This window comes from Triticum urartu, chromosome 2A (assembly GCF_056163025.1).
Source record: "Triticum urartu cultivar PI428250 chromosome 2A, HENAU_Tu73, whole genome shotgun sequence".
In the NCBI taxonomy this organism is placed as follows: Eukaryota; Viridiplantae; Streptophyta; class Magnoliopsida; order Poales; family Poaceae; genus Triticum; species Triticum urartu.
The window spans coordinates 656,947,980-657,020,068 of record NC_141874.1 but is presented as its reverse complement, the minus strand read 5'-3'; the positions used below and the strand labels follow the sequence as shown (position 1 = coordinate 657,020,068).

The following is a 72,089-nucleotide window of genomic DNA, read 5'->3' as shown; positions in this document are numbered from 1 at the left end:
AGCTCTCCTCAGTTTCTTGATGTCTCCCTCCATGACGGAGGAGACCATCTGCTTGCCTCCCGCTCCGGACATGGTTGGAGAAGGTTGAGGTGGAAGTGCGGACTTGGGAGCTAGAGCTCGAGTGTGCGAAAACGGATGGGCAAGGGAGGAAGAAGGCGTGGATAGTAAGGTGAATCCTTATCCCTTTATATGGCGGACGAAGCTAAGCGTCCCCACTTGCCTGGTAAAACTCGCTTATCCCCCAAGTGTCGCAGTTTATGGCGCGGTTGGGTTACCCACGCCCGTATTGATGAGAATCCCGTAATAAGGGGACACGATCTCTGCTTTGACAAGACGTGTCGAAAAACTGCCTCACATTATGTGCGGGGCTGGTTAAAAGAAACGGTTCGAATAATCACCGGGCCATGACGTAACGTCATGCTGCCAAAACAAGCCAGCAAATTAGATCTGCAAAAATATTATTCTCTCTACGGTGGAATGTGGAACTTATTTTGCAAGGTCGGACACTATCCTCGTATTCAAATTCTTTTGTGATGTATTCGGAGAAGGGAACCCGCCTTGCAACGCCGAAGACAATACTGCGCGCCGGACTCATCGTCATTGAAGCCTGGTTCAGGGGCTACTGAGGGAGTCCTGGATTAGGGGGTCTCCGGACAGCCGGACTATCTCCATTGGCCGGACTGTTAGACTATGAAGATACAAGATTGAAGACTTCGTCTCGTGTCCGGATGGGACTCTACTTGGCATGGAAGGCAAGCTAGGAAATACGTATATGGATATCTCCTCCTTTGTAACCGACCTTGTGTAACCCTAACCCTCTCCGGCGTCTATATAAACCGAAGGATTTTAGTCCGTAGGACAACAATCACAACATACAATCATACCATAGGCTAGCTTCTAGCGTTTAGCCTCTCCGATCTCATGGTAGATCTACTCTTGTACTACCCATATCATCAATATTAATCAAGCAGGACGTAGGGTTTTACCTCCATCGAGAGGGCCCGAACCTGGGTAAAACATCGTGTCCCCTGCCTCCTGTTACCATCCGGCCTAGACGCACACTTCGGGACCCCCTACCCGAGATCCGCTGGTTTTGACACCGACATTGGTGCTTTCATTGAGAGTTCCGCTATGCCGTCGCCATCAGGAAGGATGTCTCATCCCATCTTTAAAGACGGCACTGTTGTTGAGGGAGCTTTGGCTATCAGCCAAACTCTCCGGCTAGGTGGTTTTCTTATGACTGCCTATTCGGCCGCTGCGCCGATGATGACCTCTCTGGTCATCGAAAGCAATCTTCACGTCAACTCGGAACTTGCCGAGCAGTTAGATCCAATGGAGCTCTCTTCCCTGAACGAGCTCTTGGATCGCATCGCCGCCCTGGGAGTCGCTACAGACTATGATCAGATTGGGCCTAAACCCGATCTGAGAGAGATCAACTCTCCCCAGGTCACCCATCACGTTGCAGTGGCGGAGGAACAATGCGGCAACCCTTCATCTATCTTAAGGACTAGCTATGTCCGGATTCCTGATCCCTCGAAGCCGGATACCCGCGGGGGGGAGGACGTCACTCAAGGTCTGAACCTAGAATCAGGCAGCGGGCTAGATTTATCGGAAAACATCCAAGAATCCAAACTTTCGAGTTCGGAAACTCCTTGGCCCCTGAGTCTCAGATTGGGTGAGGATTCGGATTCAATTCCACCCACCCACCCAAACATACGCGATCTATCCCAAATTAGGCAAGAGCCCGAAGAAACAGTACACCATTACTGGGCCAGATTCCCCCTGGTCATGAACAGGATAAAGGACTGCCGCGAGGAAGACGCAATTTCATTCTTCTGCAATAATTGCACGGACAAGGGAATCCTCAACGCCATAAGTCGCCGCAAAATTACACGCTTTGCTGACTTGGCGTCCATAGTACGAAAGTACTGTGCGATGGAAAGCGCCTGGAAAACCGAAATAAAATTTTGGGATAATCCGGCCCTGAATACAAACCCAGTTCGAAATAAAAGGGTGCATTATCACAATACACCTGGGTTAACTACCAAAAAGCAAAAGCCCTCTACGGGGCAAGGAACCGTAGTGGAAGGATGGCTCAACGGACCCTGCAAAATTCATAGTACAGCGGATGCAATACCAACGCACAGCCTTAGAGCATGTTGGATACTCCGGCAGGTGGCCAAAAGTGGTGAGGATCTACTCCTCCCAAAAACCACAGAGCACCATCCCGTGGACAACAATACGGTGTTAACGGTCTTTGAGACCTTCGCGTCAAATAATAGACGCAAGCAAACACTCTGCAGCATGGCTGAAATCTACCATGTAGCAGAAATAAATCCTTGGAGTGACACGGCTATTACCTTCAATGCCAGTGACGAACCCAAATTCCGAACAGCCCGAGCACCAGCCGCACTGGTCCTCAGTCCAATCGTGGACGGCTTTCGTCTCACCAAGATACTCATGGACGGAGGCAGTGGATTAAACCTCATCTATGAGGAAACTCTTCAAAAGATGGAAATAGACTGGAGCCGCATTGAGCAAAGTAGCACAACCTTTAGAGGAATCATCCCCAGTCGGGAAGCACGCTGTGCTGGGAAAATCACACTAGATGTGGTATTCGGCATGCCGGATAATTACAGGTCCGAAGAAATTACATTCCAACTGGCCCCGTTCAGCAGCGGATACCACGCTCTACTAGGGCGGGAGGCGTTTACAATCTTCCAAGCCATACCCCATTACGGGTACATGAAGCTAAAAATGCCCGGGCCCAACAGAATCATCACTCTTGCTAGTGATCCGGACATAGCACTCCGCGTCAAAAATAAGACAGCCGCACTGGCCCTCGAGGCACTATCCGAAGCCCTAGTAGCCGAGGAACTAACTGCGCTGCGCTCCATGGTGAATAGGGATGATGTGATACTCGATAAAAGATCCAAGTCCACCTCCTTTAAACCGGCGGATGAAATAGTAAAATTCCAAGTCCATCTAACGGACCCTACAAAAACAGCTTCCATCGGGGCACAATTAAACCCTGATGTCAACGCCGCACTGCGAGAGTTCCTACGCGAGAACTGGGACATTTTTGCCTGGCACCCTCCAGACATGCCAGGAATCCCACGTAGGCTGGCTGAGCACAGCCTAAATATCCTTAAAGGATTCAAGCCAGTCAAGCAGGCTCTTCGACGTTTCTCCGAACCTAAGAGACAAGCCATGGGAGAGGAACTAGCCAAGCTATTGGAGGCCGGATTCATCAGAGACATAAAACATCCGGACTGGCTAGCAAACCTAGTGATGGTACCAAAGAAGGACAAATCCTGGCGCTTGTGCGTCGATTTTAAGGACCTTAACAAGGCCTGCCCAAAGGATCCCTTCCCCCTCCCCCACATCGATCAAATCATCGATGCTACTGCAGGACATGATTCATTGTGTTTCCTCGACGCGTACTCCGGCTACCATCAAATTAAAATGGCGGAGCCAGACCAAGCTGCAACGGCATTCATCACACCATACGACCCATTCTGCTTCAACACAATGCCCTTCGGGCTCAAAAACGCCGACGCAACATATCAGCGCATGATTCATACATGTCTGGCAAACCAGATCGGCCCATATTGATATTCCTTGATTCCTTTTCTCGGACAAGTTAAAGCACTTGTCTTCTGCAGACCAATGCATCTCCGCAACCTATATTTAGATCTTCCTTCGAGTATTATCCTCTGGTATCTCGAGAATAACAAAGAACTGTGTTGCTTCCTATGAGTCTTCATCTAGTGTTGCTACTAACCGATTTTAGATTTCCCCGGGTTCCGAGTTATTAGTCACTCAAGGACACCGATAAGTGAATTGTTTCTACACCCTGATTCAATAACTCAAGTAATTCTCGTTGCTTACAAGTTTAATAATCATTAAAGTCATTCCTAGCATTATCGGCTATTATCATTTTCATGCTAAATTTAAACTGTGCTACCTGGTCCTTCCTCCCGGAGCACAATTTACGGTGATGAGCTAAACTTACGTCGATCTTCCTTGTCATATCATTTTGCCTTGAACAACAAGCCTGATTCTGAGATTGTGTCATATTCGTGGTTTCGATAAACTTCCGCCTCAAAATTCCTTTAACTTGATGTCATCGCTGATCGATTACATCTTCATGAAACCTGTCGACAAATTTGTCATGATCATCATCAACATCCTGAGCTCTTCTAGGATATCAATCGAATTCATGGTGAGAAATACCATCCTTGCCCCTCGATGATTTGTGTTATCATCAACAACATTCTTGTCTTCCCCCAACACAAACTTGTACATAAATTTTGGAAATAAATCCTTTTTGACATGTCGGTGGATTGCTGCTGAATCCTCGGCCACATCCTCATCTTTTCCTTGCTAAAATTTTACGACTTATTTTATAAGTTGTTTCCGATGGATCCTTTTGTGTTTCCGAAGTCCGGCCTTTACCTGATGACCATGTCAATGCTACTCCAAAGCATGATTGTGGTACTCCAAACATCAACAAGAGCATTCAAAGCACAATGCTAAATGTGTCATGATCGATTATCCAAACACCATTATATGGGTAACGTCATGAATTTCCTCGCCCCTTTACTATAGTGGTTAACTGTATGTTTTCCTATCTTGTATATCATGCTCCGCTTGTTCTTGTGGAGGATACGCTCCTAATACTTATGTTTAAACACATTTTCCTTTCCAATGTTCTGATTAATCTAATGATCACCTTTTCTTTTCCATTGTTTTATTAAACCTATCTTGTGGTTTATGAGATCTAAGCAGTAATAATTCCCTACTTATGTAAATACCTCCGTGTAAAATTTGTTAGTAAGACCTTGTTATTATTGTTGTTGACATTCCGGTAACCACCGATGGACGAGAACTTTGCCTATTGGTCCGCCTCGTCTTAACGAGCGGGAAAATGGTTCTCTTCATCCCTCGCCCTTGGTACCAACATTGTTGCCAACATAATTGACAGGCTATCCTCTGACCTACCCTGCCATCATCGCCGTGCAAAAGGTCCGCGCCTTTCTACTTTTAACTCACATGGTGGGACCATAACCCACAGTTCCACAAGATCGAAACCTAACTCTCCTGTAAATATCTGTCTTCCAAATTGTTCCTCACGCTTGGCTTCGTATGTAATTCATGAGCCACCTTCTTGAGATATGTTCTGCTACCAGATGCAATACTTATTCTCGATGCTCTGAACCCCTTTCACACTCTATTTCAGACATTGAACGATTGTCCATCCGCTTGAACCTTCTTGTTGCACCTTCTACCCTTGCTCTCGATGATTTTCTAGAATTTCAACTCGAGAGATGCCTCTATGCCACGTTCGCGAGATAGCCGCCAGGTATCAATCTTTTGTTGAGCCCCGTCCTTCCCGAGTCTTTCCCCTTACTCCACCTCTTAAATCTTGGGACAAGATTTCTTGTAGTGGAGGAGATTTGTAACACCCCCAGTGTCATGCTACAGTAATCCCCTCTTAATGGTGCCATATCATGTTACTGTTGCTAGTCTTCACATGATCCAAATCACAATTCAAATTCAAATCCAATCTAAAGTCAAAAATTCATAATTGTCAGACATGAAATCTAAAATGTTCATCTTTGTGCCAAATAATCCCATAACTAATATTGGTAGTGAACCAACATTTTTGCAAAGTGTTTAAGTGCCCTAAACTAGTTAAAATAGTGGCTAAAACATTTAAATTAAATGCTTTTTCAGTTCAAAAATGATAAGCTAATGTATTATAATGTTAAACTTAATGTGGTAGTAGCCTAAGTTATACTATTATGTTAACTGTAAGTTTTATAAATTATAAAACTATTTTGATTTTTGAAAACAAAAAGAAAGCAGAGAAGTTTTAAAAGAAAAGCTAAAGCAAAAAAATAAGAGAAAAGGCCCACTACCCTTGGGCATTAGCCACCTGGGCGGCCCAACCCAGCAACCCACCTCCCCCGGTCGCCTCCCTCCTCTCTGTTCATCAGACCCAGCGACGGCGCTCGCCGGTCGCCACCGAACCCTCTCGCCGTCCCCTTCGGGGAAGGGATAAGGGCGACGCCCTAGCTCCCCCCTGGCCTCACTCCTCCTCGATGCACCCCTCCCAGATCCACTTCTCCTCCTTCTCTCTGTGCCTCCCGTCCTTAGATCCCCCCGCCTCACCGAACGCCTCCTGTCGCCACTCGCCATCGTCCGCACGCTCCAGCGCCACCCCGGGTTGCGCCAGGGCATTCAGTAGATGCACGGGCCTCGGTATCGTCCTCTCGCCCAACAATAGGAGCCAGGGAGGCCCCGCGTCTTCGGCTTCAAGCTTGCCTCCCCGTCGACCACCGATGCGCCCCCGTCTGCATTAAGCTCCGCCACTACTAAGCTACCGCCGGCCACCGTGTGCCGCTCGGTAAGCTCCCCCTCCGAACGCCCTATTTTTCCCTTCGTTCATCGCTCTGCTCGTCACGTCATTGCACCGCCCCATGCCGCACAAGTCCAGCCAGTGGCCGCAGTCGTCACGCGCTCACCGCGGCCGTGTCCGCGTCTCGTGAGCCCTCATGCTCGTCCAGGCCACGCACTGCCTCACCTCCCTCGTGACCCGTGCCCTCCTGTGACGCCCACAGCCATCCTCCTCGCCCCGCTCTGACGCCCGCCAGCGCGCCTCCCCCCTCGTCGCTGCTTTGCTGCCTAGTGCCGCCACTCTGCTATTGCGCTGCAGCTGCGCTGGCCCGCGCCTGCCTACGCCCCATGCCGGCCTACCTCCCGCCCGGCTGCTCACCTCACCACTCACGCCGCCCGCTGCGCCTCCCAACCGCGCCTCGCTTCCTCAGCCACCCCATGCAGGCCGCCCTCCCCGCGCCCGCGCGCCGCCTCCCCACCGCTGCATCGCTCGTCTCCGGCCGCTGCCATGCCCCGCCTCCGCCTGCAGTGTTGTGGCTGCCGCCCCAACCTGCGCCCTCGCCTACGCCACTGCGCCCGCGCCCTCCTCCATCGTCCCCTCCCGCGCCGCCGCGCCCGCGCCCCGGCACCACCCCGCCGTGGCCTCCCCGCCGCCGCACAGCCCCGGCCGGCCTCGCCTCCCCTCACGTGGTGGGTGCCTGGGTGCACCTCGCACCCACACGCCCATAACCCGTCGCCCGTTTAGGCCCCGTGGGCCACTGACGTTGGGGACCCACGCCCCCTTTTAAAAAAGAGTTTTTTAAAAAAATTAACTAATTAATTAACTTAATTAATTGTGTTTAATTAACCTAATTAATTAACTAACCTAATTAACCCTGTTTAGTTAGCCTTAGTCTATGACAGGTGGGTCCCGCTGGACCCACAGGCCAGGTTTGACTCTAGTCAGCTGGGTTGACCTGCTGACGTCATGGTGATGTCATGCTGACATCGCCTTTCACTGTTCTGGATAATGTTCAATTTAAATAATTAAATAGTTTCAAAAATGCCTAAAACTTTGATAAATCATAGAAAATAAATCGTAATTCGGATGAAAAAGTTTTGTACAAGAAAGTTGCTCAGAACAACGAGACAAATCAGAATACGCGCTCTGTTCGTCCGCCACACATCCCTAGCATAGCAAACATGCAACTTTCCCCTTCGTTTCATCTGTCCGAAAAATGCCAAACTTCGGGAAAACATTCCCGGTTGACTTCCCCTTTCGCCGGTATCGTGTTGCACTACATTAGAACACCCCTAGCACCGCTTATCGCCATGTCATGCATTTGTGTGCCTTGTATTTACTGTTTCTTCCCCCTCTTATCCTTCGGTAGACCCCGAGACCGTTGATGATGCCGCTGTGATCGACTACGCCACCAACGACCCCTCCTTCTTGTCTGAGCAACCAGGCAAGCAAACCCTCCTTGAGCATTCCGATATCGCCCATTTCTTTCCCTATCATACTTGCATTAGAACCGCTACTGCTTTCTATATGATCCTACTCTGATGCATAGCATGTTTTTGTTACCTGCTTTCATACCTTACCTGCTTATCCTAAACTGCTTAGTATAGGTTGGTTAGAGATCCATCAGTGACCCCACCTTGTCCCAGTTGCCTCGCTTTATGTTCAATGACTCGATCAACGTGATCGACGTCCAGGCCCTGACACCGCACATCACCCCCCCCCCTAGTTGTATGACTCTACAGAGTTACCATCGAGTGCCAAGGGTGGAACCTCTTACATCACTCCCGATGAGATCTTTGTAGTGTAGCTATACGGTCGAGGTCATCGAGGGTGATTTCCTCCTTAACCACTTCCGTTACGGCTCTGTCATGCAACCCCTCAAGTGTGAACCTCGAGGGTGGATCCTCTTACATTCACCTTGATGATAACATCGAGTGGAATTCACCGAGGGGGATTCCTCGGGTTTTCCCCTTGGTGTTAGACACACAGTTACTATGGTTACTATGACTTTACACTGAACCATGTTACTAAAGACGGGTCGGCCCTGAGGGGTACCTGCGCGAGCTTAATAGCGAGTGATGTGGAGTCGGGTTGACCTGGAAGGTGCCCGCGAGATACTTACGAGGCGTGGCCAGGCATTCTTAGCCCTTGCCGCAAGTACTCGAGACGGGGCGACGGGGTCACATCTTTCGTGAGTCTCTGCTCATGACAGCACTGCCAACGCACTAACGGTTTGGATATTTGATCCGAGGGGACTCTGGCCTGATAGCACTAACCATCACGTGGGCATTGTATGGGCGTTCTGCGTCGTATGCATCAGCCGAAGCTTTTTAGACATCAGCGACTGAGCGGCGCGCGCCGGGTTGGACTGGTAAGCTCCTGCCTTTTTAAGGAGGTAGCTAGGTCTGCTCATCGGCCGACCACGCAACGTGCAGGAGTTCCCAGGGCGATGGCCCAAGACCCCTGGGGGCATAGGTTTAGTCTGGCGTGCTGACCTCTTTATTAAGCCTAGGTCGGGTTGCGGCATATTGTTTGGCCGAGGCCGGGCATGACCCAGGAAAGTGTGTCCGGCCAGAGTTAATCGAGCGTGGTGGGTAAGTTGGTGCACCCCTGCAGGGAATAAAACATCTATTGATAGTCTGTCCTACAGTAACGGACACTTGGAGTTGTATCCCGATCGATATAACTAGAACTGGATACTTGAGATGGGAGATGGATATGAGAAATGGATAGTATGGCTCTGGGATTGCTTTCTCGCAGGGAGTCGAGAAAGGATCTCTGGCCGAGGTTGATAACACTACTACTACTTTACATTATGTTGATCTGTACTCTTCTATATGCTGCAAGATGCTTGAATATGCTTGAAGATGCTAGTATTCTATAGGCTAGGTTTCCCCCTTCTTTTCTAGCATTCTGCAGTTTAGTCCACCGATACAGCCCATTTCCTTTGATACAGATGCATACTTAGTTTAGATCTGATGTAAGTCTTGCGAGTACTTTGGATGAGTACTCACGGTTGCTTTGCTACCTCTTTTTCCCCTATACCAAATTGTTGCGACCAGATGACGGCTCCCAGGAGCCAGACGACACCACTGATGACTACTACTACCCCGAGGGTGCCTACTACTACGTGATGGCCGATGACGACCTGGAGTAGTTAGGAGGCTCCCAGGCAGGAGGCCTTGCCTTTTCGATCAATGTTGCTTTTATGCTAGCCTTCTTAAGGCAAAACTTGTCTAACTTATGTCTGTACTCAGATATTGTTGCTTCCGCTGACTCTTGTGTATTCGGGCTTATGTATTCGAGCCCTCGAGGCCCCTGGCTTGTAATATAAAGCTTGTATTATTTTAATTTGTGTCTAGAGTTGTGTTGTGATATCTTCTCGTGAGTCCTTGATCTTGATCGTACACATTTGCGTGTATGATTAGTGTACGATTGAATCGAGGGCGTCACACTACAGTTCAATACTCGCCTAAGTTTAAAAAATCCTACCGAGTGGTGGGCAACCCTCCCACTTAGAGGCTTAGCTGCAGTTCAATACTCGCCTAAGTTAAAACAATTCTACCGAGTGGTGAGCAACCCTCCCACTCGGGGGCTTAGCTGCAGTCCAGTACTCGCCTAAGTCTTAAGGCTCGCTCCATCCTTACCCGTAAGGACGGCGAGGTATAGGTCAACCACGATCTGCCCTCGGAGCTTCGCCATAAATACTACGTCCGCTCCATCCTTACCCGTAAGTACGGCGAGTTACAGGTCGACCATGATCTGCCCTCGGAGCTTCACCACAAATACAACGTCCACTCCATCCTTACCCGTAAGGGAGGCCAGGTGCAGGTCGACCATGATCTGTCCTCAGATCTTCTACACAAATACAATGTCCGCTCCATCCTTATCCGTAAGGGTGGCGGGGTGCAGGTCGACAACAATCTGCCCATGATTCACTCGATTGAGCTACATCACAAAGTCAATAGCAACTCAAATTGCAAGAAACAAGTTCTGCGCAAAGAGTCAAAAGATTCAAAAGCAACCAAAGTTCAGATAAAATCCTAAGGTTCCAGAACACAAATTATAGTACTCGGGCATCAGGCCCGAAGGAGTTTAAGGGTTAAAAAATCACTCGGGATTCCGAGGCAAATTTAAGGCGAGGCATAAAGTTTGTTCACTCCGCAGGAGGAGGGCTTGCAGGCTCGACGAACTCGTCTAGATCAATTCCATCAGCAATCCGAGTGGCAGCAGCAATGAAGGTTTCCATGAAGGATCGGAAGTCATGCCTTTTGGTATTGGCAACCTTGATCGCTGCCAGCTTCTCTTCTCGGGCTTCCTTGAAGTGCACACGAACCAGCGACAGAGCCATGTCAGCACCGCATCGGGCAGAGGACTTCTTCCATTCTTGCACTCGACCAAGGACCTCATTGAGTCGAGTCATCAGGGACTCGAGGTCATTTTGAAGCGTCGCCCTTGGCCAGAGTGTTGTATCGATGCGCGACACCGCCACCTTCAGGAGAGCAAGATAGCTCGTAACACTGGCAACACGGGATTCCAGTCGAAGCACATTCATAGCAGCATCATCACCGACGGGAGAAAGGACGGGGTCCAGACCCGTATCGACTCGCCCAGTCTCTTCTTCAAAGTTTTGGCAGAATTCTACAAACACAAAGAAATAATGAGTCGACGAATGCCTGATGAATTGACAACAGCTAACAGTCGAGCAAAGGGAAATACCTTCGAGCGTAAGGAACAACTTTTTGGCAAGTGCCCCCAGATAAGCCTCTAGGTCATTTCTCTTACGAGAAATGCCTTCGATCTTCTCGCTCAAAGCAACTTTGTCCTTCTTCAGACGGGTCGCTTCTTTGTTGGCCTCGGTGAGGGATGCCTTTAGTTTGGCGTTGTCTTCCTCCAGTGCTCCGACTGAAGCCAGCTTCTTGTCAGCAAGTGCGGTCTTCTCCTTAGCCTCCTTCTGCGCAGCTGCAAGGTCAAGATCCTTTTGTGCCAAGGCTTGCTTCATTTTCTCTGAAGAATGTGCATTCGGGTCAAGGAGAGGAACGAAGAGATAATTTGAGAGATGGTCAAGATAAACAGTCGACTGGTCGTTACCTTCCGTACCAGCTACTTCGTCTTGAGCCTTTTGCAAGTTTTGATTGGCCAGCTCCAAATCAAGGTTGAGTTGTCTATGCTTTTCATCGAATTCGGCGAACTTGGAGATAAGCTCACATGATTTCTACAGTCGGCAAAAGATACATCAATGGACAGGATCAAAGATCATTCGCTTCCGAGTGAATAGAATTCTAAGACTACCACAGAATCAAACATTCTAAAGTAGTCTCAGGGACTACACCCAGTGGGTACACTTAGCGTGCCCCCACTGGTTTCCACTTGACATGGCCTGCCCAGACTGAGTGAAAGAGAAAAAAAGAGACATACTCAGACCCCAACCGACTGCCAGCAGTCGACTGTGGTCTCAGGGACTACACCCAGTGGGTGCACTTAGAGTGCCCCCACTGGTTCAGATTCCACTCGACATGGTCCGCCAGGACTGAGTGGAAGAGTGAAACAATAAAGACATTTTTATCAAGACCTCTGCCGAATCACACATTCGACGGTGGCCTCGGGGACTACACCTAGTGGGTGCACTATGCGTGCCCCCACTAAACCAGAACTACAACTGACACAACCTTGTCGACTCAGCTGAGTAAGTTACTCGACATAAATTCAAACACCTAGTGGTGTGCAGATGCGAAGTGCAGAATAACAGGAGGATGCATAAAGAAAAGTTTTCAGGTAGCATATCCTAACAGAATAAGCAACAAGATAAGAGTTCAGTTGGAAGCCAACTTACCTGGACATTGGCTCGAAGGGCCGCACTGGCGTCATAAGCAACCTAACTGTTTTCATGCACCACCTTCACTCGCTCCATCATTATGCCAGCTTGGCGAATGGCTTCTGCGGCGGCGCCTGCCTAGCCTTCTGGAACGTGATGAGTAGTGAAGAATGGGGTTGGCAGTTCAGTCGCGGGAGCTTGAAGTTCCGAGGCATGAGGCTAGATAGTTGAAGCAAACACTGGTGTAGTCAACGATGTGGGGCGTTCACTTGATACTGGAACAGCGAAAGTAACAGAAGCCTGAGTCACATCTTCAGGCTGTTGAATCACTGGCTCTGCCACCGGCACCGATTGGGACGTCTTGCCAGTTGATGCCTTCTTACTCCTCCTGGGCCTCAGCGGCACGTCCTCGTCGTCATCCGGAAGATCAATGACATGGGGGGAGCTGCAAAAAGAATTAGTCATCAGAATTCAGTCGGTCAACAAAATGGCTGAGAAAGCAAAGGCAAGTTTGCAAAAGTCATACCTGGGTTAGAAGCGACCATGTCTTCTATGTCCTCATCACCATCCCTGTAAGCAGAAGTCCCAGAAGTAGCAGCTCTACAAGTTTCAAGATTCACTCAGACAAATGAGAAAGAGAGTCGACAGCACAAATCCTCGATCGAAAAGTGGAGACAAGACATTTACGCAGAAGCGATGGGGACGTCGATCTTGATCTTGGGCAGGGTCTTCCGAGGCTTTGGTTCTGTAACTTTTTGCTGCTTCGGGGCTTTCTCAGTCAGCACAGGGGAAGAGGTCCGAGTGCGCTTGGAAATCTGTCCGGTCGGCCTAGCTACTTCTCCATGGACACTCGCTGGGTCGTGCTTATGCTTGGAACGCTTTTCGGTGCGAGGTGGTGACTCGACCTCTTCACCACTGCTCGATTCCTCACTTTCCTCCTCCTCTTCTCCTCCATCAGATTGCCAATTCATGCTTTCGCCTCCGCTTTCCTCTCCCTCTTGGTGCTCCTCTTGCTCCCCATTTGGCATTGAGTACGTCTCCGTATAAACCTGCAAAACAGAAGAGATGACCAGAGGAAAGTCGACTCAATAAGCAACGGCAAGTCAGAATGAAAAACACTCGGAGATAAGAGACAGGCCTTGTCTGGTTGGTTGTTGGTGTCGGATTGTAAAACTCTTCGGGACCCCCTGGGGTTGTCCTTGTTCCCAGTCATGCTTTGCACCCACTGTGCCACCGTCTTCTCATCAACGTCCTCCGGATGGATCCGAGTGGAATCTTCAATTCCCGAGTACATCCACATGGAGTGGTCACGGGCTTAGAGGGGTTGAATACGTCGACTGAGGAATACCTCGAGCAGATCCATGCCAGTCACTCCTTCATGAATCAGCTGAACTACTCGCTCCATCAACATGGGCACCTCCACCTTCTCTGCTGGAGTCACTCTCAAAAAAGTGGGCTTCTGGATGCGCGCCAAAGAAAAGGGGGGAGACCTGTCGAATGACCTGGGGTCAGCTTGTCTTTGCAATAAAACCAAGTCGACTGCCACCCTCTAACTAAGTCGGGAAGTCATCGCAGGAAAAGCACTCTTTCCCCTCATCTGGATACCTAAGCCCCCACACATATGGATCTCCTGGGTTCTCTCGTCACTCGAATTGGCCTTTTTCACAGTTTGCGAGCGGCACGTGAAGATGTACTTAAATAGGCCCCAGTGCGGTCGACAGCCCAAGAAATTCTCACATAAGGAGACATAAGCCGCAAGGTACGTGATCATGTTGGGGGAGAAATGGTGGAGTTGAGCTCCAAAGAAGTTCAAGAATGCTCGGAAAAAGGGGTGTGGAGGCAAAGAAAAATCGCGGTCGGTGTGAGTGGCGAGCAAGACGCACTCACCCTCCTGAGGCTGCGGCTCAGATTCATCCCCCGGAAGCCTCCAGGAATCATGCTCGATCAGCCCACTCTCGGCCAGGTCTTGCAGATCATCCAGCACGAGTGTGGATCAGATCCAGTCGCCCTGGACCCAGCCGCGCGGCAGAGCAGATCTTGACAACGACTTGCCCCGACTCGTCTTCTTCCCTTTCGCCTTCACCGTCGCTTTCTTCACACGCTCCAGGGCGGTGGTCTTGTCCTTCCCCATTACAGCGGATTGGGCTCGAGGTGGGCGGCGGCGCCGGGAGTGGGGACAGGAGCAATGGAAAAACAGAGGAGAAAGAAGGAGAAACAGAGGCGCACTATGCAAATCCTCCAGCCCGACGTCTTATATGGAGTCATTTCTGAGTGATTGACGACTGGGCCCAGGCAATCGTATCAAATCCCGCAACTGTCGCCTGCTCAGTACGTGGCGAAAAAGGCTCCACGGTGATCGAGGCACCCCTGCCTAATCCATCTCGATTAGTGCGGCCTCCTCCGTCCCACGCACTTCCCAAAAATTTCGAATCCCGTAAGATCCGGGAACTGCAGAGCAACCTGTCAGACTAAAGATTTCTTTCGTATCAACACTCGGAACTTATCAGCAAAAGTTCATTCGACAAAACTAAAAATGGATCAAGGCGACTGAAAAAGAAGTTGAAGCCATCATGTTGTGCATTGATCCCAACAAGACACTTCCGAAGCGTAAAAATTGAGTCGGAAGTATTTTTCAACTCCTCCTCCACTCGAACCCTGAACCATTCAGAGGCTAATGATGAAGCTATGTACCTAGGGTAAGGTCATAGGCCTGACCTAGACACCCTCCCCTAGGACATCACCTTAAAATCAGAAGTATTCAAGGGATACCATCATCCACTCGACCAGAAACGTTCCACTCGGAAGACTCTATGTCACTTGACCATGGCAATGATCACTCGACCGACAGAAGATCGAAAGCCACTCTGAAAAGCAACGGTCGGGCGTTTATTCTGTAGACTTAAGTGGTCATTTATGTCACTTTATTATGAGCGTTACCAGAAACGCCCATCTTTATGTACCTTAAACCCTTTGTAACTAAGGGCGGGAGGGGTCTGGCGAACTCTATATAAGCCACCCCCCTCCTCAGGGACAAGGGTTCGCATCCCTGTAATACCACACTCATATAATCCAGTCGACCGCCTCCGGGCACCGAGACGTAGGGCTTTTACTTCCACTGTGAAGGGCCTGAACTCGTAAATCTTGTGTGTACAACTTCACCATAGCTGGGATCTTGCCTCCTCATACCTTCCCACCATTCTACTGTCAGCCTTAGAACCACGACAGGATATGCAGGTGCAGCCACAAGCTGGTTGGTTTGACTAGGGTAAAAATTCAACGGCATACTATATTGTTGTTGTATAGGAGGTGCCGATGAAATAGGTAAAGTTAGACTAGGGTTTTCAGATACACCAATGGTACCACTAGATGATGCAGGCATATTTTTCTTAGCATAAGTATTTGCCATAAAAGAATTTTACGTCATCACATTACCTTTACTAACAATACTTTCAATCACAGCCACTTGTTCTGGAGAAAAAACTTTACTCACAGTGATTACATCTTGTTTGTCAATTAGGGGAGGAAAATTGACGTCTCCAACCGGAGTGATGTTGCCTTGACGGTCCTTCTTAAAACTTACAAGAAACGCCTCCAAATCCTCCTCGTCGTGCTTCTTCTTGAGCACTTCAAAAGCCTCTTCATGCTGCTTCTTGCGTGTTTCATAGGCTTGGTGATGTTCCTCCGATAGTTCATCAAGACTGGGCTTAATGATGTTATCGGCGTCAACTTCTGAGGGCTTGGGGAGATTAGACATGGTTGATGATGATTCTTGATCTTTCGTCCCCAGCGGAGTCGCCAAAAAGTGTGTTCGCACACGAACACGTCACCGTGTACCTCCAACACCGAGGGTGATGCACCGCAGCTCACGTCGAAGGAGACTCGTCCGAAAGCGTGGTACGCAAGCAATCCGGCGGGCGCTTTTGAGGACCCGAAACCCCACGCGCCCGGGAGGGACCCTGTTTGGACGTGCGGCGGCTATGGGCTTCCCTAGGTCGGTTGGCCCGCCCCTAGAGCCTCGAGGATCGCTGCCCTTCAACGAAGAAGGAATGAAGAACGAGAGAGAAAGAACAAGGGAAAGATGTAAAACTAGGGTAAAAAGTAGATTGATTGTTCGATTGTGTGTTGTTATTCAATCGGCCGTCACCTCTTACATATGAGGCGGCTGGACTTCCTGTACAAGAAAAGGACTCAAATCCCGTCCAAAACATCAAAAGCTAACCTAACTCGGACTATGAGGGCCGGAACTTCCCGTCAGCCTGGAACTTCCAGGCTAAAATTACATCAACTAGCCCTCCTGCACAGATCCTATAGGTCGCATATGGCTTCGGATCGTGATGGTCCCAAAAGCAAAGTTGTAGATCTTGCAATGGAGAAAAACTCTTTAGTTGATCACCTTTTCATCCGAGGTCATCTTGAGGTTGGATTCGGGCCCGCAAATCTGCAAATAATATTGAAATTCCAGTTTTTGGGGCGCACCGCGTGCAAAGTTTTTGTTTAGCCCGAAACCTCCCCGGAAATTTTGCCTGGAACTTCCATGGCAGACTTATGCAGCAGACCGTTTTGGCTCTAACTTTTGCATACGAACTCCGATTTAGACGTTTTTTATATATCAATCGTTTTGACGAGACGAAGACAATTTGTGTAGAAACATTTTTTATATGAGGCAATCTTGGGGGCGTAGTCAGCCGAATAGTATTCTGAATACAAAATATGAGTACTTCGAACACAACTTCGACCTTAGAGATATGACCGGATGGCTATGGTCCAAATATCAAAATTTCTCCTTTTGACGATACGCAACTTTCTCACTTTAAGCACTTCTTCATTTAAGGCCATCTTAATTAAGTTCTTGGTCATGCCAAAATCTAGTGTCAACAACAGGCAGGGGTTCAGCCTCAACGCCCCAAATGATCCACAAAATATCAGTGACGTTGTCCTACTGCCGCCGAACGTCTCTGTTTTTATGCCCATCAAATTTGGGAAAATTTCTCATAATCCTTAAATATATCACTATAAATTTAATTATATACACATGCACACATACGAAATGAAGTTAAACTTGATTATATATACATACATACTACTTAGTTCATTGAATCGATTGGCCGTAAAATGGCATGCTGCAAATTTAAGATCAAACTATAGATCGACTTCGATCATCATTGTAGCTCCAAAATGTACCTTAGCTAGCTTATATATCTACACTGCTGCACTACAAATAGCGTTAGGCGCTATAGAGCGCAGAAGGAGACCGCATCAGGCCCGCCCTGCACGTGGTGCTCCTCATTGTCTTCCTCCTCGTTTTCACCAACCGGTCACGCGGCGCCTAGAGTGCCGTTCCGGCTGTGTCGAGGATGGAGGCTGAAATAGCGGCAAGCACTGCTGAATCAACCGCGGCCTGCAAGGGGCCATTCGTGTCCGCCTCGAGAGCTGAATGGGCAAAGCCGACCACTTCGAGCATGGTCGACTCCCCCATGTCAAAGCGCGCATATACGAAGCCGACCGTGCCCGCGCCAACTTGGAGTGCGCCATCGCAACCCAACCATCGCCTCCTCCTCATGCACGCATTCCGACACAAGCAGTGGCGAATCTAGCATGACAATGGAGGGTAGGCTCAAAAGATTAAGTTCTTAAGCCTAATTAGCAAATACATTGAAATTGTGGCATGTAAAGTACCTTAATATAATTGTAAGTAGAATGTTTAGCTAAAATATGATTTTTGGAGGTAGGCTTCAGCCTATTGAAGTCTCTCTAGTAGAATCGCCACTGGACACAAGGTAGGGCACCAATGGAGCGGGAGCACGGGAGGGGCTGCGGGGCTGGGCGGCTCACCAACGGCAGATCTTGCCTTCGAGACATCCTTTAAGTGATCGCGCAAGGATCGGGGGCAGCTGGTGGGTAGAGCGCGAGCTTGAGGTTAAGGCGGCCCCGACCTTGAGCTGGCTCCTCACCTTTGGGTGGAGAACGGGAAGGCGACTGGAAGATCCGGACCCTCAGCGCCCTGTGATGGTACACGGCGATCGGCGGAGTTGCCGACGCCTCGAGATGCCGGTAACCGGCAGAGCCAGGCCTTGCGCATCTAAGCGATGTGATGGTCACGGCCATTGTTCGGGCGACCTACCATGGCAGGGGTGCACGCCGTGTTGGTATTGATCTAAGGCCCAATGGGCTGGAAAAAAACTGAAGGATAAGTTAACGTGAGGGAAGAGAGTAACGAACCAACGTTCGTGCCCCTTGACCCCAACTTACGTGCCTTGGGCGGGGCCAACTATGATTTTGGTCCCCTGTCGCCAACACATATATAAAAGATGGGGGAGTAGCCGACACCTACGAGAGACTATTTCACGTAAGGTTTACTCATGTTCTCCACATCCCTAAAAACCCTAACCGATCCGGGGACCGTTGCAGCGACGGGAAGATCATCTCTTAGCTCTGCCCCTATGCCAGGGCAGTGCCGGTGGCACGCGGAGAGACGACACTATCTGCTACGACCATCTACTCCGAGCCTATATCAAGCAGGCACCGGACATCACATCGACTATACCAATGCATGGCTGCTTCTATTGGTGGTAAGATCCTAACCATCTCTCTGTTCATATGCAATTTGGTGATCTGATGACTAGGCATAAGATCCAATCATGACAATCCTACTGGATTATTTCTAATATGTCGACGACGGACGATTGCTCGGATTTGGGGCGTTTGCGGGCGGTGGGAGGGGAGCAGCAGTGTGTGTATGTATGTGTGTGTGAGAGAGAGAGAGGGAGGGAGGGAGGGCAGAGCGGGGGGTTGACTATTTAATTATGTGGGGAGGGGTTTCTGACGACATGGGCCGACATGGCAGTGAGAGGCGTGGAAGGCGAGGGTCACGCAACAATGGGGATCGTTTGATGCCTTCTAGATACTGCCAACATGGTGCCGTTCAGCAGTGGCAGCACTGACACACTAGCGGTGTTGGGCTTTCACACCACGCCACTAAATCACACCAATCTACAAATGTTCTAGTCATTTTCTAGAGTGTTGTTAAGACCTTTATCTTAAGTTCCTACATTCCATTTGCTCTCCCGGCTAACATGAATAGGCTCTGAAGGATTCGCATGAATCATCAGTGGCTCCTCGTTCTTCAAAGTGTGAATAAATTCAAGTTGTTCCTTGTTAATTAATCAAGTTTAGAAGAACCAGGAGCCTCTAAGGCGATCTCAGCCGGCGTATCGCTTCAGGTTGCGTCCGTTGGACCGGTATGAATCTAACACTGACGCCCTGGACAGGCCCTTGAGCGGCATGAATGCACGGCAATTGCTTCACGCGGGAGAGGAGCAAGAGAAATTTCCGGTTGAGGGTCAGCGTTGGAGGTGGTAGATTGCATTGTAGCCTTCCCAAATTTAAGTATCTTGAGCATCAACATTCCTCGTACGGGCGCTCCACGGATTCACCACAACGGAGAGCGCCGTGGTACACCACATGCCCTTTGAAAACTTTTCTCTGCGACGGCAACCCGCAAATTTGCTCCCATGTCCGTTCGCGGACAGGAGGAACCAGTCCGTGGACACGGATGCTGGAGGACGCCATCCAATCGTAACATGTATATGTTCGCCAGTATATTTAAATTCAAATGTACTCCGATCCACAAAAGACGTCGGATCACACGAGCGCCGGATCGCATGCCCGATCACAACCAAAAAAAGGCAAATACGCTTAGTTTTACATGCCCGAATTCAAAAGAACATCAGTCTGCGGTCCGTGCATTTCTGCCCTGTCGGACCGGCAATCCCAGGCAGCTAATCCCCGATCAAGGAGGTGCTGTCACCGCCATGTAGGCAGCCTCCGCGTCCGCATCTACCTCCGTTGCGTCCTCATAGTCTGCCGCCACCAACGCATCTTTCTGCAGCTGCAACATCTGGTAGCGGATGGATTGCATGATCATTCTTGCATTAGCATCCAAAGAGACGACATTCAAGGTCAACATGTTGGTGTCCTCCGCATTGGCGGTGATCTTCATCCTCTTTTCCTTGAGTGTGGGATGCTACAAAAACGCGGGCTCCGCCTTCCTTTTGAGTGGGCCAGGGGGTAGAGAGCGACGTTTCTTGTGTCCGGAGTCCCGTAAAACCCCCCAAGTTTGTCTTCGGTTTATAGAAAAAATCACGTCCAAGCCCCACCGCCGACCGATACAGAACCGTGTTGTATGGCTTCCATGGTCCAGACGGTTGTGGAAGATTTACAGGTCAGTGTTGGAGATGCCCTGGCCTCTCCTTCCTTGATAAGATAGAATGCATTCAAAAGACACATTTGCTAATGGTTGATGCTCCTTTTTTTTATCGCATGCAGCAGTCGCGACATCCGGTTGACAAAAACACTGATTGACATACCTAACCAATGAGAAATAAGGGAAGCAACTCAACCGGACGTCGCCAAAAACACTGATTGACATACCTAAACCCTAGCCAAAAACGATGTCCTTTTTTTATCTACTCAATGAGAAATACCTAGCCAAAAACACTGATTGACATACCTAACGTTGGAATGCCCTGTCGCCACATGTAGTTTGAATATAACATGTATATCACCGGAGGAAAGAAAACTCAAAGATGCTTTGCAAGTTTGCATTGATTTTTTGCATGTCCCACTCTAACAGTATAGTACAGTACAAGTGTGTGTATCATAACTATTTTGCCGTAGTTGAGAGGCGTCAAATACATTGTTCTTGTTCAGTGGCGCCCCTTAACCACCTGGATGAGTTGCTTCCCTTATTCCGATGGTGCTATATAAACCCTTCGGCAACGGCAGCCTGTACAGCATCACTTGATCGATCAGTCCGTGCATGCATCTTTTACCCCATGTCGGACAGTAAAGTAATCGGGAGCCGTTCCTTGCCGCCGGCAAATCGCCGGCAGGCGGGTGGTCGTCCTCGTCGAGCCTTCCTCCTCCCGGCTGCTCCCCGGTTGGTGGCAAAGCCTCGCTCGCACCGGCATAGAAGTAGCCCGCTTGACCTTCGATCCGGCTGCTTCCCCCTCCACGCATCATCCAGGCTTCCTTCCACTGAAGCACGCCGCCTCGAATTCCTCTCTCGTACTCGACCTCCACTTCACGGGATCGAGCGGACAGGCCCGACGATTCACTCTTGTTTTGGTAAGATTCCCTGCTCTGGTTTTTTTTAATTATTATTAGGGTTTTACCTGCACGATTGCACCGGCTCGTTGAGACACGACAGACTGCTTGACACATTTGTTGTCGTCTGGTCGCTTTGGACGCTTGTACTTCTCGTCTTTGTTTACTGTCTTTCATACTTTTTTAGCGACAAGTAATTTGGAACGTAGAGAGTATATTTCTTAGAATACTTCAATCGAATTCCTCACTTTCTCCTATGTTTGGATACTTTATTATTTGATTGAATTGTTCGACACCTTTTAAAATTTAAACCCAGCCCATATGAAGCCTGGGGGATTTAGCAGTAATGTTACATCTATAAAGGTTTACTTAAATTTTTTACATACAAACTGATGTGGAGAATTATAATTGGTAATAGAGGAACCAATAAGCGGGCCCATCCAGTTAAATTCGGGAGGAGAGAGAATTAATTTGAAAGGTTAAGTAAATCTATAGTAGATTTTTATTAAGGACTAGGCTCGGTGCATAACTGAGATTAAAAATCCTAATACTCATACTTAAAAGGCCGTATGCATCCCTAGTTGGTGCAGAAGTCGGGGAAGTGAAATTCTCCCTCAATTTTTAAGACACCCAAGGACACGTGGGTAGGGAATCCACCTTCCCTCGTACGCTCCAGCCCCCCGCGTCGCTCCCGCTCGGGCGACCTAGGCGGGTCTCCAGTCCTAGCCGTCCCCGCTCCCGAATCCACCTTCCCTCAGCCCGCCACCACCGGAGGACACCGCCGGGATGCGCCCGGGGGTCGACGGCCATGGCGGGGATCTTCCTCTCTCCCACGTCTTACGGGTGGTGTGGAGCCCTTGTGCGTGCGGAGGCGCGACAGATCTGGCGGCGACGGCGATGGCCGCGGTGGTGGTGGCGGTGGCTGGTCTTGTCGTGGGCAACGACGACTACGGCGTGTCGGGCAACAGCGACTTATGCCGTGGCGGCGCGTCATCCGGCTTCAGATCGACAGCGGCGTGAAGGGCCTGATGGGCGGTTTGGCAGCACCTTCGGTCAGATCTGACCTGGCCGGTGCAGCCAGCGGTGGTGGTCATCTCTTCCTTCAGAAGTGGTCGGCCTGAGGCTGGGTGTTTGGATCTCCAGATCCGTCATCTAGTACTGGCTGCGAGTCAGGGAGACATAGTTGCCTGTGAAAACCGAGCCGACGACGGGCGATGGCGGTGTTCTGCGTCATTACCTTGATGAAGGCATCATCGTGTGACTACTGGCGACCCACTCGTACTGCTCTGGGGGAAACCCTAGGATCTGGTCTTCCAGATCGGACGATGGCGGCACTGCGGTGTCATTTCTCTCTTAGGAGCATCGTTTGTGGAGCAGCGCTGGAAGTCCAAGGCAGGAGGTGGAGGGGCTTCGTCTTGCACAGACCTTTGGTGGAGATGTCAAGTCATGCCTGACCGAAAGGTGCTACGCTTTATCATGCCTGATCGGAAGGTGCTACGCACGACAGATCTTCCGGAGACTTCAAGCTGTGCCGGCTGGTGGTACTTGGCGGCATGGTGCTGAGGTGTACCGGTGGCGACGGCTCAGCAGTTCACGCGCAGGGAGGTGGTGCCGTTGGGCGCCGTGGTGGCATCGACGGCAGCTAGACCAAGTAAGGTTGATGCGCCAGTACAGCTTTGAAGATCGAGTGGTGGCAGTTGGCACGGTGTGTGCCCCATACCCGACAAGTGGCTCGGTTAGGGCCTCAGGTCTTAGATGTTAGGCTTGGCTGCGAGGTTTGTGGTATTAGGACCGGACTATCAGCATCCCTTCATCAACTGGATAAGAGTAGCGACAGATGTTGCCTGGACGGTGGTTTCAGACTTATTGTTGTATTTTTTTAAAGTCTTTTATGAATAATTAATTACCGGGGGTCTTCCTCCTTTTCTAAAAAAAATTCTTTCCATGTCTACCATTATTGCTTCGTGCCGCGAGGCTGCTCCGAGCACCGAGCTGGCCGGTGGCCGCCGCATCGCCTCGCCTCCTCGCTCCTTCCCTACCCCGCCACCACACTACTAATCCGCGACCTGCTCCTGCTCCTGCTCCGTGCCCGACGCGGCCCCCCTGTGGCCTCGTCCTCCTCCCAGATTGGTGCGCGATCACGAAACGAGCATGGAGAGCAGCCTCACTGGGCGTGGCGGCGGCGGCGCTGCTCAGCGTTGCGCTGGCTGTGTTTTTCGATGGTTGCGCACAGTGTGCAGTGCTGCGTGCGTGACGACCAGCAGCTTAGGCTCAAGCCGGCCAGCTTCATGCTCCTGTACGTTTTGTGCTTGCTCGTGCTCGTGTGCGTCCACGCGAGGTCGCCGCCAGACGGGCGTGATGTGTGTGTATTGCTGCCGGCATGAGCTCGCGCCAGCCTGGCTGCGGGCCGGGGCTGCTCCGACACCCGCGCCATCGGCTCTTGCCAAATAGCCAACTCCTCTTTCTTGTTGATACATCTTGTGCCCCCCGCGTCGCCCCCGCTTGGGCGACTCGGGCGGGGATGAAACCCTAGCCCCCGGAGGGGGAAAACCCTATATGACGCATTACGTTTCTTTTTCTATTTGACATAAATTCAAAATTTTGAGAATTTTCAAATTTTGTTCAGGATTTCAAAAAAATTCATATTTTCAGAAAAAATAATTGCTTTGAAAAATGTTCACATTTCAAAAAAAATATTCAGAATTTCAAATTTTGTATTTATTTGTTCATAAATATTCAGAATTTCAAGATATGTTCAGATTTTCAAAATTTTGTGCATGTTTCGGAACTTGGTTCCATTTTTCAAAAAAACACATGTATCAAAACATGTTTGCGTTTTTTTAAAAAAGTTTGCAATTTAAAAAAAGTTCATAAATTTGCTTTTTCAAAAAATGTTCCCTTTCTCCAGAATTGTTCATAGATCCAAAAAATATTATTATTTTCACATTTTATTCAGAGTTACAAAAACTTTCCATTTTACAAAAAATATTCACCTTTCCAAAATATGCTAATTTTCTTTAAACAAATTCCTGTGTTTCAAAAATTGTTCAAACTTGTCAAAAAAATCGTGTTTCCAAATTTTGTTCAAAATTACAAAAAAAATGAATAAAATTAACAAATTTTCTCACAACTTGAAAAATGTGTGAAATTTTCAAAAAATGTTTTGCGCTTTTTAAAAATTGTTCAGAATTTAACAAAATGTTCCTGTTACCAAATTTTGTTCTCAAAATTCAAAAAAAATTCGGGGTTTTTACCAAATTTAACTCAATGTTCATGTTTTTTTCAGAAAGTATTTTGGAGTTGTTCAAACAATTGTCAGATTTTTAAACATTACTCGCGTTCAAAAATTTCCAGGAAAAGATAAAAAACAAAAAAAAACTCCCTGATTCTGCGTTTTATTGTATTCTTAATGTTACGAACTCCAGTTTCGTCGTGAACGTGTGTCAGTTCGACTGGTTTGCATACTTTTATTGCGATCATAAGGTGTATATAGTTCGATTCCCAGCTGGGACGTGTTTTTTCTCTTTTTAGACATTCAAATTATTGTGGTACAGTACAAACGGGATCGCTACACCATGGGCCAGCCCAGTCGGGCGTCACTGCGTGCGTCGAGTCGCTATTTGAAGTCATTGCCGGTCTTGGCAACAAGCCGAGATGGTTTGGCATTTGCAGTTACCTTCTTGGCGTCACTGCGTGCGTTCTTTTGTGCAGTTACCTTCTTGAAGTCAAGTCGAGCGGTGTCGCGTATTCATGGAAATATCTGAAAAATGGGAAAGACTATTTGGAGGGCATGGTTGTTTACTCGGATAAATGTTGTTTGAAAGAGACTCTATCTTTTTTTAAGGGAATGCCGAATTTGAAGGGAATGCCATCATAGCTAGCTTTATTAAAATTGTGATTGGAGATACTCTATTTTTTTAAGTAAATGCCATCTTAGCTAGCTTTATTAAAATTGTGATTGGAGATACTCTATTTTTTAAGGGAATGCCATCATAGCTAGCTTTATTAAAATTAAAACACAGTTATATCGTCTACGAGCTTACTGACAACAATGTCAAGGGGGGTCGTTTAACCAATTAAAAGAAGACTTATTACAATAGCTATTATTTGCTAGCACATGAGCCACTTGATTAAAAGAGCGAAGACAATACTTGAAAGTGACCTTCCCGATCATAGTACCTATATCCACACACTCTGCAAATAAAGTTGTTGCTTCATCCCACCATCTTGTGTGACCAGTACAAAAGTTAATGACTTCGAGCGAATCTGATTCCACCATCTTGAAAGTTTTTTGGCTTTATTAATTTACCAAAAAATAATTGAAACAACTTTGATTTTCTTAGAATTGGTTTTGCCAGGCTCAAATTCGAAGGCCTTGCCTAAAAGCCTGATGACGGGCTAGGCTTGGGCCTCATTCCATGACCCGGCCCAAAAGCCTGGAAAAAGCATGTGAAACATGTGTTTTGTGGACATTATATGAAAAATAGGCATAATATTGCATCGTTTAATCCTGAAATAGGTAATGTATTAACTCCAAATGCAAAATTAGCCATTTTCCTGGCTTGAGCATGCATAGTGAGGTCGGTGTTCGTAATGCCCGACCTAAAACCCGCCCCGGTTGGGATAAAGCCCATGTCTTGGACTATAGCAGGTTGGTTATATTCCTTGGCAATTTTATACCATTCAGAGTTTTTTTAAGGGAATACCATTTGGCGGAGTTTATTCAAATCAATGGTTTCATTGTTTATTGTATATGGTAAAATAAAGATAGGGGGTCATCATCCCAGAACAAACTAGACTTTGAGTCATGAGTATGCATAGCTAGTTTTTATGCCAGTACGTTTGCATCCCGTAGACAATGTTTCAAAGTCGCCGAACCAATTCTATGTGCCTTATGGAAACAATCAACAAGGATCCCCATATAAGGACTTCAAATCTCATTTAACACCATTGCATGCATCAATAAGTTCTAGCGAACCCAATTCAACTATCACCGAAGAACATTCCAGGTTTTCAAGCATCTCAAAACCTCTCTATAACGCCATTTCCTTGACTATGGTGGCAAGTTTGTAGCTGAGATTATATTTCACTTTAGAACTCTAAACTTCCCTTTGGCCTTGAGTTGGATTGTGATCATCCACCTTTCCAACACAAAGTTTTGTCTCCTCTTTTTGCCTAACTACATTTTCATCATTCTGGGGTTATATTACCAAAGCAGACTATAAAATAAAATCATCACAACAAAGTGTAGGAGCCGTGAACTCAGACTTAGCCCCCATGCAAAAACATTTGAAAAATGACACCCAAAACTAGTAATGCAAAATAATTTATCCCTCAAGGCCAAGTCATACACAACTTTGTGTGTCGCGGCCTGATTATGTCCTTATTGATATCAAGTGGCTGGTACTTACCACCACACCTCTACCGAATCACAAATTATATGTCTTCATGAATATATTCTGAAGACTATTGTTAGAAGTTCCTCTTAGTACATTGCACATTCAAGTTGACCCTTTGACTCCCGCCAAGTCTGTGATGGCGATGTTAACCTGACCATCGCCCTATGCTAGAAAGTCGGTGGTGGCATGGTCGAAGTAAAAGGTTGGAGACCACTCTTTCATTGGTCATTTCCTTAGCTAGATAGTAGAAAATTTGAAGCTCAATTTGGAGTTGAAGTTACCAAAATGTCAAGAGAGTGCAACAAAGCCAACAAGGTAGTTTGGTGGTTAGACACCCTCTCATGCATTTGGAGTTCTTTACAAATTATTGGACGATCAATTGATAAACAAATCTCGCTCATCCTTGCCAAAAATGTGCCATGGGATGATGCATGAGGAGAGTGATAAGATGAACAAGATTGTATAAAGTAAGTGAAGGAGTTGCGAAGAAACAATCTGGGGCGGTGGGCACTCATTGATCTTTTTTTGCGAAAAGATCAGATCCATTATAAAGATTCACTGGAAGTACAAAACACCTCAAATATTCACCAACTAGTGCTAGATACATCTATTTGAGGGACAAGCTGTTTCGAACGGAGGGAGTACTAAATTTTCCACCACTTGCCATGCACCTAAATGGGCCTTAGAGATTAACCATGGATTATTGTCTTATATGGGCCTAAGTCCATCTATAATCCAACACATTTCCCTCTCTATATCCATCTTTGTAATAGAGCCAGGTGTCTTAGTCATGTCATTTACCTACAATGTAGGAACTCTGGGTTTGGGGGGGGGGGGGGGGGTGGGAGGGCAGCAATGGTGGCATCATATGTGATGTAAATGTATATACATGACTGATGCACAAGTTGATTCATGACACACATGTGTTTTCTTCAAACAGCTACTACAGAGACTATGTTTCTAGGGGAAAATACAAGCCTCCAAAATGCGGTATGGACATCATTGTTGATCCTTGTTTTAATTACATGTTTGAGCCATCTCTCAGTTCATTCTTATCTCCACTAAATATTATGTTGCTTATATATAAACTAGGAACGGTTAGCTAGAATAAGGAAGCAACTCCTAAGACCTGAATTGTACCCATCATCATACGACACCGCTTGGGTGGCTATGGTGCCCTTGTCATGTTCCCTGCATATTCCATGCTTCCCTCAGTGTGTTGAATGGATACTACAAAACCAGCAAAGAAATGGATCTTGGGGTCAGAGTCAAATAGACTCCTCAGTTGACAAGGACATCCTCTCATCAATATTGGCTTGTGTACTTGCACTTAAGAGATGGAATGTTGGTAGTAAGCATATCCAGAGAGGTATGAACAAAGACGATTTAGTTGTTGTCGTTTCAGGTTTTGAATTGATGTGATGAAAATGTTTCTAACAGGTTTGTGTTTTATTGGAAAGTATTTCTCCATTGTAATGGATGAGCATACTACTGCTCCTATAGGCTTCAATGTCATTTTTGCTGGTATGCTTAGCCTTGCCATTGGGATGGGTTTGGAATTTCCAGTTCCACAAACTCATGTTCATGGGATTCTTCACCTCCGGGAGAAGGAACTAAAAAGGTTTGGGATTGACAATTTTGGCATGAAAATTGTGTTATCTTTCACTTTTTTGGATGTGTTTGTACTTTAACAACACCTGGTTCTTGAATTTTGTTTCCATTGACTACTTATGTTAACGGAATTTTATTATCTAGTTTTTCTTACTTTCCCTTTTGAAAGATGAAACTCATTAAGAAGTTTATATTTTTTTTCAAAGTTTTGCTAAGAACCACTCTTTGAAAGGGATAACATCGTTAGATGTGATTCATATTCGTCTTGTCCATAGTGATGAATCATCAATCAGAATTTGAGTATGCCATGTATATATTGACATAATTCAGAGTTGCTGAGGATAAATCTTATGGAAAATAAGCGTATATGGCTTATATTTGTGAAGGGCTAGGAAACATGTTGGACTGGTATAAAGTTATGAAGTTCCAGAGGAAGAACGGGTCGTTGTTCAACTCTCCTTCAGCAACTGCTGCTGCTTTAATCCACAATTATGATGACAATGCCCTCAAGTACCTAAATTCTCTTGTGACTAAATTTGGTAGTTCAGGTGGGTCTTCCTACTGTTTCTTGCCAAGAATTTGCAAGGATGCACCATGTTCTCAAATCTAATGACATTAGACTCTTGCAGTACCAACTGTATATCCAATAAATATATATTGTCAGCTTTCAATGGTGGATTCTCTTGAAAAGGTCGGGATATCTCAGCATTTTCTTAATGAGATAAAGGGCATCCTTGATGTAACATACAGGTAATTGATGACAAAGGATATTTATACTTCATAGATTGTAAACTTAACATATCCCCTTTTCAGTTTGTGGTTACAGAGAGATGAGGAAATCATGTTGGATGTAGAAACATGCGCACTATCGTTTCGTCTTTTACGGATGAACGGATATGGTGTTTCCTCTGGTACTTCCTTGGACAGAAATTCCCTATCTTATTAGTATTATCTTGCTCTTTATATTTTTCTACCAATTACACGTGGGCAAGACACGTCTTGGGTAACATAAATTGAATAAGCAAATAAATATTTATTTAAAATTTCCCGTAGCATGCATATCTCCAAGAATGAAGACATGGCCCTATTTTGTTAAAAGTAGCTTTTAACAAAATTATTTGATCAAGAGAAGGTAATGTAGACAAAACGAAATTAGTATTGTTCTATTAGAGGCAAGAAGTACAATTATGAGGCTATTGACGGAACAAAAGAGGGATTACTATTTGTCCAAAGACATTGGATGCAGAATTCTGGATTAGATTAAATACCCGAACAGCATAGATCAAAAGTATCGCATCCAGCTCGTGCCTTTTCTATTATATTGTTATATTTGACCCAATAATTACTATTTGACGCAGATGAGTTGTCTCATGTTTATGAAGCGTCCACATTCCATAATTCACTTCAAGGATATTTAAGTGATACAAAATCTATAATGGAACTATACAAGGCCTCAAAAGTGACTGTATCAGAAAATGATTTGGCACTAGATAACACAAGCCACTGGTCAGGTAGCTTATTGACAGAAAAGATGCTCTCTGATGGGGTGCAAACAAGGCCAATCTATGGAGAGGTGCTTGCATGAAATTAAAAGTTCGGAAAATAAATTGATCCATTACTTTGTTGGGGGTACAACTTATGCCCATTAATGCCCTTTCATAATTTTAGGTGGGATATGCTCTCAAATTCCCCTTTTATGCCACAATGGAACGTTTAGACCACAAGAGGAACATTGAGCACTTTGATATTAGAGGTTCTCGGATGTTAAAGACAGAATACATGTAAGCATCTCATTTCTCAAAAATAATACTAGCATGTCTAGTGATATATCATAATAGGAGTTAAAACTTTTTTTGGGGGGGGGGGGGGGGGGTTGAATCAGGAAATGTCGGGTCAACCAAGATGTACTTTCTTTGGCGGTTGAAGATTTCACTCTGTCTCAATCTATTTACCAGGATGAACTCTGTCGTCTTAGAAGGTATTCGGAAAGTTATGCTTACTTTTCTTATTAACTTCCTTTGTTAAAAAAATTGCAAACTTTTGTTGCAACAGGTGGGCGAAGGAGAACAAGCTGGACAAGCTACAGTTTGTACGACAGAAACTGACGTATTGTTACCTCGCAGCAGCTGCTACCTTAGGCCTTCCTGAACTGTCTGATGCTCGCATTTCATGGGCCAAAAATTCCGTACTCGCAACTACTGCTGATGACTTCTTCGATGTTGTGGGGTCGAAGGAAGAGTTGGAAAATCTTGTAGGACTAGTTGAGAAGTATGATTCTTTTGACTTCACATCTTTGTCTCTGTTCTTTCTTTGTTGGCACCGCGGATTGTGGGTGTGTGTCTACATTCTCCATCTTATATAGGTCTAGCATGGAGGGAAGTCATTCCTCAAACCTTTCATAGAGAACTGAGAGATGCTGGAGTAGCTAGATCGCTGGGGGGGGGGGGGGGGGGGGGTGTGCGCGCATCTCCCCGGTTGGCCCTTCGTTTCTTAAGTAGTGCTAATGCATCATGCATATCTGACATGTCATGTTTTTTCTGATTTCCTAATTTTTGTCTTAGGTGGGATGAGCACGCCAAAGATGAGTTCTACTCTGAGCAAGTGAAAATATTATTTTGTGCTATCTATACTACAGTGAACCAACTTGGAGCATTGGCTTCTGCAGTCCAAAACCGTGACGTTAAAAAGCACATGATAGAATTGGTGAGTTTCATGCGCATCACCTGCTTTTGAAGTCCATTTGTGTTCGGCGTTGACATTTGGTTTTCATCTGCAGTGGGTACAACTACTAAGGTCTATGATGACCGAGGCAGAATGGCGGATGACACAATATGTGCCAACTATTGAAGAATATGTGGAAAATGCAGTTGTGTCATTCGCACTGGGGCCCATTGTGCTCATAACAATGTATTTCGTTGGGCAAAAACTCTTTGGGAGTGTTGTCAAAGATGAAGAGTACACCACATTATTCAGGCTAATGAGCAAATGTGGTCGTCTCCTCAACGACGTCCAAGGCTTTGAGGTATTCGGTCCCTTTTATGGCTAAAAGTGTGTGTCTAATAAGATTTAGTATAGCTGTGTAAGCATATTACTATTTGATTTTTCATTGATGTGGTACACATATCCCTACATGCAAATTCATCAATCTTAGCATATAAAAATATTTTTTTAGATTAGAGGCACCATAATACTCTTAGTATATACAAATCTTGACAAAAATTAAATGTTTAGTCATTCATAATACTATTATAAGGACAACTTTGATTAGTGTGATCGCAAAAACACATGAACAGAAAAAACGCTTGCAGTATAGGATTGAAAGGGTGTTTGATTTCCAAGAGGTTGGGGTGGATGAAAACATTTTTGACGAAATCTAATTCAAATAAATCATGAGGGAAAATTTGATACAGTTTGTAATCCTACGAATCGAACAACACACGTAGGAAAAAAAATCCTTAGAATCAGAATCCTCCAAAACTCCTTTAAGAATCTGGAATAAAAAAAGGGCTAATAGTTTAGAATAATGTAATCTCAAGTTCCCTCTGAGAATTTACAAGTTTACTCATCGTTTTTGCGTAGTTTATCCTTCTAAATTGTAATCGTGTTGTTCTGACAGATATTTGATATATTGTTGCAGAGGGAGAGCAGTGAGGGAAAACTAGATAGTGTTTCACTGCTTGTTCTATATGGTGATGGTTCTATATCCATAGAAGCGGCTAAAGAGTCGATAATAAGATCCATAGCCTCATGTAGAAAAGACTTGCTAAGGTTGGTCCTTAAGGAAGAGAGTGTTGTTCCCAGGCCATGCAGGGAGCTGTTCTGGAAGATGTGCAAGACATGCCACATGTTCTTCTCTCACACCGACGCATTTACCTCCCCAAGCGAGATGGTCGGCGCAGTGAATGCAGTAATCAGCGAGCCCCTCAATCTCCAGATTAGCAATACATCTTTGCCTGTGCATTCAGAAAGATAAAGATTGTGAGCATTTCACCATGTTCATATTGTTCAACTGGTAAGGTGCTCTCTTAAATAATAGAACTCGGATGCAGTAGCTGTTGCAGTAGAAACAATACCAGTTGGTGTTTAACAGCTTTGATGTGAAGCTTAATCTTGAAGGAAGATCGGTCTCTGGCACTACAGTTTTTTTTTTACTATTTCACGTGTAAAGTTGGTGTCTGTCTCGGCGTTGTACTTGTTGGTGGTGCATTTTCCCATCATGATGCAAATATATGCTGGTTCCATGGTCTAGAAAATAGTAGGATCCATCTGCATGGATCTTGCACGCTCCTTGATTCACTAATACTTTTTTTTCAGTAAGGACGTCCGATCCGATCCGGTCCATATCTAGCAAAGGCAGGACCGCAGGAGCAGCACATTGTTCATCTTTCTATAATGTGAACTGTGTAGCGTTGATGCAAATTACGACATAAGGTATCTGAACTTGAAACTTCTCGATCCCAGGCATCAAACAAATTCATGATGCTACTCTTCCTATCCTCTTAGGGAAATAAAATGCATAAAACCGTCATTTTCACGTCATAACTCTCAGAAAACCATCACTTTACAAAAGGTGACACTTTGCATCTAACTAAAAAAATTTGACAATGACAAAAAACACTGATGAAAAGTGCTAAGCATTTGGCTGACGTCACTAATCGGCTGGATCCACCGAAAAGGTTGAGTTGGAAAAAAACTGACATGTAGGCACGTTTGCCTTGTCTTCTTCCTCCCGAGCAGAGCCAGGGGCTAGATCCCCTGCTCGCACACGAGCCCCTCTACCGAGGCTGACTGCACCGCCGCCTTAGAGCATCTCCACTAACCTCTCCAGGACGTCTTTTTAGGCTCGGTTTTAGGCTCGGACGGCACTTTTCGCCCAAAAACGACCCAACCACGTCCCCAACGCCTCAGGATGTCAAAATAGCGTCGGCAAACTCAGGCGAAACCCGGCGCGCTGGGGTCTCTTGGGGGCGCCGGCGAAAGTTTCAGCGAATCGTGTCTCACCACATATCCTTTTTCTTGGCCCACTTAATCATTTTTCTCATAAATTTTTGCTTGGGATGGAGTGTGACTCGGAAGATATTCTCTTTATTTCACCAGATTTCGCCGGATGAACCCAAGACACCAACTTTTTTGGTTCGGTGATGTTCTTGGGGTGTCAACGGCTGGAGATGCTCTTACGACCTCCTCCTTCCTCTGGTCGTAGCTGAGCCCTGCCGGCAACCAGCAGCAGCTCCCTGCCGTCCATCTCCTTCCTCCTATCCGCCTCTCGCGCACCCAACTCCGCCGCCCACCGCTGCAGCCATGGGCCGAGCTCGAAGCTCCGTAGCTGCCATGGCCTATGTTCCGACAGGTTCTGGCAGGGGAGCACGGGATGCTCGAGACCGGGATGCACAGGTTCTCGCAGGGGAGCACGGGATGCTCGAGCCGAGCTCGAGCCCGTTGGCCATGGCAGCGCCAGCTTCAGGTGCTCGCAGGGAACGACAGATAGAGGACGGCGCAAACAGGGGGGCAGACAGGAAATGGAGCAGAGCTCACAGCGGTTCGCAAGAGGGGTTCAGCGAGCTCGGGGACGACTTGGACGGAGTGAATCGATGCCTACGAGCTTCGGGCAGAGGCGACAGGGATGAGCTCGATGGCGACGGCTCAGGGCGCCCGCTGTCGCGTGCTTCAGCGAAGAGGTTGAGGGAGACGCGGGGAACCTCCTGGACATGGCCTCTCAATGTTTAGACGACGGTCACGCGGACAATCGATGATGACCGGCGGGGGTTCTCGGTGGCCATGGAGTCGAAGGCCAGAGGAGGGACGAACTCGCCATCAACACTCGCTCCGTCGCGCGCCATAGGTGATTGTGTTCCTTCCCGGGGAAGCGGCGGCGGCTCGCCGGCCTGTCGCCGGCGGCGGCACGAGGGGTGAGTTGCATCTCCTGTGGCTTTCCCTATGCACATATGTATACATGACGTATTCGATAAAATGCCTTAGCGAGAGGGGAGGAGGAAGAAGATGGTGTCGCAGCCTACGTGGCACCTTTTTTTTCAACTCAGCCTGACATATGGCCTCAGCCGATTAGTGACGTTGGTGAAGCGCTTAGCATTTTCATCAGTGTTTTTTGTCACTGTCAATTCTTCGATTCGGTGCAAAATATCATGTTTTGCAAAGTGATGATTTCTGAAAGCTATGAAGCGAAAATGATGATTTTATGGATTTTATTCCTCTTAGAGCAACTCTAATCGATCCCCTAAAAATAAAAAGGATCCGATGAAGTAAACCCTTAGTGAAGTATTATTACTTCACTAAGTTTTGGCCGGACCTAGCCAATCCTCTAAATATAATGGAGTAAAACTTACTTTGGTTCATATATTTTGTCGAACACCTGCTATGCGCCCCGTGACGATGCTGACCAAGCCGGCACGGCTAGTGAGCACGCCGGACACGTCGTACGTTGCCTGTTTTCTCATCGCTGTTGTCCTGTGGGTCGGGGTGTTTGATGGGAGGGCACCAACAGCGTCAAGGACCTCGTCACGCCACGGCCCAATGCCTGGCAGCGTCAAGGATTGTCGGCCTTGCTCGAAACGAGTTGTAGCTAGTCCGAGAGCGCGGCTTGGCGGTCCCACTCAAGGACGCTGCCATAGATGGAGCCTTCGCGCTCGTCGACGAGCGCCTGGACTAGCTTGTACTTGAACGGGTGTCACCACTACAGCGCGAGGCTCTATTACGCTAGTCCTGCACGAGCGTTGCAGAGGCAGGGCGACTTGGAGACGAGGGCGGACAGGCGCTGAAATTCGTCCTCCGGACTGTTTCGTTCGAGTATATTTGCTCCTTCGGTGCGGGCCGGAGGATAAATTTTCCTCCTCTATACGTTTGTTTTAGGGATCGGTTAGGTGCAGCATAAAAGGAATCGGTTAAAGTGCAACATTCCCGACGTTTCAGGGGGGCGTATGGACGCACGCCATGGATCCTTCCACTGTTATTAAGACTTAAGAGTAGAGACGCCGTGGTCAGTAGGTGCACGTGCGAGCGGCAACCTCACTGTTACATCTGTCCAAACCAGCTTGCACGTCTTTGTATACTCCCGCTAAGTCTCGTACGTAGACGTAGGGTAAATGGAGTACCAGAAAATTAGACTTGCACACAAATGGACAATCTACGGTTCATGCCGGCCACACGGGAGTCGGGACAAATTTCAGTTTTAAGGATCTCCTCCGTAGGACATCGAATATACTACTACGTACGTTCCACCCCAAACTTCTTCTCTGTGTCATGGTCGCGGACTGGTTCAGCTGGCTGTAAGTATAAAAAGAAAAAAAAGAAAAACGGCTGCAAAGTGCAACAGAAGATGGAAGCACGGGTGTCATATATGGAAAGAGAAATACGGACGCAATCCTGTCTGTCACGATATTATCAGGCCGATATGCATGGCACAATCGATGATTTTGCTCTATTTGAGAACACTAACCTGGCCACCTACTCGCACGGCGACATGCACTTCAAAACACAACACAAAAGGCTTTACTGCTTGTCTGCTGCATTACCTATAGCACGAATGCGAATAAATAGAAGCATCAGCCGCTCCTTCGTCCACTGGCCACCACTCCCTCCCTCTCGTTCTATCGAACAATCACGCCGATGATACACAAACATCTACACTACTTGTTCGGGTGATCGATCGGCACATCCCGACCGGGCGTTTTCATGTCGACCACCAAAGTAGGCAGGGCCTCTCCCGTGCTCCCGGCACATGGCGGGCTCAGGCCGGCTTCTGCGTTGGGGGCAAGGTCACCTTGCTCGCACCACCATGGCCATCGACGTAACCCTCTTCGCCGCCTCAGCCTCGCCCGCGCCACCGACCACGTCTCCAGGCTCCTCGACGATTCCAGCTCTAGTAAAGCGCGCTGCCTCCGGACTCGGACAGTTTCTTCCTGTTTCGGTAAGGAGCCCTAGCTTGCTTGCCCACTTGTGTTTTCAGAGCAGATTTGTGATTTTACCTTTTTTCAATAATAAAGGGTGCTTTTATTTACTCATAATGAAGCATCACCGAAATACACAACAAAATAAGTCTAGGGCCGTCTTCATGAGTTTGGGGCCCCGGAACGAAATTAAAAATACAGCCCCAAATTCTGAAAAAATCATATAGCTAAACCGTACTCTTGTACTATAACTATATAACTTCAAATATTTTTATTTGGTATCATATTTATAAATAAATTAAATATGGTGTTAACCGAGTAAATTGATATCAAAGGTAAAAATGGCCCATGTTCTACCAAAAAGCATAACTTGTCTTCTAACAATACATGAGCTCTAAGCTTAGCGAGATAGGAAAAAGAAAAAAAGAAAAAACTAACCTTGAAATTTGAATATCAGCAACTATCTTAAAATGTTTTGATGTCTAAGCAACCATCTCTAGAAAATTGTTCTATCAATCTATCCGAACTCTAAACCTCCATCCACCAAGCATAAAGCAATTTATTAATTTTATGAATCTATATGAAATACAATGGCTAATGCTGCAATTTACTAACTACCAACTATGTGACTGTTGTACTACTCAACACATATTGAAATGTTCGATATAACTTAAAAGCATAGTTTTAAATAGCCGGCTATAGCTCCGCTATAGCCTGCTATAGCCTTTTTAGCAGGGTGCCGCTAAATGGTCGCCTTCACAAATAGACCGCTATAGCCCGCTTTAGCCTGCTATAGCTTCGCTATAGCTGATTTGGAGGCTCGCCGCTATTTTCCATAGCCCGCTATTTAGAACATTGCTTAAAAGCCTAAGTTTAGAAAATATTATACACCGGGGAGTACAGAAATTTAATGAAGAACAGAGGAATAGGAGATTAGACAAATCCGACTTTAACAAATCTTCTTGCCGGTAGCCGGTAGACAATACGTTCTTGCCGTTGTTCGGCAGGGTCGCTGGTCCGTCCTCGTATGAAGGCGACCGTGGATCTCGTGCGTGCTTGCGTCTGGGACTATGCTCTATTGGCAGCTAGGGCCTAGGGCAACGCAAATAGGAAGCAACAATTGGGATTCATAGAAGGAAAAAGAGGTAAGCTAGCGCCTAGAGATCCGACGTAGATATAGCTATTTTGTTGGGCATCTCGGTCAATTTCCCTAGTACTGATTTGGGCCTCCCAAAACTATGCGGTAGCCAACGAGCATGAATAGGTCCACATTCCACATTGTATAATTAGAATGCATACAATCAATTCCAACTTCCAAGGCACACACAAAAAGTAAAGTAAGCAAATAGTAAAGTCGTAAAAGATTGAAATTATGCCTAGCCAAAGCCAGAAAAGAAGCGAAGCAATTAAAATCATGACCGAAGATATACATCAACGACCATCAACACCAACTATCTCCTGGCAACACAAGAACTACGAGAAAACGGTTCTCCAAAAGCAACACCTCCAGAAAAGGAATGATATGCACATAGACATCACTAAATCCGACCATTGACAACCAGATAATGGGTTCTCAGCATGTAGATCGTGTCCGAGCACTGCCTTCAATAAGGTAACGACACAAAATGTCGCATTTGTCAAGTATAACCAACTAGAGCTATACTAAGATTTTCACCCTAAAGCTCAAGATCAGATACCACGGTGGTGCCAGCGATGAGATCGGCGCGGGCGATCGATGGCGGTGAGGACGGGGACGGGGACGGCACCCTACACATGTGCAAACTCTAAGAAGTTAATTTAAGCTCACATTGTGCATCTAAATCAAATGAACTTCCACATACACTCCTTCACTAAAACCCACAAACCACTCTACTTCTAGAGCATTTGAAATGAGCTAAACTAGCAGTGAGTGATGAAATGATGAAGTTGCTAACCTTTTACAACACTTGTGTAGTTGGTGCACCGCCAAATCTTGGAGAAAATGTAGTTTGGAGGTTGAGCTTGGAGAGGAGAAAGCTTAAGTGTGGCTCGGGCATTTCATCGAACATCTTATGTGCATAGTAGATGAGAATAGAGCAGCACACACTTCCCACACGCCGGCCTGCCAAAACACAGAGGAGTGAGAGGGTAGGGGCGAACATATATATAGGCATTTTTTAGTCCCGGTTGGTGTCTGGAAGCGGGACTAAAGACTGACCTTTAGTCCCGGTTTCAGACACCAACCGAAACTTAAGGGGTTGCATCAGGAGTGAGGCCCTTTAGTCCCGGTTGATGGTTGAAACTGAGACTAAAGGTCCCAGCCGAACCGGGACTGGTGCTTGCCGAGGCCCGACCGGCGTCCTGACCACTCGAACCGGAACTGATGCTCCCATTAATCCTGATTCGTAACACGACCAGGACTGTTGCTATGATCTGGAAAAAACAAAACCATGTTTTCTACTAGTGTTTAGAAGCAAAACCCGTGGCATTGGGGTTCTTTGTGGAGTGCAATCCACTAGAAAGTGACTGCCTGAAAGCTTTAGTAGTATGTTATCATTTGACCCAGAAAGCAAACAATTTCAGCCTATGAAAACATCAATCCATGGTAAAATTTATTATTTTTATTTCATCAACCAATTACCGTGCCACTATACTGACTAAGCTGAAGATCGCCTTCTTTTTTCGAGCAAACGACAGGAGCTCTGCCTTTCCATTAAACCTATCAGTGACATGTCCTGCAATTCCAACCCAATCCTATAAGTAAAACAAACATCAACCTTCACAAAGCCAACTCAAGAACAAAGTTATGGACTGGGACAGGAGGCTACTCGCATGGAGCGACTCCGACATGAAGAACGACGGTGGCTACGGCGGACGTTGTCACCGAGGACCCACAGCACGAGTACGACGACCGGTGCGGCGGCCTTGTGGACGTCGTCACCGAGGACCCACATCACGAGTTCGACGACCAATCCCGCCACAGCGGAGTCCATGCAAGGCCAACGTCCGGTCACGCATAAATTTGTAGGTCTTCGGCCGTGACAGCTCGTTGGCGCCTGCATCGCCCAGAGCTCCTCCACCTCCGGCAAGTGCGTTTGCGTCATCCACCGGGAGCGCAGCATGGCGCGGGGCGGTGCTCAACGTTGGCGCATGGCAACTGTTTGACGAAATGCCTGCCTAGATAAAGGTGAAGACGAGGAGAAAGAAGAAGGTGGGGTGTCACAGGCCCACAGCTTCCTTCGTCATCATCGTCCCTTTCTGTCTCTTGTGGAAGTAGGGCACAGTTGCCACGCCTTCGGACGCCAGGGTCGACGCATCCACGGCGCCCACATCCCGAAGGGTGGCGTCGCACATGCCACCTCGGGCTCCAGCGTGCGCAACAGCATCAGGCTGAGCACGACTGCATGGCTAGCCGAACCGTCTACCGTCTACCGCCGTCGCCGTACCGACAACCAAAGCTCTAGACTAGCCTTTGGCAATCATAGTCAGCCTTCGTGTGCGTCTTGTGTTTCCAGCCGGTTAGCTGCTATGCACGTGCGTGAGAGTTGTGCGTTTCTGGCCGGTGGTAAATCAATTAGCTTGGCTAGCTTCCCATAGGAGGGTCGATCAAGTTGCTTGCTTCTCTGAACGTGCGTGCCTCGCTGTATCAATCGGCTCTAGCTACCTTCGTGGAAGGTTGTCATGAGCGAAGGAAGAGGAGGAGCATGGAGGCGAGGCCATGGCGGCCGGAGTAGACGCACAGGGCAAGGTGATCCTGTGGGCAGAGAGAGAGGGGGGAAGAAGACGAAGATGAGGTGGTGAGTTCAACGGTCAAAACCATGTCATGTCAGCACAAAACCACTCCGAGCAATCCAAGGAATGAAAATTTTCTGGTTTCAACAATTGAGGAATTAGATTTTGCTGGTTTTAGAGTTGAGGAGCCATTTGTAGACTATCGAAAAAGTTGAGGGACGGAAAATATACTTTTCTCATCTCAAGTTAGATTTGCTAAAGAAATTATATTCTCCATTCGCTGCACAAGGATGAATATACACTTCAAATGTTTGTATGCCTGAGAGTAGCATCAATGTCCCTAGCCTGAAAAAAAGAACATGAGTGATGTCTCAATTTCCTCAAACATTCTTTTTTTATGAGATGTGCCAATTGATTTGTGAAATACATCTCCTATCTTGAATCAGCAAATCTGGTGGAGGCATCTGCCGAAGAAAATGCATGTCTGCAAACCATGATATGTAGTATGTACATCACTAGCAATCATTGTTGCGTGCTGTTTGAGGTTCTTGTCACATGATTCTGGTTTCAACTAAATCAGGAGCGGAAGGCTAGAATAAGGAAGCAGCTCCTGGAACCTGAGTTGTTGCCATCTTCCTACGACACCGCGTGGGTGGCTATGGTGCCCTTGCGGGGCTCTCCTCAAGTTCCATGCTTCCCTCAGTGTGTTGAATGTGTCCTACAAAATCAGCAGAGCAATGGATCTTGGGGTCTAGTCCAAATGGACTCCTCCGTCAACAAGGATGTCCTCTCATCCACATTGGCTTGTGTGCTGGCACTTAAGAGATGGAATGTTGGTGGTGAGCATATCAAAAGAGGTATGAACAAAGATGAATTTTCATACCCTTTATTCTTGTTTTATTATCTTGTATTTTCAAGATTTACCAAATCAATGTGGCCTTGATGCGATGAAAATGGTACTAACAGGACTACGTTTCATCGGAAGAAATTTCTCCATTGTTACAAATGAGCAGAGTGTTGCTCCTATAGGCTTCAATATCACGTTTTCGGGTATGCTTAGCCTTGGGATGGAGATGGGTTTGGAATTTCCGGTTGGACAAAATGAGCTTGATAGGATTCTTCATCTCCGGGAGGTGGAACTGAAAAGGTTTGTCTGTGACAGTTCTGGCATGAAAATCGTGGTGTATTTCACTTCTGATCGTGTTTACAACTTCAGGGATAGCTGGTTTTGAAAGCTAGGTTTTTGGGACTGGCTGCTTGTCTTTTTTTCTTGTAGAAGATGAACATTTTTTAGTACGAAGTTCTATTTTTGAATTATTTTCTAGGAACCATGACTTGAAGGGGAAAAGGGCCACATGTCATTCACATTTGTCTTTTCCTGCATATGTATTACATGTGACTATTATTTCAAAAATCTGGATCTTATAGATATGGACTTGATTCAGATTTGTTGGGGATAAATCTGATGGGAGAAAAGCATATATGGCTTATGTTGCTGAAGGGCTAGGAAACCTACTGGACTGGAATCAAGTTATGAAGTTCCAGAGGAAGAATGGGTCATTGTTCAACTCTCCTTCCACAACTGCTGCTGCACTAATCCACAATTTTGATGACAAAGCCCTACAGTACCTAAATTTGCTTGTCAGTAAATTTGGCGGTTCAGGTTAGTCTATCTAGCTTTCTTTGTCAGGAATTTGTAAGGTCTTAGAATGTGACTAGATACCTAACGACACTAGACTTTTGCGGTGCAAACAGTTTATCCAACAAATATACATTGTCAGCTTTCATTGGTAGATTCTCTAGAAAACATCGGGATATCTCAACATTTTTCTAGTGAGATAAAGAGAATCCTAGACGTGGCATACAGGTAATGGTCGTGAATAAAGTTCTGATATGTATCTTCCATATCTTGTAAAATTCATTGTATCCACTTTGCAGTTTCTGGTTACAGAGAGACGAGGAAATCATGCTAGATGTAGCAGCATGCGCAATGGCATTTCGTCTTTTGCGAATGAATGGATATGATGTTTCCTCGGGTACTTCCTTTGGAAGGGAATTTCATGTCTTACAAATGTTATCTTTCTGTTTTTTGTATATTTAATTTAACTCACTAATTTCAATTAACGCAGATGATTTGTATCATGTTGATGAATCCACTTTCCATAATTCACTTCAGGGATATTTAAATGATACAAAATCTATATTGGAATTGTACAAAGCTTCAAAAGTCAGTGTATCAGAAAAGGAATTTATCCTAGATAACATAGGCTACTGGTCAGACAGGTTATTGACAGAAAAGTCGTTCTCTGATCGGGTGCAAACAACACCAATCTTTCAAGAGGTCCTTGCATGAAATTTAAATCTCAGAAAGTGGACTAGTTCTAGCTTTTATTGGGTATTTACTGTTTCTATGTTTTTTGTAATTTCAGGTTGAGTATGCTCTTAAATTTCCCTTTTATGCCACAGTGGAACGTATAGGCCACAAGAGGAACATTGAACACTTTGATGTTTGTAAAATCATATAAATAAAGATGTTCGGCACCAATTCCAGACATTTTGCTGAATTAGGCCATGTGGTGTCAACCAAGATTTCCTGGCTTTGGCTATCGAAGATTTCAATGTTTCTCAATCTATTTACCAGGATGAGCTCCTGCATCTTGAAAGGTAATGTAACATCTATGCTCTCTTGCCATATTAACTTTCTTTCTTAGTTAATTTGGAAATACTTGTGGCAATAGTTGGGTGAAAGGGAACCGGCTGGACCAATTACAATTTGCACGGCAGAAGCTGACATATTGTTATCTTGCTGCTGCTGCTACTATATTTCCTCCTGAACTGTCTGATGCTCGCATGTCGTGGCCCAAAAATGGTGTGCTCACAACTGTTGTTGATGATTTCTTCGATGTTGGTGGATCAAAAGAAGAACATGAAAACCTCATAACATTAGTTGAGAAGTAACCCCTTTGGTCCTTCATTTTGTAAGTGGAGTTGGTGTGTCGCGCATTGCTAACACGTTGTGGTCCTGATTTGCTAATGTTTATCTTAGGTGGGATGATCACCCCAAAGATGAGTTCCGCTCTAAGCAAGTGAAAATATTGTTTTATGCTATCTATACTACAGTCAATCAGCTTGGAGCAGTAGATTCTGCAATACAAAACCGTGATGTTCGAAAGCACTTGATAGAATTAGTGAGTTTCCATTGTGTTTGCCTATTTCTCAAAAAAAAAAATTTGTTCAGCACTGACATGTTGAGTCCATCTGCAGTGGCTACAGCTGTTGAGGTCTATGATGTCTGAGGCAGAATGGCGGATGAGAAAATATGTGCCAACAGTTGAGCAATACATGTCAAATGCAGTTGTTTCCTTCACACTGGGGCCCATTGTGCTCACACCATTGTACTTTATTGGGCCAAAGCTCTCGGGATGTGTTGTCCAAGATCAAGAATACAACGAGTTATTTAGGCTAACGAGCACTATTGGTCGTCTCCTCAATGATATCCAAGGCCTTGAGGTATTTGGGTTCCCTTTATCCTCAACTTCGTATCTACGCACGTCACATTCACATATGTATTCTAAATCTAGTATAGCTGCATAAACATATGCTATTTTCAAGTTATATATGCTTCAGACACCACAACAGGGAAATTCCTTTCATCTTAATATGTAAAAATATCCTGATGGTTGCCGAACAAACTGTAAACAGGTTGTGGTAAGATAGAGGCACTATAGTAATCCTCAGGTCTACAAGTTCTAACAAAAAACAAAAATTGCAGTCATTCATGATCTTGTCAAGAATTTATTCTTGTAAAACACACATCTATGTGCTTGTATGGTATTCTTAGGAGTTCCAGACGATGGTAGAAAGACGGACTGATGTTTACTCTTAGAAGCTACTCCGTATAATACATCTAGTAGTTGTGTATCCTGTTATTATATAATAATAATAATAATAATAATAATAATAATAATAATAATAATAATGAAGAGAATAGTAGTAATTACTCATCACTGTTGTCTCATGTATTTTCGACCTGCATGCTGTACTTTGGTACCCTGACAATCTTTTAATCTATTTATTACAGAGGGAGAGCAGGGAGGGAAACCTGGATTATGTCTCACTACTTGTTCTCCACAGTGGTGGTTCTATGTCAATTGAAACGGCTAAAGAGATGATACAGAAGGCCATAGCCTCATGTAGAAAAGGCTTGCTAAAGTTGGTTCTTAGGGAAAACACAGTTGTTCCTAGGCCGTGCAAGGAGCTGTTCTGGAAGATGTGCAAGATAGTTCACTTGTTCTACTCTCAGACTGATGGATTTAGCTCGCCAAACGAAATGGTGAGCGCGGTTCATGCAGTTATCACCGAGCCGCTAAAACTCCAAATCAACAATCCACCTTTGCCCGTGCAGTCAGAAAATTAAGGGTTCCGTGTATTTTTCCTTGTTGTAATGGATCAATCAATCAGGTGCTCTCTTGAGAAAAAACTTATGGATCAGATAACAGCCAGCAGTACGGATACACTGTGTATGTGGTACATCAGAAACAACTACTGTACTACATTTGTTATTCAACCTCGTATCTAAATATGTCACATTTGCATATGTATTATATATTTGGTATAGCTGCATAAACATATGTTATTTTTAAGTTATATGCTTCATGTAAATTCCTCGTATAAACTGTGAAGCTCCGTATCTGCTGCGTGGTGTTGATCTTTTCTTGTGTAGATCCCATGCCGTTCTCGGCATTGTACTCGCTGGTGCACTTCTATGTTGATGCAAATATGTGCTAGTTGCATGTTGTATAAAAGATAGCAGGTCGGTCTGTACGGATGTTGCTTGTCCTGTGATGTTCGCAAGCTCTGCCACATCTTGTTCTTAGCTTTTTATTACAACAAGATGGATTTCCTGATTTTTGACCTGTCAATATGGAGCGTGCTTTTGATACTCAAACTGTACCGGTGCAAATGATCAAACTACGCTGAAGGTTGAAATGGATGGTCTTATAAGGGCATCTCTAGCCGTTGGCCCCCCCAGGACGCATAAAAATCGCCCCCTGGAGACGAGCCGGCGATACAATCGGCGCTGGGGGCGGTTTTGCGCCCAATCGTCGCCCCCGGGCGCCGAAATTGGCCCACTTTACAGCCCAATTTCGGCGAATAAAGGGCCCATATGGGCGAGAATAGGCCCATATTCGGCGTGGTTTCGCCGTGTCTCGGCGTTCAATTATCAACACAATTATTTCTTATCACATATTTCATCACAGAAAAATCAAATACTTCAACAAAATAGTACAACAACAAATAGTTCAATACAAATTATATAGTTCAACAAATAAAAACTCGTATTTCATCACACGGCGTCCCCCTTGAGCCTCCATAGGTGCTCAATCAGATCTTTCTGCAGTTGATGATGCACCTGTGGGTCTCGGATCTCCTGACGCATACTGAGATAGGCAGTCCAAGTTGCCGGTAGATTGTGATCAACTTCGGCTAGAGGCCCCTGCCTGTAGTATGGTTCAGTGTCAAACACTGGGTCTTCTTGCTCGCTCTCGATGATCATGTTGTGCAAGATGACACAGCAAGTCATAATCTCCCACATTTGATCTTTGGACCAGGTCTGAGCGAGGTACCAAACAACAACGAATCGAGATTGGAGCACACCAAATGCCCGCTCGACATCCTTCCTGCAAGCCTCCTGAACTTTCACAAACCAGGCGTTCTTGCCTCCTGCCGCAGGGTTTGAGATCGTCTTCACAAATGTCGACCATCTTGGATAGATGCCATCTGCTAGGTAGTACCCCTTGTTGTATTGGTGCCCATTGATCTCGAAGTTCACTGGAGGAGAATGGCCCTCAACGAGCTTGGCAAAAACAGGAGAGCACTGCAGCACGTTGATGTCATGGTGAGTTCCTGGCATACCAAAGAAGGAGTGCCAAATCCAGAGGTCCTGTGTGGCTACCGCCTCAAGCACCACACTGCAACCGCCTTTGGCGCCTTTGTACATCCCCTGCCAACCAAATGGGCAATTCTTCCATTTCCAATGCATGCAGTCGATGCTTCCAAGCATCCCAGGAAATCCTCTTGCTGTATTCTGGGCTAGGATCCGAGCAGTGTCTTCCGCATTGGGTGTTCTCAAGTATTGTGGCCCAAACACTGCCACCACTGCCCGACAGAACTTGTAGAAACACTCTATGCTGGTGGACTCGGCCATGCGCCCATAGTCGTCGAGTGAATCACTGGGAGCTCCATATGCAAGCATCCTCATCGCTGTCGTGCACTTCTGGATGGAGGTGAATCCAAGAGCGCCAGTGCAATCCATCTTGCACTTGAAGTAGTTGTCGAACTCCCGGATGGAATTCACAATCCTGAGGAAGAGCTTTCGGCTCATCTGATAATGGCGCCAAAATGTTTTCTCACCATGAAGTGGAGCATCGGCGAAGTAGTCGGAGTAGAGCATGCAGTAGCCTTCAAGACGATGCCGGTTCTTTGCTTTCACCCGTCCCGGCGCCGAGCCACCTCGCCGCGGCTTTTCATTGCTCGCCAGCAGCTGGGCGAGGGCGGCGAGCACCATGAGATGCTCTTCTTCCTGGACGTCGGCCGCGGCTTCCTCCTCCAGCAGCGCGGCGAGCTCTTCCTCGTCATCCGAGTCCATGGCCGAGTCAGGCAAAACGCCGAACACCTTGCGCTCGGTGGGCGTGTACCCGCCGCTAAACCGCGCCTCTGTGGCCGGAAATGGCGGCCGGAGACGCCCAACTGCTGTGGGAGGGGATGCCGCGACGAAGCGCTGCTATTTTCCGGCGGGGAATGGCTATCTAGCGGAGTAGGGCGGCGGCCGTCGCCGGGATATAGCTAGTGGTGGCCGAGGGCGCGAGGGGTGCGAGGCGAGTCGGGGGAAGAAAACCTTGACTTTTCCCTCTCGGTGTGGGCCAGGCGTGCTTTTCCCTAGCGCCGGAGCCCCCAACTGCTCCCCAGCGCGCCGGGTTCGGCATGTGACCGCCGGGCGGAAAAAAGGTCCGAACTGTTGGGGAACGTAGTAATTTCAAATTTTTCCTACGCACACGCAAGATCATGGTGATGCATAGCAACGAGAGGGGAGAGTATGATCTACGTACCCTTGTAGATCGCAACGGAAGCGTTGACACAACGTAGAGGAAGTAGTCGTACGTCTTCTTCCCGATCCGACCGATCCAAGCACCGTTACTCCGGCACCTCTGAGTTCTTAGCACACGTACAGCTCGATGACGCTCCCCGGGCTCCGATCCAGCAAAGCTTCGGGGATGAGTTCCGTCAGCACAATGGCGTGGTGATGATGATGATGTTCCACCGACGCAGGGCTTCGCCTAAGCACTACAACGATATGACCGAGGTGGAATATGGTGGAAGGGGGCACCGCACACGGCTAAGGAACGATCACGAGGATCAACTTGTGTGTTCTAGCGTGCCCCCCTGCCCCCGTATATAAAGGATCCAAGGGAGGGGGGTGCGGCTGGCCTAGAGGAGGGCGCAGGAGGAGTCCTGCTCCTACCGGGAGTAGGACTCCCCTCCCCGTTCCTTATCCAACTAGGAGAGGTGGCGGGAGAGAAGGAAAGGGGGGCGCCGCCCCTCCCTCCTTGTCCAATTCGGACTAGGGGGAGAGGCGGCGCGTGGCCTGCCCTGGCAGCCCCTTCCTCTTCTCCACATTAGGCCCATGAGGCCCATTAACCTCCCGGAGGGTTCCGGTAACCCCCCGGTGCTCCGGCTTTATCCGAAACTATCCCGGAACCCTTCCGGTGTCCGAATATAGTCATCCAATATATCAATCTTTATGTCTCGACCATTTCGAGACTCCTCGTCATGTCCGTGATCATATCCGGGACTCCGAACTAACTTCGGTACATCAAAATGCATAAACTCATAATAACTATCATCGTAACGTTAAGCGTGCGGACCCTACGGTTCGAGAACAATGTAGACATGACTGAGACAAATCTCCGGTCAATAACCAATAGCGGGACCTGGATGCCCATATTGGCTCCTACATATTCTACGAAGATCTTTATCGGTCAGACCGCATAACAACATACGTTGTTCCCTTTGTCATCGGTATGTTACTTGCTCGAGATTCGATCGTCGGTATCCAATACCTAGTTCAATCTCGTTACCGGCAAGTCTCTTTACTTGTTCCTTAATACATCATCTCACAACTAACATATTAGTTGTAATGCTTGCAAGGCTTATGTGATGTGCATTACCGAGAGGGCCCAGAGATACCTCTCCGACAATCGGAGTGACAAAACCTAATCTCGAAATACGCCAACCCAACATGTACCTTTGGAGACACCTGTAGTACTCCTTTATAATCACCCAGTTACGTTGTGACGTTTGGTAGCACCCAAAGTGTTCCTCCGGTAAACGGGAGTTGCATAATCTCATAGTTATAGGAACATGTATAAGTCATGAAGAAAGCAATAGCAACATACTAAACGATCGGGTGCTAAGCTAATGGAATGGGTCATGTCAATTAGATCATTCACTTAATGATGTGATCCCGTTAATCAAATAACAACTCATTGTTCATGGTTAGGAAACATAACCATCTTTGATTAACGAGCTAGTCAAGTAGAGGCATACTAGTGACACTTTGTTTGTCTATGTATTCACACATGTATTATGTTTCCGGTTAATACAATTCTAGCATGAATAATAAACATTTATCATGATATATAAGGAAATAAATAATAACTTTATTATTGCCTCTAGGGCATATTTCCTTCACGAACCGGCGATTTTCGGCGTCCTGGGGGCGCGACTGGGCCGTTTTTTCAGCGCCGGCGCCGAAAAAGAGGCCTGGGGGGGGCCTGTTGGGGGCGCGGCTGGAGATGCCCTAAGTTCTCCAGAGCAGGAATTGATGGTGCCATGGGGGCGGCTTGGAGGTGTTCTACCGAGGTCTTGTATTTATATCATTCACAATTTCAATCATCACAATTTTCATTCAGCTTAATGCTCTCCTTCTCAGTTGTTGGAATTGCTGAACAAACATGTGAGCTTCTTTTTTTTGACGAAACGCTGTCGGAGCAGCTTCTCTTTTTCATATATAAGAGGAAAGGTGTTACAAGTATTTGGTCGGAGCAGGCCGCTATACATCAACTGTGCCAACAGCCGGCAACCCAGCAACATACATCAGCACATAATTCAGTTCGGCTCTCGAGGTCTGTCCAAAAACAGCCGAATCCTATGACGCCCAGCCTGGTTCCATATCCTAAATTCATCAATCATCAAGTTGAAGACCGCACTGACGGTGGACACCTTGCTTTGGAAAATCCGGGCATTCCTCTCGCACCACGTGAACCACCAGATTGCCACTGCCAGACCGCCCCAGCCCTTTGAGTTGGTCAGGTTAGCGTTCACCACGTTGGACTCCCACCGGTCAGCAAGGCTGGTTATCGCCGCCGTTGGTGCAAGAGTGGTGGGGAGGTTGCAGCGGTTGAGCATCAGACTCCATAGAGCTTGGGTGTAGGAGCAGCGTGCTAGGAGGTGATCAGCACACTCGTCCGCCGCCCGGCAGAGAGAACAAATTGGGTCGTGCGGCCATCCTCTTTTCTGCAGGTTATCCGCTGTAAGACATTTTCCTAGGATCGCAAGCCAAGCGAAAATTCTGCATTTCAGTGGAGCATCAGCCGCCCATATGTGCCACTGACCGGCGAGGCGATTACACCCCTCGAACCGCACGACATATGCAGTGGCCGAAGAGTAGGCGCCATTCGGCATCCATCTCCAGATCACTGAGTCGGGAGTTCCCAGCAGCAGGTGCACATCAGCAACCGCCTCCCAGAGCTTTGTGAATTGGATAATAGCTGCTGGCGTAAGAGGGCGACGCATGTGTCTGATCCAACGGCCATCTTGTAGGACTTGAGACACCGCGAGGTTTTTGGGAGTGCAGAAAGCAAATAGGTCTGGCGCTGCACAACTCAAGGATACCCCATTCAGCCAAGGCTCATACCAGAACTTAATCCTTTCCCCAAGCTTCTGCGCAGACAGAATCTAACATTGCCCACTAATTTGTTTTTTGGTGGAAGCCAAGGAATTTTACTGCTGCTAATTAACTAGTGCTACTAATTGGGGTTAGCGCGAACACCAAGTTAGGCACATATTTGGCTTAAACTAATTTGGTCAAGAAGTAAGAGGGTCACAATTAAGCATCTGCTTGACCAAAGAGGCAAAGAAGCTAGTATAATGCACATGACAAGGAATCACCTTTGCACGATATCAGCCTTACCATAATCAAAATCACACAAACATCAGCTACTTACAAAACCTGCAGTGTTTTATGGCCTAGAACAAATGGAACACATTATAACACCCACATTCCATCGAAAAATTGGGGCTCATCGATCACCACTTGGAGGAGGAGGCCGTTGTATAACTGAGGCTCAGACAGCGGTGCGGTGGATCAGCCACACCCATCATATATCCGAAAGAAAGAAATGGGAAAGGTCGGCGGCAGAAAGAGTACAAAGAACAGATCAATCCGCGTAGGACGATGATGATACTTGTTGCCCTTTTAGTTCCCACTCTTCCCTTCACTCAGGAAAAAAGATGATCCCTAAGTTTAAACAAGCACCTGGGTTTTATTTAAAAAAAGAGGGATTCCTGGATTTAAATAAGTTGGTTCCGCTGAACCGGAGGCTCTCAGTGGTCCAGTGAGTTTTGCTCACGGCGCATTGTTGGTGGATTTTTTTCTGAATACGCTAAGCAGCGTATCATTTCATTAATAGGTGGAAGAAGAATACAGAGTGTAGCTCACTTGGGCGTACACAACTAGGCACCCGAGAGAGTGCATAGCGAGCAGCGGAGGAGGATGCTCAGCCTCGGTACAAAGATCAAGTTACAGGGATGATCCTATCTAGACCTCTGTCGCCGGCCTTAGCCCAGCGGCGTGCCTCATCTTTGATCAGCTGCACAAGCTCGTCTGTGGAAGGACGGGCACCATCAAAGATGGCCGCATTCCTGTGTTTCCAGATCTCCCAAGCCGTGAGGGCGATGATGGGGTTTAGTATGTGCCTGAGGCCGCCTGGGGAAGCCGCCGTGGCCTGCAACCACCAGTCGAAGAAGGAGGTCGAGCCGAGCATGGGAGGTGCAACAAGTCGACACCAAGAGAGAATCTCGTGCCAGGTGATCCGCGAGAAGATGCACCCCGCTAGGAGATGGTCGATAGTCTCGAGCTCCTGGGAATAGAAGATGCACTCCGGATCGTGTGCAAGGCCATGTCTCACACGACGCTCCACAATCCAGCACCGATTAAGAGATGCGAGCCAAAGGAAGATGTAGGATCGAAAGTATGTCTAGAGGGGGGGTGATTAGACTACTTGACCAAATAAAAATCTAGCCTTTTCCCAATTTTAGTTCTTGGAAGATTTTAGCTATCTTAGCACAAGTCAAGCAATCTCCACACAATTCAAGCAAGCATGCAAAAGAATATATGAGCAGCAGAAAGTAAAGCATGCAACTTGCAAGAATGTAAAGAGGAGGGTTTGGAGGATTCAAACGCAATTGGAGACACGGATGTTTTTGTCGTGGTTCCGATAGGTGGTGCTATCGTACATCCACGTTGATGGAGACTTCAACCCACGGAGGGTAACGGTTGCGCGAGTCCACGGAGGGCTCCACCCACGAAGGGTCCACGAAGAAGCAACCTTGTCTGTTCCATCACGGCCGTCGCCCACGAAGGACTTGCCTCACTAGCGGTAGATCTTCACGAAGTAGGCGATCTCCTTGTCCTTACAAACTCCTTGGTTCAACTCCACAATCTTGTCGGAGGCTCCCAAGTGACACCTAGCCAATCTAGGAGACACCACTCTCCAAGAAGTAACAAATGGTGCGTTGATGATGAACTCCTTGCTCTTGTGCTTCAAATGATAGTCTCCCCAACACTCAACTCTCTCTCACAGGATTTGGATTTGATGGAAAGAAGATTTGAGTGGAAAGCAACTTGGGGAAGGCTAGAGATCAAGATTCATATGGTTGGAATGGAATATCTTGACCTCAACACAAGTGTAGGTGGTTCTCTCTCAGAAAATGTGTATTGGAAGTGTAGGTATGTTCTGATGGCTCTTTCCACGAATGAAGAGTGGGTGGAGGGGTATATATAGCCTCCACACAAAATCTAACCGTTACACACAATTTGCCAAACTTGGTGGGACCGAATGGTTAAACTCGGTCGGACCGATTCAGCAAACTTAGTGACCGTTAGGATTTTCGGTGGGACTGAGATGCAACTCGGTAGGACCGATATGGTTAGGGTTAGGGCATAATGTAATCTCAGTGTGACCGATTACACAAACTCGGTAGGACCGATTTTGGTAATAAGCTAACCAGAGAGTTGGTCAGGTAAACTCGGTGGGACCGATTCGCTCATCTCGGTGAGACCGAAGTGTTACAAAAGGGAAACAGAGAGTTTACACTGCAATCTCGGTGGGACCGATCGCTCATATCGGTAAGACCGAAACGTTACGAAGGGAAACAGAGATATTACAATCCCATCTCTGTGAGACCGAGATCCCTATCGGTGAGACCGATTTGCCTAGGGTTTGTGGCAGTGGCTATGACATTTGAAACTCGGTGGCGCCGGATAGAAAGAATCGGTGGGGCCGAGTTTGACTTTTGGTTTAGGTCATATGTGGATGTGGGAAGGTAGTTGAGGATTTTGGAGCATACCACTAAGCATTTTGAGCAAGCAAGCCATTAAGCAACACCTCATCCCTCCTTGATAGTATTGGCTTTTCCTATAGACTCATTATGATCTTGGATCACTAAAATATAAAATGTAGAGTCTTGAGCTTCAAGCTTGAGCCAAACTTTTTGTCCTTAGAATTTTGAGGGATCCACTTTCCTCATCCATGCCATGCCATTCATTGAGATTTTCCTGAAATATTAATCTTGGAATAATGTTAGCTCAATGAGCTATATGTTGTTAGGAATTAACAAAACCACCCAGGGATAGTTGCACTTTCAATCTCCCCCTTTTTGGTAATTGATGACAACATATAGATCAAAGCTTCGACAAATGATTTAGAGTGAAAGATATTGTCGCTTTGAGAAGTATGTGAAAAGCAAGAGCTCCCCCTAAATTTGTGCATATCTTAAGATTTGCTTTGGACTGCAAATGCACAATGAGTTAGGATCATGGGTTACTCTTCCATGTCATATACATCTTGGTGGAGCGCTCAAAATAATAAGGATTGAATTCATGCACTCATCACCAAGCAAAGTGAATGATCATATAAGGATAAGTAAGATAATATCATCTAACAAGCATAAGTGTAGCTTATGATCAACCACATGATCATCCATGTCTCATAGATAATAGCATAGTATCTCAAGCAACCAAAAGACAAACAAAGTTCAACCATCAAAGCAAGAGAGAATAAAAAGCAACGCTCTCTCTCGAAGCCTATGATCTATACATGTTTCTCCCCCTTTGGCAACAAGTTACCAAAAAGTTCATAGAAAATGCATAGCACTAAAACGTCTCTCAATATTGGTCTTCAGGTGGTGGTGTCCGGAGAACTCCAAGAACGAAGGCTTCAGTCGAAGTAGATGGAGCTGCTGGGGTAGGTGCTGGAGCTGGTGGCACTGAAGCTGTAGCTGGTGCAGATGAAGTGGCTCTAGTGTCTGGTACTGGTACTGCAGTTGATCTCTGAGCTCGAGGCACTCTGGCAAATGCATCAGTGGTTGTTCTGCCCTTCCTCTCCTGCATGTCATCCTGTAGCTGCTCCACAATAGACTGGATCTCAGTTACCTTCACATCCATGTCATAGAACTTCTGCTCCATGATTCTTTCCAAGCTCTCCTGGTTTCGAGTCAGGGTGGCCAGTCCTTTCTCTATCCTTAGAGTGGATGCAATCAAGTAGCCAAGCTGATCTTGCTTGCTTTTTAGAAGATACTGAGATGCCTCCTCCTGGGTTGGCATCTTTGCAGCTTTTTTCTGTTTTTGCCTTCTCTCTCTTGGCTTGTGCTTGTACTGAGGATGGTTCATCTTCATCCATAATCACTTGGTTGTCCTCAAAATCAAGATAGATGACAAAGTGTTCCTTATCCAACAGATATTTTCCTGTGCCCATCTTTCAGTTAATCAACTCCTGAATTTGTGGGGCATATCCACAACTTCTCTTTTGGTCTGCTGCTGTCCTCTTGATTGTCTCAACCATGAGGCTCATGACCTTGAATTTCTATGGCACATCAAATATGTGTAGCAAATTAATTGCATGCCCTCTGATCATGTTTTGGTCACCTAACTTGGGCAAAAGAGTGTGCCTTAGGATCCAGTTGATCGTTGGCAGTCCTGATAGAAGAAAATGGACTGACCCAAACTTGAAAGTCTCAAGAGCTTTGTCTGGGATTTCCTTGTACATCTGTGACATAGAATTGTGATCCATCTTTTTCTTGGCATAAACATCCAAGTCATCTTCACTTTCCTTTGGGGCATTGATCAGATTGGCCCATTCCTCAATAGTTGATTGGTATCTCGTTCCTTCAGACATCCAAACTATTCTGCCATCTGGATAGAAATGTGCTGTGGAGTAGAATTGCATAACGAGCTCATCATTCCAGTTTGTGAGCTTCTTCCCAACAAAGTCTGCAACTCCACACACACTGAAGCTGTCATACACTCCAGGATAGTGTTCTTCATTCTCCTTCATGTAGGTCCAGTCGACCCACCTCATATCACACACTATAGGCTTCTTGTCCAACAAAATTGTCTCATAGAAATCCTGCTGTTCCTTTGTGTGGAACCTATAATCAACAGCAGTCCTTCTCCTGGTGGCATATGGATCTGACTCTCATCATAGCCTCAACCCTGAGTCTCTCCTGATCTTCATGTTCTCAGCCACAGGATGAGCATCATTGTGGTCTGGAATCTTGGGTTTGAGCTTCCTCAGGATTTTTCCTTCATCATCTTCATCAGCAGCAACTTCAGGCACTGGGGCCTTGTTTTTCTCAGCAACTGGTATACTCCTGGTATTCCTCTTAGGTGCACTCTTGGGCTTGGAGGCTGCTTTGGGTGCTTCTTTGGGCTTTGATGTTGCAGCCCCTGACTTTATAGCATCACCCATCAGCTTTTGTGCCTTGGGTGCTGGTGCTGCAACCTCTTCTTCCTCTTCCTCTTCAGAATCTCTCATGATTGAGGATCTCCCAAGCACTCTAGCAGTGGTCTTTTTGATCCTCTCCTTCCTCTTCTTCCCTTTTGCAGCAGCCTCTTTGGGTTCAGATCCCAAAGGGACTTGAGTAGATGCTCTGGCCTTAGACATTGGAATTCTCTTTGCAGGAACCTTTTGCTTCATGCCTGGCTTGGTGGCAGTAGCAGTGCTATATTCCTTCTTAACCACTTTCTTATTGGAAGTGGCCTCATCCTCAACTGCCACATAGTCTTCATCCTAAGATTCAGAGGTCTTCTTCTTTCTGGCCCTGGTGGCAGCTTTGGGTAAGTTTCTTGGGGTGCTCCTGCTACCATCATCTGAACTGCTAGAGGGACTAGTTCCCTCACTCAGGTGAACCTGCTCCTCTGACCTGTTCTGGATGTCACTCTGATCAGACATATTGCAAACACTGACAGCAGACCCTGTGAATAGATATAGATAAGATAGAGTGGATGAGCATCACAAAATGCAGAGGTTTTTGCAAAAGAATGAGTCAAAAACTTAGTTTTAGTTTTCCACAGAAAGCATTTCGGATCAACCGATTTGTAAACTCGGTGATACCGAAGCAGCTGTTGGAACCTAAACTAGTGAACTCGGTCAGACCGAGTTACAGTTCAGTGGCACCGAGACTACTAGGGTTTCACAAAGTCCTGAACTCGGTCACACCGATTTGCAATTCTCGGTCAGACCGAAAATTACATGTGCAATGGCCTGAGCTGAATCGGTGGTACCGAGTTCCACAACTCGGTGGGTCCGAGATGGTTTCGGCGGAAACCTAACCCTAAATTTTCAATTCACGACTAAACTACGGAGTGTTTTGACTGGATTAGAATGATTTCAATCGTGGCAAGATACATGGCGAACACAATGTGCTAGGAATCAGATAGGGATAGCACAGTGATCGAGTTCATACCCTAGTTCGGCGATGAACTCGCTACGGCGGCAACAGCGGGGATGATTCCCGTTGACGGCGGCGGAGACCAGCGGCAGGAGGCGGCTGGCGACGAGGAAGACGATCCGGAGACCCTGGAGACAGAGCGGGCTAAGCGCGGGTCGAGGAGGTTCGGAAAGTTTTCCAAAATTTGACCCGTGGGTATATATAGCCCGACCCTGTCGGTGTGACCGAGTGGAACAACTCGGTGGCACCGAGATTCATAACTGCAAACAATTACTGAAACTCGGTGTGACCGAAAGGTTCAAATCGGTTGCACCGAGATTGAAAACCTAGATCGACTTAGTGATCTCGGTATGATCGAAATGGATGAATCGGTCAGACCGAAATGCACAAAGAAGTTTTGGAAGTTTAAGTCTATGACGAATCGGGGACTCCGAGTGCTCCTCACACAGAGTGGTTCGAATCTGACTTGATCAAATTTTGTGATGTAGCATGAATAGAGTTTGAGATGAGAAAAACATAGATAGCTAGAGAGGGTTCTTAGGCATTCTTGTCCATCCACTTAGCAAAAGAAAAGAAAACCAATCAATCAAAACAACAAGTGGATGTCCTCGAATGAGTAAAATATGCAATCAACATGCTCACACAATAAAATGGCAATTGAAATATGTGGCAAAGCATGCAAAACCAATTCTAGCATCTATCAAACAATTTGCGATGACTAGGTCATCTACATATGAGTATATTGACTTAGGAGTCAAATGAGAACATTTGATCATAGGTCATACTCATCGTTTAAGCACAAGTGGGGTTACCACTTTTACATAAAGCATTGTTGTGTTCACACCATTAGAGTTGCTTTAGCTCAATTCTTAGAGTAAAGCTCCCCCTAGATGTGAGATCCCCCCTAAGAGGGATGAACTAACCTTGGGTTTTGTCGATGATGACTTCATGTAGATGTTGAAGATGTGGATGCTCAATGTTGATGTAGATCATTTGAAGCTATCCATTGGAGTGAGTTGCACTTTCAATACCTACACGGGTTAGTCCCACAAGGAACAAACAAGGATATCCATAGACATAAAGTGATGCACACACAAGATGATGTATATGAAAGCTTTTAGGTTACCTTGTCCCTTGTCTTACCAACAAGAGGGTTTGTGACTCCTTGAACTAGTGCAAGATGTGGAAGTTGATTGCACTTGTTCTTGCCAAGATGATAAGAGTGAAGTATGTTGGCGGAGTCACCCTCAAGAACTCTCTAGTTCTTCTTCTTCGGGATCCACACCATCTTGATGGGAATCCTTGGTGTTGTAGTTATACTTGATGAAGTGGAACTTGAAGTAGTCTTGGGAACCCACTTGACCAAGGCCTTAGGAGCTTCTTCAAATGCATCAATTTCCTCTTGAAGCTTGTCCTTGCCTTTTTGCTTGTGGTCTTGTGGTGGAAGATCATCTTGAGCTTGTGTCCCTTTGAAAGAAGTAGGATCATACTTCTCTTGTTGAGGAACAAACTTCGTCTTGGGGTATTGATCTTCTTCCCACTCAACTCCATTGGCATTGAACTTTCGTTCAAAACCAACACCTTGATTCTTCCGGTGCCTTCCTTGCTTGCGTACAATTTCCTCGAATTGCTTACTTCTGGCAAGGCTCTTGTAAACACCTTTATCTATAATTCCCTTCAATAAGCTATTTTCTTGCTCAAGTGTAACTTGGCTAAGAGAATCATTAGTGGAATCAAGAGAACTACTAGAAGCAACAATATTGGATTTAGCATGATTGTTGTTACTACTAGAGGAAGAATCTTTCTTGTTCTTGTTACTAGACTTGACTTGAGGCATGTAAGTGGATAAGAGTAAATGCTTGGCAATGTAAGAAGAACTTTTCTTACGAAGATCATCATTGATTGCTTTTAAGAACTCATGCTCTTGCTCAAGGTTGAGCTTTTCAAAGCGTAATTTCTCATGAGTCCTTAAACGTTCTCGATGATCTCCTAAAATAGTTTCATGAGCTAACTTAAGAGTGTTTAGTTCTTTAGTTAGAGACTCAATCTTCTCCTTATCATTGTCATTCGTTTTATCTTGATTAGCATGATTAATTGACGTTTCATCACGGTATTCATCACTAGAGTTGTCAACAAGTAAATCATCATCACCTAACAAGTCATCTTCATCACTATTGAAATCAACATACTCGGGGTGTGATACCTTTGGGCCTTTAGCCATGAAGCATGTTCCAACTCCTTCATTTGGTGAGTCAAATATGTCTTAGGAGTTGGTTGTCACAAGTGCTAGACCGGCAACACCTTCATCTTGAGTATATTCAGAGTCGGAGTGATAGCTTCTCTCGGAGTGGTTGTCGGAGTCAGAGCCGGATACCCATTCACCAACATGAGCTTGATGTCTTCGTTTTGTGTAGCTCCTTGATGACTTGTCCTTTCTTTCCGAATCCTTGCTTCTCTGTGAGGGTCTTCGTTCATAACGATCATCTCTACTCCTTCTTTCTCTAGATGGTGATTCTTCTCTTCTACTTCTTCTCTTGGGAGAATCTTCTCTTCTCTTGTAGGGGGCCGTACACTCATTGGAATAGTGTCCGGGCCTTCCACAATTGTAGCAGTTTCGCTCTCGACTTGAAGATCTGTTGTCATTGTAGGACCTTGACTTGGAGCTTCTCTCTTTGCTTCTACTCTTGTAGAACTTGTTGAAGTTCTTCACCATTAAGCTCAATTCTTCATTGAAGGTTTGTTTCTCACTCGATGATGTGGGGGCTTCACATGAGGCTTTGTAAACACCACTTGATTTGTTGTGAAGTTCCTCTTTATCCTTGAGTGACATCTCATGAGCAAGAATTCTTCCGATGACTTCCGTTGGCTTGAGATCTTTGTAATTTGGCATCATTTGGATCAATGTGCACACGGTATCATATTTTCCATCCAAGGCTCTTAGGATCTTCTTGATGATGAATCTATCGGTCATCTCTTCACTCCCTAAGCCGGCAATCTCATTTGTGATAAGAGCAAGCCTAGAGTACATTTCAGCAACACCTTCACTATCCTTTATTTTGACTTGTCAAGTTGACTTTGAAGCACATCCAATTTGGATTCCTTGAAGGAGTCGGTACCTTTGTGCATATCTATCAAAGTATCCCAAATTTTCTTTGCATTCTCAAGACGGCTGATTTTGTTGAATTCTTCGGGGCACAATCCGTTGAAGAGGATATCACAAGCTTGAGCGTTGTATTGCAGCATTTTCAACTCTTCCGCGGTGGCTTCACGGTTCGGTTCTTTCCCGTCAAAGAATTCACCTTGCAAGCCAATACACACAATAGCCCAAACGGCGGGGTTATGTCCAAGAATATGCATTTTCATCTTATGCTTGCAACTAGCAAAATTAGTGCCATCAAAGTAAGGACCTCTACAGTGATAATTTCCCTTGCTAGACGCCATACTCTCCTAGGTTGTCAAACCAAGGCTATGACCGCCAAAAGCTATGGAAATCAAAGCAAATGGAGACCGGAGCTCTGATACCACTTGTAGGATCGAAAGTATGTCTAGAGGGGGGGTGATTAGACTACTTGACCAAATAAAAATCTAGCCTTTTCCCAATTTTAGTTCTTGGCAGATTTTAGCTATCTTAGCACAAGTCAAGAAATCTCCACACAATTCAAGCAAGCATGCAAAAGAGTATATGAGCAGCGGAAAGTAAAGCATGCAACTTGCAAGAATGTAAAGAGGAGGGTTTGGAGGATTCAAACTCAATTGGAGACACGGATGTTTGTGGTTCCGATAGGTGGTGCTATCATACATCCACGTTGATGGAGACTTCAACCCACGGAGGGTAACGGTTGCGCGAGTCCACGGAGGGCTCCACCCACGAAGGGTCCACGAAGAAGCAACCTTGTCTGTTCCATCACGGCCGTCGCCCACGAAGGACTTGCCTCACTAGCGGTAGATCTTCACGACGTAGGCGATCTCCTTGTCCTTACAAACTCCTTGGTTCAACTCCACAATCTTATCGGAGGCTCCCAAGTGACACCTAGCCAATCTAGGAGACACCACTCTCCAAGAAGTAACAAATGGTGTGTTGATGATGAACTCCTTGCTCTTGTGCTTCAAATGATAGTCTCCCCAACACTCAACTCTCTCTCACAGGATTTGGATTTGATGGAAAGAAGATTTGAGTGGAAAGCAACTTGGGGAAGGCTAGAGATCAAGATTCATATGGTTGGAATGGAATATCTTGACCTCAACACAAGTGTAGGTGGTTCTCTCTCAGAAAATGTGTATTGGAAGTGTAGGTATGTTCTGATGGCTCTTTCCACGAATGAAGAGTGGGTGGAGGGGTATATATAGCCTCCACACAAAATCTAACCGTTACACACAATTTGCCAAACTTGGTGGGACCGAATGGTTAAACTCGGTCGGACCGATTCAGCAAACTTAGTGACCGTTAGGATTTTCGGTGGGACTGAGATGCAACTCGGTAGGACCGATATGGTTAGGGTTAGGGCATAATGTAATCTCAGTGTGACCGATTACACAAACTCGGTAGGACCGATTTTGGTAATAAGCTAACCAGAGAGTTGGTCAGGTAAACTCGGTGGGACCGATTCGCTCATCTCGGTGAGACCGAAGTGTTACAAAAGGGAAACAGAGAGTTTACACTGCAATCTCGGTGGGACCGATCGCTCATATCGGTAAGACCGAAACGTTACGAAGGGAAACAGAGAGATTACAATCCCATCTCTGTGAGACCGAGATCCCTATCGGTGAGACCGATTTGCCTAGGGTTTGTGGCAGTGGCTATGACATTTGAAACTCGGTGGCGCCGGATAGAAAGAATCGGTGGGGCCGAGTTTGACTTTTGGTTTAGGTCATATGTGGATGTGGGAAGGTAGTTGAGGATTTTGGAGCATATCACTAAGCATTTTGAGCAAGCAAGCCATTAAGCAACACCTCATCCCTCCTTGATAGTATTGGCTTTTCCTATAGACTCAATGTGATCTTGGATCACTAAAATATAAAATGTAGAGTCTTGAGCTTCAAGCTTGAGCCAAACTTTTTGTCCTTAGAATTTTGAGGATCCACTTTCCTCATCCATGCCATGCCATTCATTGAGCTTTTCCAGAAATATTAATCTTGGAATAATGTTAGCTCAATGAGCTATATGTTGTTAGGAATTACCAAAACCACCCAGAGATAGTTGCACTTTCAGAAGAACTTGTAGGAAAGGGGGGCCACCCCTTCCACATCAGACGCCAAGCGGGCGGGGACGTGGAGCCGAGGAAGAGCGCCTTGTAGCAGGATTTGGCAGAGTAGATGCCATTCGCAGACCATTTCCATCTGATGGTGTCCGGGGTGCTACAAAGCTGGATTCCATGTAAGTGGCACCAGAGATCGACGTACCGGACCACCTCGACAGGCCCCAGGCTCCCATGGATGTCATGAATCCAAGCCTGCTGGTGAAGGCCGTCAGAGACCAGCGTGTGCCGGTGCCTACGCCGCAGCACCAGAGCAAGCAGCTCGGGGGCGAACTCGGAGATGGCCTGCCCATCAAGCTAATGGTCACACCAGAATCGGCAGGTTTTTCCGTCTTCAAGGGTCTAGGAGGTCGATGCATGGAAGAATTGTCCGGTCTCTGCGTCGCACGGCACCTCTGATACGTCTCCAACGTATCTATAATTTTTGATTGCTCCATGCTATATTATCTACTGTTTTGGACATTATTGGGCTTTATTATCCACTTTTATATTATTATTGGGACTAACCTATTAACCGGAGGCCCAGCCTAGAATTGCTGTTTTTTTTGCCTGTTTTAGGGTTTCAAAGAAAAGGAATATCAGACGGAGTCCAAACGGAATGAAACCTTCGGGAACGTGATTTTCTCAACAAACAAGACCCGGAAGACTTGGACCCTACGTCAAGAAAGAAAAGAGGAGGCCACGAGGTAGGGGGAGCGCCTACCCCCCAGGCGCGCCCTCCACCCTCGTGGGCCCCCTGTTGCTCCACCGACGTACTCCTTCCTCCTATATATATATCCACGTACCCCCAAACGATCAGAGCAGGAGCCAAAACCCTAATTCCACCGCTGTAACTTTCTGTATCCACGAGATCCCATCTTGGGGCCTGATACGTCTCCAACATATCTATAATTTTTTATTGCTCCATGCTATATTATCTACTGTTTTGGACTATATTGGGCTTTATTTTCCAGTTTTATATTATTTTTGGGACTAACCTATTAACCGGAGGCCCAGCCCAGAATTGCTATTTTTTTGCCTATTTCTGTGTTTCAGATAAACGGAATATCAAACGGAGTCCAAACGGAATAAAATCTTCGGGAACGTGATTTTCTCAACGAACGTGATCCAGGAGACTTGGACCCTGCTCCAAGGAACAAAAGAGGCGGTCACGAGGGTGGGGGGCACCCCCCCTAGGGTGCGCCCCCTGCCTCGTGGGCCCCTCGTTGCTCCTTCGGCGTACTTTTTCCTCCTATATATACACACGTACCCCCAAACGATCAGAATAGGAGCCAAAAACCTAATTCCACCGCTGCAACTTTCTGTATCCACGAGATCCCATCTTGGAGCCTGTTCCAGAGCTTCGCCGGAAGAGGGCCGTCATCACAGAGGGCTTCTACATCATCATAGCCTCTCCAATGAAGTGTGAGTAGTTTACCTCAGACCTTCGGGTCCATAGTTAGTACCTAGATGGCTTCTTCTCTCTCTTTGAATCTCAATACAAAGTTCTCCCCCTCTCTTGTGGAGATCTATTCGATGTAATCTTCTTTTTGCGGTGTGTTTGTTGAGACCGATGAATTGTGGGTTTATGATCAAGTCCATCTATGAATAATATTTGAATCTTCTCTGAATTCTTTTATGTATGATTGGTTATCTTTGCAAGTCTCTTCGAATTATCCGTTTGGTTTGGCCAACTAGATTGGTAGTTCTTGCCATGGGAGAAGTGCTTAGCTTTGGGTTCGATCTTGCGGTGTCCTTAACTAGTGACAGAAGGGGCAGCAAGGCACGTATTGTATCGTTGCCATCGAGGATAACAAGATGGGGTTTATTTCATATTGCATGAATTTATCTCTCTACATCATGTCATCTTGCTTAAGGCGTTACTCTGTTTTTAACTTAATACTCTAGATGCATGCTGGATAGCGGTCGATGAGTGGAGTAATAGTAGTAGATGCAGAATCGTTTCGATCTACTTGTCACGGACGTGATGCCTATATACATGATCATGCCTAGATATTCTCATAACTATGCTCAATTCTGTCAATTGCTCAACAGTAATTTGTTCACCCACCGTAGAATACGTATGCTCTTGAGAGAAGCCACTAGTGAAACCTATGGCCCCCGGGTCTATTCTCATCATATCAATCTCCATTACTTTAATCTTGCTTTGCTTTTTTACTTTGCCTTTACTTTTTACTTTGCATCTTTATACCAAAAATATTATATCTATCAGATCTCACTCTCGTAAGTGACCGTGAAGGGCTTGACAACCCCTAATCGCGTTGGTTGCGAGTAGCTATCGCTTTGTGCAGGTACGAGGGACTTGAGCGTGCGCTCCTACTGGATTGATACCTTGGTTCTCAAAAACTGAGGGAAATATTTACGCTACTCTGCTGCATCATCCCTTCCTCTTTGGGGAAAACCAACGCAAGCTCAAGACGTAGCAAGAAGGATTTCTGGCGCCGTTGCCGTGGAGTCTACGCAAAAAGTCAACATACCAAGTACCCATCACAATCCCTATCTCTCGCATTACATTATTTGCCATTTGCCTCTCGTTTTCCTGTCCCCCCAATTCACCCTTGCCATTTTATTCGCCCTCTCTCTCTCACCCTATCCTCCCTCTCTATTTGCCTCTTTTTGCCCATTTGCTTTTTGTTTGCTCATGTGTTAGATTGCTTGTTTGTCGCGATGGCTCAAGATACTACTAAATTGTGTGACTTCACCAATACCAATAATGATGATTTCCTTAGCACTCCGATTGCTCCTCTTACCGATGCTGAATCTTGTGAAATTAATACTGCTTTGTTGAATCTTGTTATGAAAGATCAATTCGCTGGCCTTCCTAGTGAAGATGCCGCTACTCATCTGAATAGCTTCGTTGATTTATGTGATATGCAAAGGAAAAAAGATGTCAATAATGATGTCGTTAAATTGAAGCTATTTCCTTTTTCGCTTAGAGATCGTGCTAAAGCTTGGTTTTCGTCTTTGCCTAAGAATAGTATTGATTCATGGAACAAGTGCAAAGATGCTTTTATCTCTAAATATTTTCCTCCCGCTAAGATCATCTCTCTTAGAAACGATATTATGAACTTTAAACAACGTGATCATGAACATGTTGCACAAGCTTGGGAGATAATGAAATTAATGATACGTGATTGCCCTACTCATGGTTTGAATTTGTGGATGATTATACAAATTTTTTATGCCGGATTGAATTTTGCTTCTAGAAATCTTTTAGATTCGGCCGCGGGAGGCACTTTTGTGGAAATCACTTTAGGAGATGCTACTAAACTCCTAGATAATATTATGGTTAATTATTCTCAATGGCATACTGAAAGATCTTCTAATAAAAAAGTGCATGCGATAGAAGAAATTAATGTGTTGAGTGGAAAGATGGATGAACTTATGAAATTATTTGCTACTAAAAGTGTTTCTTCTGATCCTAATGATATGCCTTTGTCTACTTTGATTGAGAATAACAATGAATCTATGGATGTGAATTTTGTTGGTAGGAATAATTTTGGTAACAACGCTTATAGAGGGAATTTTAATCCTAGGCCATATCCTAGTAATCCTTCTAATAATTATGGGAATTCCTACAATAACTCTTATGGAAATTATAATAAGATACCCTCTGATTTTGAATCTAATATTAAAGAATTTATTTCTTCGCAAAAGAATTTTAATGCTATGATTGAAGAAAAATTGTTTAAGATTGATGATTTGGCTAGGAACATTGATAGAATTGCTCTTGATGTTGATTCTTTGAAACTTAGATCTATTCCATCTAAGCATGATATCAATGAGTCTCTAAAAGCCATGAGAATTTCAATTGATGAGTGTAAGGAAAGAACCGCTAGGATGCGTGCTTCCAAAGATGCCTTTATTAAAGCGTGTTCTTCCAATACCTACGAAAATCAAGATGAAGATCTGAAAGTTATTGATGTGTCTCCTATTAAATCTTTATTTTGCAATATGAATCTTGATGAAACTGAATATGATCTTCCTTTACCTAGAAGGCGTTCTAAAAATTCGGAGTGTTTAGATCTTAATGATGAAATTGATGAAAGTGGGATTGAAAGAAATAAAAATCTAGATGTTGCTAAACCCACTATATTGGATTTCAAGGAATTTAATTATGAAATTTGCTATTTAATTGATTGTATTTCCTTTTTGCAATCCATGCTAAATTCTCCACATGCTTATAGTCAGAATAAAGCCTTCACCGAACATATTGTTGATGCCTTGATGCTATCTTATGAAGAAAAACTTGAGTTGAAAGTTTCTATCCCTAGAAAACTCTATGATGAGTGGGAACCAACTATTAAAATTAAAATTAAAGATCATGAGTTTTATGCTTTGTGTGATTTGGGTGCTAGTGTCTCTACTATTCCCAAGACTTTGTGTGATCTACTAGATTTCCGTAACTTTGATGATTGCTCTCTAAACTTGCATCTTGCGGATTCCACTATTAAGAAACCTATGGGAAGGATTAATGATGTTCTTATTGTTGCAAATAGGAATTATGTTCCCGTAGATTTCATTGTTCTTGATATAGATTGCAATCCTTCTTGCCCAATTATTCTTGGTAGACCTTTCCTTAGAACGGTTGGTGCGATTATTGATATGAAGGAAGGGAATATTAGATTTCAATTTCCATTAAAAAGGGCATGGAACACTTTCCAAGAAAGAAAATAAAATTACCATATGAAACTATCATGAGAGCCACTTATGGATTGCCTAGAAACGATATTATGAACTTTAAACAACTTGATCATGAACATGTTGCACAAGCTTGGGAGAGAATTAAATTAATGATACGTAATTGCCCTACTCATGGTTTGAATTTGTGGATGATTATACAACAATTTTATGCCGGATTGAATTTTGCTTCTAGAAATCTTTTAGATTCGGCCGCGGGAGGCACTTTTATGGAAATCACTTTAGGAGATGCTACTAAACTCCTAGATAATATTATGGTTAATTATTCTCAATGGCATACTAAAAGATCTTCTAATAAAAAAGTGCATGCGATAGAAGAAATTAATGTGTTGAGTGGAAAGATGGATGAACTTATGAAATTATTTGCTACTAAGAGTGTTTCTTCTGATCCTAATGATATGCCTTTGTCTACTTTGATTGAGAATAACAATGAATCTATGTATGTGAATTTTGTTGGTAGGAATAATTTTGGTAACAACGCTTATAGAGGGTATTTTAATCCTAGGCCATATCCTAGTAATCCTTCTAATAATTATGGGAATTCCTACAACAACTCTTATGGAAATTATAATAAGATGCCCTCTGAATTTGAGAATAGTGTTAAAGAATTTATGAATTCACAAAAGAATTTTAATGCTTTGCTTGAGGAGAAATTGCTTAAAGTTGATGATTTGGCTAGAAACATTGATAGAATTTCTCTTGAGGTTGATTCTTTAAAGCTTAGATCTATTCCTCCTAAACATGATATCAATGAGTCTCTCAAAGCCATGAGAATTTCCATTGATGAGTGCAAAGAAAGAACCGCTAGGATGCGTGCTTCCAAAGATGCCTTTATTAAAGCATGTTCTTCCAATTCCTATGAAAATCAAGATGAAGATCTAAAAGTTATTGATGTGTCCCCTATTAAATCTTTATTTTGCAATATTAATCTTGATGAAACTGAATATGATCTTCCTTTACCTAGAAGGCGTTCTAAAAATTCGGAGTGTTTAGATCTTAATGATGAAATTGATGAAAGTGGGATTGAAAGAAATAAAAATCTAGATGTTGCTAAACCCACTATATTGGATTTCAAGGAATTTAATTATGAAAGTTGCTCTTTAATTGATTGTATTTCCTTGTTGCAATCCGTGCTAAATTCTCCACATGCTTATAGTCAAAATAAAACCTTTACCGAACATATTGTTGATGCCTTGATGCAATCTTATGAAGAAAAACTTGAGTTGAAAGTTTCTATCCCTAGAAAACTCTATGATGAGTGGGAACCAACTATTAAAATTAAAATTAAAGATCATGAGTTTTATGCTTTGTGTGATTTGGGTGCTAGTGTCTCTACTATTCCCAAGACTTTGTGTGATTTACTAGATTTCCGTAATTTTGATGATTGCTCTCTACACTTGCATCTCGCGGATTCCACTATTAAGAAACCTATGGTAAGAATTAATGATGCTCTTATTGTTGCAAATAGGAATTATGTGCCCGTAGATTTCATTGTTCTTTATATAGATTGTAATCCTTCTTGCCCTATTATTCTTGGTAGACCTTTCCTTAGAACGGTTGGTGCAATTATTGATATGAAGGAAGGGAATATTAGATTTCAATTTCCATTAAAAAAAGGGCATGGAACACTTTCCAAGAAAGAAAATAAAATTACCATATGAAACTATCATGAGAGCCACTTATGGATTGCCTACCAAAGATGGCAATACCTAGATCTATCCTCGCTTTTATGCCTAGCTAGGGGCGTTAAACGATAGCGCTTGTTGGGAGGCAACCCAATTTTATTTTTATTCCTTGCCTTTTTATCCTGTTTAGTAATAAATAAATTATTTAGCCTCTGTTTTGGTTGCGTTTTTTGTGTTTAATTAGTGTTTGTGCCAAGTAGAACCGTTGGGAAGACTTGGGGAAAGTCTTGTTGAACTTGCTGTAAAAAACAGAAACTTTAGCGCCCACGAGAACTGCTGTCATTTTTATTTGGATAGTGCTATTTAGTTAATTATTTTTGAAGATGATTAATAGATAAATTCATCACTTCCAGAAATTTATTTTAGAATTTTTGGGGTCCCAGATCTTGCGCTAGATACAGATTACTACAGACTGTTATGTTTTTGATAGATTCTGTTTTTCGTGTGTTGTTTTCTTATTTTGATGAATCTATGGCTAGTAAAATAGTTTATAATCCATATAGAAGTTGTAATACAGTAGGTTTAACACCAATATAAATAAAGAATGAGTTCATTACAGTATCTTGAAGTGGTCTTTTGTTTTCTTTCGCTAACGGAGCTCACGAGTTTTCTATTTTGAGTTTTGTGTTGTGAAGTTTTCAAGTTTTGGGTGAATTCTTTTGATGGATCATGGAACAAGGAGTGGCAAGAGCCTAATCTTGGGGATGCCCATGGCACCCCCAAGATAATCCAAGGACACAAAGAAGTCAAAGCTTGGGGATGCCCCGGAAGGCATCCCCTCTTTCATCCACTTCCATCGGTAATTTACTTGGAACTATATTTTTATTCACCAACATGATATGTGTTTTGCTTGGAGCGTCTTGTATTATTTGTGTCTTTGTGTCTTAGTATGCCACAATCATCCTTGCTGTACACACCTTTTGAGAGATCCATACATGAATTAAAATTTGATAGAATACTCTATGTGCTTCACTTATATCTTTTGAGCGTAGAAGTTTTGCTCTATGTGCTTCACTTATATCTTTTGAGCGTTATAATTTTGCTCTATGTGCTTCACTTAGATCTTTTAGAGCACGGTGGTGGATTTGTTTTAAAGAAACTATTGATCTCTCATGCTTCACTTAAATTATTTTGAGAGTCTCTTAATAGCATGGTGATTTGCTTAATAATAATATGCTTGGTATTCAAGATTTGTGAAACTTTCTTTTGAGTGTGTTGAATAGTAAGAAAAGATTGAAGCATGATAATTGTTTTGAGATATGGAGGTGATAATATTAAAGTCATGCTAGTTGAGTAGTTGTGAATTTAAAGAATACTTGTGTTAAGGTTTGTGATTCCCGTAGCATGCACGTATGGTGAACCGTTATGTGATGAAGTCGGAGCATGATTTATTTATTGATTGTCTTCCTTATGAGTGGCGGTCGGGGAAGAGCGATGGTCTTTTCCTACCAATCTATCCCGCTAGGAGCATGCGCGTAATACTTTTCTTTGATAACTTCTAGATTTTTGCAATAAGTATATGAGTTCTTTATGACTAATGTTGAGTCCATGGATTATACGCACTCTCACCCTTCCACCTTTGCTAGCCTCTCTAATACCGCGCACCTTTCGCTGGTATCATACACCTACCATATACCTTCCTCAAAACAGCCACCATACCTACATATTATGGCATTTCCATAGCCATTCCAAGATATATTGCCATGCAACTTTCCACCGTTCCGTTCATGACACATTTATCATTGTCATATTGCATATCCCGGTACACCGCCGGATGCATTCACATAGAGTCATATTTTGTTCTAAGTATCGAGTTGTAATTGTTGAGTTATAAGAAAAATAAAAGTATGATGATCATCATTATTAGAGCATTGTCCCAGTGAGGAAAGAATGATGGAGACTATGATTTCCCCATAAGTCGGGATGAGACTCCGGACGAAAAATAAATAAAAAAGAGGCCAAAGAAGCCCAAATAAAAAGAGGCCATAAAAAAAGAGAAAAGGCCCAAACAAAAAAAATGAGAGAAAAAGAGAGAAGGGACAATGTTACTATCCTTTTACCACACTTGTGCTTCAAAGTAGCACCATGATCTTCATTGTAGAGAGTCTCTCATGTTATCACTTTCATATACTAGTGGGAATTTTTCATTATAGAACTTGGCTTGTATATTCCAATGATGGGCTTCCTCAAAAATTGCCCTAGGTCTTCATGAGCAAGCAAGTTGGATGCACACCCACTTAGTTTCTTTTTGAGCTTTCATATACTTATAGCTCTAGTGCATCCGTTGCATGGCAAGCCCTACTCACTCACACTAAGATCTATTGATGGGCATCTCCATAGCCCGTTGATACTCCTAGTTGATGTGAGACCATCTTCTCCTTTTGTCTTCTCCACAACCACCATTCTATTCCACCTATAGTGCTATATCCATGGCTCACTCTCATGTATTGCGTGAAGATTGAAAAAGTTTTGAAAAAGTTAGAGTATGAAACAATTGCTTGGCTTGTCATCGGGGTTGTGCATGATTTAAATACTTTGTGTGGTGAAGATGGAGCATAGCCAGACTATATGATTTTGTAGGGATAACTTTCTTTGGCCATGTTATTTTGAGAAGACATAATTGCTTTGTTAGTATGCTTGAAGTATTATTACTTTTTATGTCAATATAAACTTTTGTCTTGAATCTTTCTAATCTGAATATTAATACCACAATTAAGAAGATTTACATTGAAATTATGCCAAGTAGCACTCCGCATCAAAAATTCTCTTTTTATCATTTACCTACTCGAGGACGAGCAGGAATTAAGCTTGGGGATGCCTGATACGTCTCCAACGTATCTATAATTTTGATTGCTCCATGCTATATTATCTACTGTTTTGGACTATATTGGGCTTTATTTTCCACTTTTATATTATTTTTGGGACTAACCTATTAACCGGAGGCCTAGCCCAGAATTGCTGTTTTTTTGCCTATTTTAGTGTTTCAGATAAACGGAATATCAAACGGAGTCCAAACGGAATAAAATCTTCGGGAACGTGATTTTCTCACCGAACATAATCCAGGAGACTTGGACCCTGATCCAAGGAACAAAAGAGGCGGTCACGAGGGTGGGCCCCCCCTAGGGCGCGCCCCCTGCCTCGTGGGCCCCTCATTGCTCCTCCGGCGTACTTCTTCCTCCTATATACACACACGTACCCCTAAACGATCAGAATAGGAGCCAAAAACCTAATTCCACCGCCGCAACTTTCTGTATCCACAAGATCCCATCTTGGGGCCTGTTCCGGAGCTCCGCCGAAAGAGGGCCGTCATCACGGAGGGCTTCTACATCATCATAGCCTCTCCGATGAAGTGTGAGTAGTTTACCTCAGACCTTCGGGTCCATAGTTAGTAGCTAGATGGCTTCTTCTCTCTTTTTGAATCTCAATACAAAGTTCTCCCCCTCTCTTGTGGAGATCTATTTGATGTAATCTTCTTTTTGCGGTGTGTTTGTTGTGATTGATGAATTGTGGGTTTATGATCAAGTCTATCTACGAATAATATTTGAATCTTCTCTGAATTCTTTTATGTATGATTGGTTATCTTTGCAAGTCTCTTCGAATTATCTGTTTGGTTTGGCCAACTAGATTGGTAGTTCTTGCCATGGGAGAAGTGCTTAGCTTTGGGTTCGATCTTGCGGTGTCCTTACACAGTGACAGAAGGGGCAGCAAGGCACGTATTGTATCGTTTCCATCGAGGATAACGAGATGGGGTTTATTTCATATTGCATGAATTTATCTCTCTACATCATGTCATCTTGCTTAAGGCGTTACTCTGCTTTTAACTTAATACTCTAGATGCATGATGGATAGCGGTCGATGAGTGGAGTAATAGTAGTAGATGCAGAATCATTTCGATCTACTTGTCACGGACGTGATGCCTATATACATGATCATGCCTAGATATTATCATAACTATTCTCAATTCTGTCAATTGCTCAACCGTAATTTGTTCACCCACCGTAGAATACTTATGCTCTTGAGAGAAGCCACTAGTGAAACCTATGGCCCCCGGGTCTATTCTCATCATATCAATCTCCATTACTTTAATATTGCTTTGCTTTTTTACTTTGCCTTTACTTTTTACTTTGCATCTTTATACCAAAAATGCCAAAAATATTATATCTATCAGATCTCACTCTCGTAAGTGATCGTGAAGGGCTTGACAACCCCTAATCGTGTTGGTTGCGAGTAGCTATCGCTTTGTGCAGGTATGAGGGACTTGAGCGTGGGCTCCTACTGGATTGATACCTTGGTTCTCAAAAACTGAGGGAAATACTTATGCTACTCTGTTGCATCATCTCTTCCTCTTTGGGGAAAACCAACGCAAGCTCAAGACATAGCAGGGCCTTTTCCGGAGCTCCGCCGGAGGGGGTATCGATCACGGAGGGCT

The 72,089-nt window shown here is 45.3% G+C and overlaps 1 protein-coding gene and 2 pseudogenes across 2 annotated transcripts; 2 read left to right on the top strand and 1 right to left on the bottom strand.

The window, feature by feature from the left end:
• Window positions 1-21,025: 21,025 nt before the first annotated feature.
• Window positions 21,026-32,569, top strand: LOC125533909 (ent-kaur-16-ene synthase, chloroplastic-like; annotated as a pseudogene). Its single transcript, XR_015617291.1, has 14 exons — window positions 21,026-21,344; window positions 27,663-27,712; window positions 27,815-28,091; window positions 28,163-28,343; window positions 28,664-28,881; window positions 28,963-29,083; window positions 29,147-29,244; window positions 29,692-29,906; window positions 30,002-30,114; window positions 30,216-30,311; window positions 30,386-30,601; window positions 30,895-31,036; window positions 31,110-31,355; window positions 31,971-32,569. The product of XR_015617291.1 is annotated as an ent-kaur-16-ene synthase, chloroplastic-like (transcript).
• Window positions 32,570-39,934: 7,365 nt separating this feature from the next.
• LOC125537706 (ent-kaur-16-ene synthase, chloroplastic-like) lies at window positions 39,935-44,365 on the top strand (annotated as a pseudogene).
• A 4,751-nt stretch (window positions 44,366-49,116) lies between these two features.
• Window positions 49,117-49,803, bottom strand: LOC147986481 (uncharacterized). Its single transcript, XM_087542028.1, has one exon. The coding sequence runs from the start codon at window positions 49,801-49,803 to the stop codon at window positions 49,117-49,119; it is 687 nt and encodes a 228-aa protein (XP_087398154.1).
• Between the last annotated feature and the right edge of the window lie 22,286 nt (window positions 49,804-72,089).

What these genes read in the sequence shown, in the direction of transcription:
- LOC147986481 (XM_087542028.1), bottom strand. Translation starts at nt 49,803, where the DNA reads ATGCGTCGCCCTCTTACGCCAGCAGCTATTATCCAATTCACAAAGCTC.